This window comes from Miscanthus floridulus, chromosome 5 (assembly GCF_019320115.1).
Source record: "Miscanthus floridulus cultivar M001 chromosome 5, ASM1932011v1, whole genome shotgun sequence".
Classification (NCBI taxonomy): Eukaryota; Viridiplantae; Streptophyta; class Magnoliopsida; order Poales; family Poaceae; genus Miscanthus; species Miscanthus floridulus.
Window position 1 is genome coordinate 43455637 of NC_089584.1, and position 70632 is coordinate 43526268.

The 70632-nt window shown below is 47.2% G+C and overlaps 1 protein-coding gene and 1 pseudogene across 1 annotated transcript; one reads left to right on the plus strand and one right to left on the minus strand.

Moving 5' to 3' along the window:
- Positions 1 to 33553: 33553 nt before the first annotated feature.
- On the minus strand, positions 33554 to 40387 carry LOC136452077 (homeobox protein knotted-1-like 1; annotated as a pseudogene).
- A 5894-nt stretch (positions 40388 to 46281) lies between these two features.
- LOC136454570 (uncharacterized) lies at positions 46282 to 46584 on the plus strand. The gene has a single exon (XM_066454952.1). It carries the CDS (start codon positions 46282 to 46284, stop codon positions 46582 to 46584), a length of 303 nt encoding a protein of 100 aa, XP_066311049.1.
- The last annotated feature ends 24048 nt before the right edge of the window (positions 46585 to 70632 follow it).

Consider the following 70632-nt stretch of genomic DNA (forward strand, 5'->3'; position numbering starts at 1 on the left):
TGTAACATATCGGAGGCCATATTTCTATGCCAATGATGTCTAAATGGCTATTGGATGTATTAGGATGCAGCTCATATGTTTGCTTTCTATGTCTTCTCCTTGTTGACAACCAAGTTATAGTTATTCATTTGGTTCCAAACAAGCGGAAGTCATCAAAAGCAAATCAATGCTTTGTGTCCATCATTCATATGACTGAGGCCACTAATGTTTAAGCTGCACATGTTGCTACTGATGCTAATGATGATCACTACCACTTGTTCACTGACATTCTACTTGTGAAAACTAAGGCAGCTTGTTTGGGTTGTGCAGATTTGAGATGAGTCGTCCATGCTATGTTGTGTTCAATGGCCATGAGCTAGGAGTTTACTACAACTGGCCTGAATGCCAGGAACAAGTTCATAGGTTTCATGGTGCTTGTTATAAAATGTATGACTCCTATGAAGAAGGAATTGCTACCTTCAAGTCAAGAACCAACTCAAATCCACCCTTAGCTCATGATGATGACTTCTATCTTCAAAATCCAATAGCTACTCCACCCTCTTCTCCTTCAAAACTATTGTAATTGTAGCCCTCTTAATCTTTGTCTATCTCCTATGAAAGAAGCTCTGAGCTCATGTACTAATTGTAAGTGTGATGGTTAGACTTGATTTAGCTAGAATTATAATGGTTACAGCTCCATAAACTACTACTCTAGTTTGAGTTATATATCTATGTGGTGCTACTCTAAATTTAGATAAGGTCATAACATGAAAATTGTTAATGGTTGTTAAATTTGCACTTTGGTATTAGTTGTGGACTTCACTGATGGATCTTTGTCATATTATTTTCCTCTTCTAGACTTCCAAAATTGATAGGTCTAATGGTATTCACTACTCCATGCATCAAGCTCAGGGTCACTTGTGTGTATGTACTATTGCTGGTCCCAATGATTCCAAGCTTTCAATCTGGATCCTTGAAGATTATGGTACTAATAATTGGACATTAAAGCATACGATCAGCACGGGGATCCTGTTTGGAATGATTAATATTAGATTTGGTGGCGTGGATTGGGCTTCTGAGTACACAGTGATTACAGTTCACCCAGAATGGAATATGATTTTCTTTACTGGGGAGGATGGAATAGTCATCGCATATGACATGGACCGCATAAGAGTTCATGCCATCTCTGCCCGTGTCTTTCGGTATGGTAGACGTAGCATTAAAAAATAGTTCATCTGTAGACCATACTATCTTTCTTATGTTCTCTTATTCTTGGATTCATTAGCAGAGCAGTAAATAAAGCAGCATTTGATGTATCTCTCTGTCATGCATTTTAAAAGGACCAATGTTGTTTGTTTATCTATGGACATGTTAATTTCCTCAATGATGGATGTTGTCATTATTTTTGCTAAACTAGTGTGCTCTTTATTTTCTTTGCGAATTGAATTATTTGTTTGGTACTACAATGCACCCACCATATTGTACTATAGGCTACTAGTACTAAAAACTACACCTAAAATTGACTTAGTCTTGCTCGATGCCGCTGCCTCCATGATTGTAGTTCACCTAGAATAGAATTTGATTTTCTTTGTTGGGGGGAAAGAACCATCATCGCATATAACAAGGACAACAGAAAAGTTCATCTCATCCCTACCCTTGCCATTCGGTATGGTAGATGTAGCATCCTGCCAAAGGAGTTCATCAATAGACATCAATTCTCGCCTCACCTAGCAGTGTACCCAACGCGTCCATTCAAACAATGGTTGCTTCACTGAAGGATCATATGGTAATCCAATGGTGATAACCTGCTTCACCACCGAATCTAACTGTAGCGCACACGACCATCTTCGCGCTGGCAGTAAAAGTATTGTTACCTCTGCCAGTTTCTTGAGCGTTGGACATAGGATGAGCAGTCGGCGGTGACAACACCTTTACCGCCGGTTTGGAGGATGACATGGCAGTAGGGGTTGAGATTGTGTTCACCGTCGGATCATACGCTGAGCCAGTGGTGAAAGCGTTCATCACCATGGGTTATTCGGCCAGGAGGGCCCCATAGGTCATAAGCCGGCGGTGATATGTATCACCGCCGGTTATCTCAAAACCATTGGTGAAGGTCCTGGAGGTGAATTGACTTTCTGTAGTAGTGATTGCTATTTTCTTCTCTTTTTGTACCTTAGTTGGCGGTCGGATTTGATCGTTAAAGACCACCAACAAAAATCCAATCTAGTAAGGAAGTGATGAACGAGGTTTGTATCAAAAGAGAGTAACAATGGGTTTAAACTAGAAATTATGAACATTCTAATTAAGGTATCTATTCACCACTAGTCCACAATGGTCGTTTAGCCTGCTTACACACCATTTAAACTTTAAGTGCATCTAGCCTTTTAGTGGGTTTTGGTGAATTGAATGACAACGCAATTAAAGGTCTAGTAAGTTTACTAAGTGTTGAACTGGAAATTGAATTTATTGCATACACTTGTGAACTATGGAATAAGAAGTGTATAAAGGTTCAACAAGAAGTCAAACTTAATGATATTCCACATAATGTTCAAATAATCAAGACCAAAGTTGTGTATTGTTGTGTTGGAAGATTATGGAAACAATATAGTTCAAGAAAAGACAACAATGCAAATGGAGTTGATGAAATAGCTTCAATGTTGTGGGATATCATAGTATCATGAGAAAGCAAGAATATTTGGCAAATGGCAAAAGAGACATGAGTTGATGGTTTTGGATTGGTCTCAATAATGGCTTAGTTTTCACGAGCAAGAAGAGTTTGATAGTGAATTAGCTTTGATCAAGGTTCAAGAATGAATCAAGAATGCATAAGTGAGGAAATGACAAGCAAAGGTTAAATGACAAAGGACACAATTCATATTGGATATAAGTCGGTCTCTACATTGGTTTGCTTGTATGGATAAAGATTTGGAAAATCACTTTGCATTGATTTGATCAAGCTAGAAGTATGAAGATATATATTGAAAAGAGTATTAGGAATGTCAAGCCAAAATGAAGAGGACTTGAGGAACCATGAATTGGCTTGACCATATTAATGTTTATTCATATATGTCTCTATGTGAATCAAACTGAAGCTTGATTGATCTCAACATTCACATCTAGAAGATATTTAAGCAAGGATCACAATATTGAAGAAATGGTTTTTTAATAGATGCTTAGTATGATGTGACTTGAGTATGGCTTGATAAGGTGAAGATAGCAAGGAAAGGGCTTCGAGGGACTAAGCGGAGGTGAAGGGCAAGCGATGGCTTGAGGACCGAGGTACCATGGCTAAGGTGAAGAAGAGAGTACTTGCATTGAGTCGAGAAACTAATCAAGCCATGAGGAGTCATATTGTGTTGAGGATCAAATCATTAGTGAAAGTGACTTGAAGCCATTGAGGTGAACTCATATGTGTGGGAATGGTTCAAGTCACATGTTCAAGGTATGTTTGCTTGAAGAGATGAGACAAAGATGGTTCCAACCCCTTATGAAGTGATATTGATAAGAAATGACATATGAAGACATTGAAGACTCAAATGGTTGAAATAGTTATATTCTCTTTATCTTGAGTACCGGTATGTCGTACTATCAAGGAGATGCAATACGAATCATAGACAAGTCTCAAGTACTCAAACTAACCGAACCCAAGTGCTAACATAAGAGAAACACATTAGCACAATACTTGCACTTGTTGATCTTGGGGCTTGTTCTTGGTTGGGCTGGATAGCCCTCGAAATAAGCTTTCTGGAAAGTCCAAGATCACTGAAAATGGAGTTCAGAGTAAAAAGTTATAGCGTTTTCCGTAAGGTGACTTATGCTGTTTTCAGAGCTGCAAAAGTGGCGCAAATTTTCGCAGCAATGCCGCAGCGTGGCAGTGCCTCACGGAAGTGTCGCACCTGTACAGATTATAATGGCTAGTTTTTGAACAGCAACGGCTAGTTTTGTGATTGGGTCTCTAAATACCCATCACACATTCACACGCCTCTTGGTGAGGCTGCTGGTGCCCAGATCATTGTTAACACATTCCAAACCTTGTGAGAGCTCTTCCAACCCCTCTCTTTGTGAGAGTGAGGTGCTTAGTGAGTGATTAAGTGTTGGGGTGAGAGATTAAGCATTTGAGAGCGAGCCAAACCTTGAGCACTTGTTGGGCTTCGTCAATCATTTGTTGCGCATTTGTTACTCTTGGAGGTAAAGCTTCCTAGATAGCTAGGCGTCGCCCAACGAGCTCTCATGCTTGTGGTGAGCCACGAGAAAGTTTGTATTACCCGAAGATCTTAGTGGAAACCTCAAGTTCAACCTCAGTGTTGGACTTGAGAAGAGGATAGGGTTGGAAGAGACCCAAAGCCTCTTTGGCTTCCTCAACAACGTGGACATAGGCAAGTCTTGGTGGTGAGCTGAACCATGGGATAAATCTTGTGTCTTGTCTCTTATGTTTTAAATTGCATTATTTGTGTTCCACTCGATCTACTTGGTTGTACATGTTTGTGAGTGCATATACTTAGTGGACTTGTTACTGGACTTCTTCAAGCACATTGTAACACCTCTGGTGTTTAGCTTCCACATTTGCACTGCATTTCATGAACATGAGCATCATGCATCCCTTCGTGAACTTATAGCACATGAAACATAATTTCAAAATATTGCAACATGTTGTATATTTCATGTGTGTTGTTCTTTTATGAAATGTAAAGTGTGCAACACTTAAGTGCAACATGTGCCACTCACTTAGTGAAACAAGATTAGTTAATACTATGCAACAAGATCATGAAACATGTGAAACATGACTATGAAACATTTGCAACATTTCTTGTGTTTTTCATTGTTTCAATACATCTGATGCTTGATTCTTGTGTGACCAATGTGTGGTGTGGTTAATAATCATCCTAAGTAACTTAGTTACACCTAGAATGTCATTAGGAACAATGTTCATGTGGATCATTTTGCCTAATTAGGTTTCCAAGTCATGGTTTGACCAATTTGGATCCCTAGAGCTCCTGAGTTTGACTGTTTAAAAAGTGTAGCTTAGAGTCTATGCATGCTTGGGCAACTTAAACCAAAGTTGTAGCAAATTTAATAAGGAACAAACTATGTTTAGAAGCCAAGTCATGAAAATGTGCACAACATGCTCTAAAGGGTCCCACAAGTTAGTTTTGAGATCTATTTTGAAACTCTGAAAATTTTCTAAGTCACAAAGCAAGTTTCAGTTTCATGAGCTGATGTTTGGAGCACTGTATCTCCCTAACCAAGCCAAACTAGCTCGCGCTCCAATTAGCAAACATGTAGTACTCACGTAGGCCTCCAACTTTGTTAACTACAACTTACCCTAGATCGCCATGGATTGAGAGATCTATTGTCGACAAGTTTCGCTGTCAGTCGGCTCGTTGGATACTGAAACAAAAAATTCAGACGCTACAGTGCTCAAGCGATTCAGAACTCGGTGGCCGCGTGTACGCCGTGCGTCGATGGCCGACTGACCGCCCAGGCCACGCGCCGTGGCTGGCCTGAACCCGCTGCTGGTGTTCTCCACTTGAAGCCGCAGCGCACGCCGTGAGCCTTCCAGCGCCACCATTCCATTTCTTGCTTTCTTCTTTCTCCTTCGCAACAGAGCAGCGCAGCTTCGCCTTGCCGCTGAGCGGCTCCACCGTTGTCGTAGCCAGCGCAAGCTCGCACCTCTTCGCCCACTCGCCACCTCCATAGCTCCTCCACATTTCCACCGTCACATCGCGCCCAAGGTCACATGCTAGCCGCGTTCGGTAAGCTCCCACGCCGCGCACGGTCTCATCGGACTTCGCTACCGTGGCCCGTCACAGTGGCTGGCCCATCTCCGACCACCACGGGTCCCGTTAGGGGGTGATTTAGAGTCACATTGGGGTGGGGAAACCAGGTGTAGCCATGAATTGAGCTATCTCAGTCACCGTCGGTGGCTCACCGTTGGTCCGCACCACTGTGCCGCCATTGGCGCCGTCGTCGTCCTTAACACCAGCAATAGGCCGAGATAGGTAGCTCATTAGGCGTGTATCATCGGTAGGAGCACGCCGGTGCCATGGTTTCGTCGGAGTCCTCGCCGTCGGCGAGCAAGACCACCATCGCGCCATCAAACGCGCCTCCCCTGCTTTGCTGTCGCTGACCAGTGGGTCCGGCTGACGGCCGGGTCCCACACGTCAGTGACTGTGTAGTTCATAGGGCTAGTTCAAAAATGCAGTTTTGAATGCTGATTTGATATTTTTGTATCTCCTGTTATGTAGATCCAAATTGGATGGGTCCAATTTTGTTAGACTCAGAGTTAGGTCTAGTATTTAAGAAAAATATGTCTTGAACACTTTATGTAGAAATTTGGATGAATTAAATAGGAACTTGAAAAGTGTTTTTGAATGCATGCAAACTTGTTTAAATCATATCTTGAGTTTCCTTGATCCAAAAATTGTGAAATTTTGTGGGTAAGCTAGTCTTCCTTAGTATAAGCTCTGGTTAAAATTTGAGAGTCATTGCATGTGTAGTTTTGGAGTTATAGATTTTCCTTTTATCATTGGTAGATACTTGGGTGAATTTTAGTAAATTAATTATGAATCATATGGCCATGAAACTTGGTAGGTAGTATCTTGGTACCTTATAGATGCTAGAAAAAATATGAAATCTGTTGCTTGACACTTTTCACTAAGGTTTCCTAATTATGCCATTTTAAGCCATTCTGCCTTACCATTTTTGTGTAGGCTGTTGTGCTTACTAAAATGGTGTGAAATGTTTATGGTAGTCTACTTAGGGCATGTAGGGTTTACTGTAATTTTTGTAGATTTAATGGTGTAGCTTTCATATATGTTTACTATTTCCTCTATTTAATTAAATAAATTAAGAAAGGTATTAAAAGAAATGTTTTGGTGATGAACACCCTACTTTCTGGTGTTCTTGTGATATGTGTGATATATCAGTAAAGTTAGTTTTGTCCAATTAAGTGTTTATATCATAAGTTAATAATTAATTGTTTGCATTATGTCCTTCTGGACAGATCTGGGGACTTTGGAAAGTTCCCCATGATATTTTGGTTTTCTGTGAATGAGATGAATACAAGAGTTGTAGATAAATTAGGTAGCTAGCTCCTGTCAAAATTTGAGGGCATTTGGCCCAGTAGTTTAGAAACTACAGCTGTTTAAAGTTAGGTTGCAGTTTTTGCTTATTCTCTGCCTTGTGAGGATAGACCTCTGTTGATTGATGAGTTCGACCTGGTAAAGGTTTGAATCATGCTTTGAGGTCTGAAAATGTATTGTAGACAATTTTATAAGCTTTCCAGATTGTCTTATTGCATATCATTTGGATTTATAAATCTTCAGTTATGGCTAGTTTACTGCACCGCTACATAGTATTCATCTTGCTGAAATACAATTGCTTGAGTGTATGTGGTTGCAATGTTCTCGTTGATTGTTTAGGGGTTAGCCTAACTTGAGAATATGCTTAGGTGCAGGTGCTAGGTCATTAACGGAAGATGAGCAATTATACCTTAGGTTGTATAAACGTGGTAAGTGAAAGTGATTTGAATAGGGCTTAAGTTGGAATATGCAAACTACAGCGAACATGTGCATTCCCCGAGCATCCTCGACATTCGTACATGTGCATCCATGATATTTATCTTGCACATTCATGCAATAGGTGTGCCGGAGGGAGTGATGTTGCTGGAGTTCGAGGGAGCCAACCAGGAGGAGGAACCCGAGGTGCAGGAAGTCGACGAAGCAGTCGCCGTGGAGGAATTGCCCGAGTGCCCTGACCACCAGCCTTCCTCATTCCTGAAAGGCAAGCCCCGAAGCATATTAAGCCTCCCATGTCTTTACAAATACATTGAGTATCTTTTATTGTTGATGATGCATTAAGTATAGGAATTGGTTGGAACCAATTGCTGCATTATATATCCTTTCTTGTCCAGATATCGCACTGGAATCCTATTTAAGTTCAGGACGGGTTAAATGCTTAGCCATGCTTAGTGCGGTAGAAGTCAGGTGATTTCCTGTCACCTGCGAGCTTTAGGATGAGGTGGATCACGGTTGGCTATATTTGCTATCGTGGAAAAGAACCATGTGAATAATGAATTAAGACCGGGCGGGGTCTTGTGTAGGTTTGAACATAGTGACTCCGTCTGAGTCATTTAAGGACCGATACGCTGTACGTCCTCATGTCATGTTGAACGCAGCCTAACACTTAGCTGGCCGGATAAGTCATTCTGACCGTGAAGCCTAGTAGCTCGACTCAGGCCAGGGACACGAGCAGTGGCGACATTCTGGAGGTAGTAAGGATGTGTGGAGAGCCATTGGCATAAGTCCAAGGCGGGTTAGAGTCCCGAACAACCTTGGCAGAGTGGTTCTCTGAGAATGTCGATCTATTCGGACTCGCGACTCCTGAATCGTACCAAAGGTGACTTGTTGCAACCCTGATGGGGGAAGCAGGGTTTGTGTTTAGGAATACCCCTCCAGCTGGATAGGAATCGATTCGAACCGCCGTCTCTCCCGGATAGTGAGAACTTGACTGAGCAGCGGCAACGTAGATTCAATTAATTTAACGATATGATTAAATGGATGATGATAAGGTTGCCACAATGAATACCTGATATGGTTATTAATGTCTGCACCCTAATAAAATGATTGCTTAGTACAGGTGCTAATATAGATGACAGGTTAATGGCTAAAAAGTTACTGCTAGTTCAGGTTAAGAGTTGATCATTATTACTTATGCTTTTCTACAAAAAGAAAGTGTCAGCCAGCTCTACTACATTAAGCTATGCATAATCCTTGGTGTCATTTGTTTGATTTTCGACGGGTAAGTCTAGCTGAGTACATTCCCGTACTCAGGGTTTATTCCCTCTTATTGCAGATGACCTTCTATATCAGGGATTCTGCAAGTATTGTCTCCACCCGGCGGGTGATGAAGACTAGATCATGGGCATGATCTCTTTTCTCTTATCTGAATGCTTTTGCGGTCTGTGATCAGCAAACCAGTATGTGTATTTGAACTCGGTGTGTGAGTTAAACTATTTGCTTCCGCATGTTTACAAGACTTGTTTTGTAATAACAATGACTCTGTGATGATGTAACCTATTTGCGAACGTATGCGAAATGTTGTAACGTACGATATGTTATGTTGAATTACTATGATCTTGGTTGTATGCAAGTTGGTTTGAAATCCTTCGAGATTTCGGTTGACTACCGGGTTTATATGGGCTCAAGTTCGATAATTTGATCATTTCGGTGATTGTTTTTGTACTTGTGCTGTTATAAATTGGTCGGTTCCGTGACAGCTGGTATCAGAGCTAGATTCAACATTAAACATGTCTTACGGCTATTTAAAAACAAAAGCTTTTGTTGTTAAAATAGTTTTCAAAACTTATAGTTATAGATAAGTGTTCAAAAATCAAAAATTTTATGGTATACTGGTGATCACATCCCTTATAGCCCACTTAAGGACTTCTAGGTGGCTTATATATAATTACTAACTGGGGGAATTGATTGTTTCTATTTCGTCGTCCATGCGGCATGATATTGCATGGGTGCCATTCGTTGAATGGTAATGTATGGATCAATTGCCTCTATGCTAAGGTAAGTGTGAGTTGAGAGAGCATGACCGTCCAACCGTCGATCTAGGGGAGAGCTAGTTGTGGTTACTAGAGTATTTACATGTTGCATACATGTATATATGAAGGTACTTAATTGTGGGTACATTGTCGGGTAGTTTGGATACCGAAGTATATATATCGGGGGATGTATATATGGAGAGTATCTTAGTACTACTTGTGTAATTAGCATTATATCTTGTTGGGTTGGGCTGCAATGAAGTTTTTCTGCAGGTACGCTAACAACGCACCATGTAGATCGACTAGTTACCGCTAATTGAGAGAACGTATGTATGCCACCGTATAGTCCGCTAAAGCTTAAATTTTCTTAGGTTTGTGAGGACGTACGGAATGAGCATGCATCATATTCACTCATGACATTCATATTGCATTACTCCCTCCCTTATAATTGCTTATCCCAAGTTTAAAGCGCAATCTCTCAGCAAAAAGTTGAGGAGATTCGCGATATTGCAAATTATCGTCTACAACAGTGGGGTCAAACCTCACTATTGAGAGAGATGAGGTTGCACAAGAATTGGATCGTGTGACCCATCACTGAGATGCTTCTTTAGAGTTAGAAGAAGAGGAATACCAAGAAGAAGTCCAAGGTGTCTCCGATGTGGACAGTGATCACTTCAACGAGTAGTTCATTAGCAAGTCTCACTAGTTAAGCTTTTGCAGTCATACTTGTAATGTACTTTAATTCACTCCCTTCGGGATGCGTAATGTTATGGTGAAGTTTAAAACTTGTCATGTTGGAATGCACTGCATATGGCGCTAGTAATCTACTTGATGATGTGGTGATTGGAGAATGAATTATTGCCTCTGTTTATTGTATGAAGTTTTCATTCTCGTCAGTAAATACAGTTTGGCATGATTATATTGTTCCTCTCCAATGTGCTGACATCATCAATAATTACTGGTTGCACATTGTGCAGATGCCTCGTACTCGTTCCACCGGTGCGAGTGATGATGATGATCTTCCGCCACCACCACCCACACCAACGGAGCTAATAGCAATGCTTGTGGAAGGACAACGCACTATGGCCGAGGCCCTCCGTACGATTGCGAATCATGATGGTCGTGGTCCACGCCAAGGACCGGATCCAAATCAATACAGTGATTTCAAGGATTTCCTTGACATGAAACCCCCAATCTTCAAGGAGGCTGAGGAGCCTCTACAAGCTGATGAGTGGTTGAATACTCTTGAGCAGAAGTTCCGTCTGCTCCGCTTGACTGAGGTGCTAAAAACTGAGTACGCATCGCACTAACTTCATGGGCCTGCTGGCATCTGGTGGAGTCATCATCGGTCCACTATGCCTGCTAATGCCCAAATCACTTGGGATCAGTTCAAGACTGCTTTTAGGGGAAATTACATTCCTCCTGGTCTTATGGTGATCAAACATACAGAGTTCATGAAGCTGACTCAAGGAAACAAGAGCCTGAACGAATACCTGCAAGCTTTCAACAACCTTGCAAGGTATGCTATCGAGTTTGTGGACACAGATGCCAAGAAGATTGCAAGCTTCAAGCGAGGACTTAGCCCCAAACTGATGAAGACCATGGGAAATTGCAAGTGCGCTCATTTTAATGAGTTTGTGAGTGATGCTTTATCGCAAGAGAACAACAATGCTGTGTATGCTGCTTCAAAAAGTCATAAGAGGGCCTATGAGGCGGGCGCCTCACAATCTAAGGCTCCCGTCGCACAAAGGGCTCCATTCCATCCTCCAGTGTTAGCCGCCAAGTTTCGCCCACCACAGAAGAAGAATCCCGCCAAGACTGGGTTTCGCAAGGCATTTATAGTTGCTCTTCCCAAGGGCACTACCAGTCAGGGCAGTTCTTGGGCTCCACCAAGCAACATGCCATGCTAGAACTACAACAAGACAGGCCACTGGGCAAGGGAATGCCCTTACCCTAAGAAGAATAATTACTAGGGTGGCCGTCAGGGACAAGTGAACCACACTAATATTACTGAGATTCCTTCAGGAGAGGTAGTGACTGCCGGTAAGTTTCTGATTGACCAACACCCCGCAGTTGTACTATTTGATTTAGGTGCTTCGCATTCCTTCATTAGTCTAGCATTTGCATCCAAGTTTATGCAGAAAACATATACTGTTGAGGGTGAGGGTTATTGTATTAGGGCTGCCAGTGGTATTATCCCAACCAAGCTGGTAGTTGGGGATGTACAATTTGTGATAGAGGGGCGAAATTATTAGATTGATCTGGTAGTTTTACCGGGGCTAGGTATCGATGTGATATTGGGAATGAACTGGATGAGCCGTCATGGAGTGCTTATCGATACATTGACTAGAGTAGTTATGCTCAGAGATCCTGGTAATCAGGAGGGTTTTCTAGTACAGTTACCTAGGGACATCAATCTTTCTTGCACAACCAATGCGGTGCAAGCAAAGTCTCTGGTAGATATCCCCGTCGTGTGTGACTTTCCGAATATTTTTCCCAATGATTTGCCTAGATTGCCCCCGGATCGAGAAGTAGAATTCAAGATAGAGTTGCTTCCTGGTACAGCTCCCATTTCTAGAAGGCTCTATAGAATGCCTCCCAATGAACTAGCTAAACTTAAGACCCAGTTGAATGAACTGCTAAAGAAAGGCCTTATCCGCCCTAGTTCATCTCCATGGGGGTGCCCAGCTATATTTGTGAAGAAGAAGGATCAATCTCTACGCATGTGTGTAGATTATAGACCCTTGAATGCAGTTACAATCAAGAATAAGTACCCTCTACCACGCATAGATATCTTATTTGATCAGTTGTCTAAGGCAAAAGTCTTTTCCAAGATTGATTTGAGATCTGGGTATCATCAAATCAAAATTTGGCCTGAGGATGTCCCAAAAACCGCATTCTCTACAAGATATGGTCTATATGAGTACCTGGTTATGTCTTTTGGATTGACCAATGCCCCCACACATTTTATGTATCTGATGAATTCAGTGTTTATGCCAGAGTTGGACAAATTTATGGTGGTATTTATAGATGATATCCTGGTCTATTCTGAGAATAAAGAAGATCATGTTGAACAATTGCAGGTGGTTCTTACTAGATTGCGAGAACACTAGCTATATGCAAAGTTCAGCAAATGTGAATTTTGGCTTCGTAAGGTACCTTTTCTTGGACACGTGTTGTCTGATGGTGGAATTATGGTTGATCCCACCAAGGTGCAAGAAGTATTGAACTAGAAGGCTCCCATCTCGGTGCATGAGGTTCGGAGTTTTCTGGGGTTGGCTGGCTATTATCGTCGCTTCATCCCGGATTTCTCTAAAGTAGCCAAGCCTATGACTCGATTGCTACAAAAAGACATGAAGTTTGTCTAGACTCCTGAGTGTGATGCGGCTTTCCATACCCTGCGAACTCTTCTAACATCAGCTCCGGTTTTGGCACAACCAGATATCGAGAAACCTTTTGATGTGTTCTATGATGCATCAGGTATTGGGTTAGGAGGTGTTCTTATGCAAGAGGGTAGAGTCATCGCTTATACCTCTCGCCAACTTCGGAAGCATGAAGTGAATTATCCAACGCATGACTTGGAACTCGCTGCAGTTGTTCATGCCTTGAAGGCCTGGAGACATTATCTTCTTGGCAATGTGTGCAACATCTACACTGATCATAAAAGTCTCAAGTACATCTTCACTCAACCAGAGTTAAATATGCGTTAGAGAAGATGGCTCGAGTTGATCAAGGATTATAACCTTCAAGTGCACTATCACCCTGGCAAGGCAAACGTCATCGCGGATGCCATAAGCAGAAAGTCTCATTGCCACTCGTTGATTGAGAGTGATGTCCATTTGTCAAAGCTCCTTCATCCTACAGTCCTGCACAACATCACTGTCAGTTGTACTCTATAGAGTCGAATTATCGAGCTACAGAAGACAGATGCAGGTGTGTTTCACATCAAGCGCAAGATGAAAGAGCAAGAAACCAAACATTTTCGAGTAGATGAGGAAGGCGTGTTATGGTTCAAGGATAGGTTGGTAGTTCCGAAGGATAGAGAGCTTAGAAATCAAATCATATCCGAAGCTCATTCCTCTAAATTATCTATTCATCCTGGTAGTAGTAAAATGTATCATGATTTGAAGCCTCGATTTTGGTGGACCAAAATAAAGAAAGAGATAGCCGCTTATGTGGCTAGGTGTGACACTTGTTGTCGGGTCAAGGCGGTACACATGAAAGCTGGATTACTTCAGCCACTCTCTATTCCAGGTTGGAAATGGGAAGAGATAAGTATGGATTTTATAGTTGGACTCCCTACCACTCAGAGGAATTTTAACTCAATTTGGGTAATTGTGGACCGACTGACCAAGTCGGCACACTTCATTCCAGTCTGCATAGACTTTCGTCCAACCGACTATGCGGAGTTGTACTTCAACCAGATAGTCCGACTTCATGGGATCCCTCGTACTATTGTCTCAGATAGAGGACCACACTTCACTGCTCGCTTTTGGGAGCACTTACACAGATTATTAGGGACTAAGCTCGTAAGAAGTTCTGCCTATCATCCGCAAACCAATGGGCAAACTGAACGGGTGAATCAAATCTTAGAAGATATGTTGAGAGCTTGTGTCATCTCGGCTAAGGGCTCATGGGAAAAATGGTTACCCCTAGCTGAATTCTCGTACAATAATAGTTATCAAGAGAGCATAAAGATGGCACCGTTTGAAGCTTTGTATGGCCGAAAGTGTAGAACCCCGTTGAACTAGGTAGAAGCCAGTGAAAGGAGATATTATGGAATTGATTTCGTTCAAGAAGCTGAAGAACAAGTCCGTACTATCCAAACCCACATGGCCGTAGCTCAAGCTAGGCAGAAAAGTTATGCTGATCGACGTAGGAAACCTATTGAGTTTGAAGTTGGAGACTTCGTTTATCTGAAAGTCTCACCTATGAAGAGTGTCCAATGCTTTGGTGTGAAGCGAAAGCTTGCACCGAGATATGTTGGTCCGTTTGAAATCATTGGACAAAGTGGTAAAGTGGCGTACAAGATTCAATTACCTCCTGAGATGAGTGCTATCTTCAATGTCTTTCATGTATCCCAATTGAAGAAATGTCTTCGCGTCCCTGAAGAGAGAGTTCCATTGGGGGATATCGAGTTAAAATCGGATTTGACCTTTGAAGAAAAGCCGGTTCGAGTGATTGACACTCGTGAGCGAGTGACTCAGAGTCGGGTAGTCAAGTTCTATAAAGTCATGTGGAGCAATCAGGGTAGTGAACGCGATGCAACGTGGGAAAGGGAAGATTATTTGAGGGATGGTTATAAGGAATTCTATCAACAATGGTATGCTTTTCAAATCTCGGGACAAGATTTTTATAAGGGGGGAGGGCTGTAACACCTCTAGTGTTTAGCTTCCACATTTCCACTGCATTTCATGAACATGAGCATCATGCATCCCTTCGTGAACTTATAGCACATGAAACATAATTTCGAAACATTGCAACGTGTTGTATATTTCATGTGTGTTGTTCTTTTATGAAATGTAAAGTGTGCAACACTTAAGTGCATCATGTGCCACTCACTTAGTGAAACAAGATTAGTTAATACTATGCAACAAGATCATGAAACATGTGAAACATGACTATGAAACATTTGCAACATTTCTTGTGTTTTTCATTGTTTCAATACATCTGATGCTTGATTCTTGTGTGACCAATGTGTGGTGTGGTTAATAATCATCCTAAGTAACTTAGTTACACCTAGAATGTCATTAGGAACAATGTTCATGTGGATCATTTTGCCTAATTAGGTTTCCAAGTCATGGTTTGACCAATTTGGATCCCTAGAGCTCCTGAGTTTGACCGTTTAAAAAGTGTAGCTTAGAGTCTATGCATGCTTGGGCAACTTAAAGCAAAGTTGTAGCAAGTCATGAAAATATGCACAACATGCTCTAAAGGGTCCCACAAGTTAGTTTTGAGATCTATTTTGAAACTCTGAAAATTTTCTAAGTCACAAAGCAAGTTTCAGTTTCATGAGCTGATGTTTGGAGCACTGTATCTCCCTAACCAAGCCAAACTAGCTCGCGCTCCAATTAGCAAACTTGTAGTACTCACGTAGGCCTCCAACTTTGTTAACTACAACTTACCCTGGATCGCCATGTATTGAGAGATCTATTATCGATAAGTTTCGCTGTCAGTCGGCTCGTTGGATACTGAAACGAAAAATTCAGACGCTACAGTGCTCGGGCGATTCAGAACTCGGTGGCCGCGTGTACGCCGTGCGTCGACGGCCGACTGACCGCCCAGGCCACACGCCGTGGCTGGCCTGAACCCGCTGCTGGTGTTCTCCACTTGAAGCCGCAGCACACGCCGTGAGCCTTCCAGCGCCACCATTCCATTTCTTGCTTTCTTCTTTCTCCTTCGCAACAGAGCAGCGCAGCTTCGCCTTGCCGCTGAGCGGCTCCGCCGTCGTCGTAGCCAGCGCAAGCTCGCACCTCTTTGCCCACTCGCCACCTCCATAGCTCCTCCACATTTCCACCGTCACATCGTGCCCAAGGTCGCTTGCTAGCCGCGTTCGGTAAGCTCCCACGCCACGCACGGTCTCGTCGGACTTCGCTGCTGTGGCCCATCACAGTGGCTGGCCCATCTCTGACCACCATGGGTCCCGTTAGGGGGTGATTTAGAGTCACATTGGGTGGGGAAACCAGGTGTAGCCATGAATTGAGCTTTCTCAGTCGCCGTCAGTGGCTCACCATCGGTCCGCACCACCGTGCCGCCATTGGCGCCATCGTCGTCCTTAACACCGGCAATAGGCTGAGATAGGTAGCTCATTAGGTGTGTATCGTCGGTAGGAGCACGCCGGTGCCGTGGTTTCGCCGGAGTCCTCATCGTCGGTGAGCAAGACCACCATCGCGCCATCAAACGCGCCTCCCCTGCTTCGCTGTCGCTGACCAGTGGGTCCGGCTGACGGCCGGGTCCCACACGTCAGTGACTGTGTAGTTCATAGGGCTAGTTCAAAAATGCAGTTTTGAATGCTAATTTGATATTTTTGTATCTCCTGTTATGTAGATCCAAATTGGATGGTTCCAATTTTGTTAGACTCACAGTTAGGTCTAGTATTTAAGAAAAATATGTCTTCAACACTTTATGTAGAAATTTTGGATGAATTAAATAGGAACTTGAAAAGTGTTTTTGAATGCATGCAAACTTGTTTAAATCATATCTTGAGTTTCCTTGATCCAAAAATTGTGAAATTTTGTGGGTAAGCTAGTCTTCCTTAGTAGAAGCTCTGGTTAAAATTTGAGAGTCATTGCATGTGTAGTTTTTGAGTTATAGATTTTCCTTTTATCATTGGTAGATACTTGGGTGAATTTTAGTAAATTAATTATGAATCCTATGGCCATGAAACTTGGTAGGTAGTATCTTGGTACCTTATAGATGCTAGGAAAAATATGAAATCTGTTGCTTGACACTTTTCACTAAGGTTTCCTAATTATGCCATTTTAAGCCATTCTGCCTTACCATTTTTGTGTAGGCTGTTGTACTTACTAAAATGGTGTGAAATTTTTATGGTAGTCTACTTAGGGCATGTAGGGTTTACTGTAATTTTTGTAGATTTAATGGTGTAGCTTTCATATATGTTTACTATTTCCTCTATTTAATTAAATAAATTAAGAAAGGTATTAAAAGAAATGTTTTGGTGATGAACACCCTACTTTCTGGTGTTCTTGTGATATGTGTGATATATCAGTAAAGTTAGTTTTGTCCAATTAAGTGTTTATATCATAAGTTAATAATTAATTGTTTGCATTATGTCCTTCTGGACAGATCTGGGGACTTTGGAAAGTTCCCCATGATATTTTGGTTTTCTGTGAATGAGATGAATACAAGAGTTGTAGATAAATTAGGTAGCTAGCTCTTGTCAAAATTTGAGGGCATTTGGCCCAGTAGTTTAGAAACTACAGCTGTTTAAAGTTAGGTTGTAGTTTTTGCTTATTCTCTGCCTTGTGAGGATAGACCTCTGTTGATCGATGAGTTCGACCAGGTAAAGGTTTGAATCATGCTTTGAGGTCTGAAAATGTATTGTAGACAATTTTATAAGCTTTCCAGATTGTCTTGTTACATATCATTTGGATTTATAAATCTCCAGTTATGGCTAGTTTACTGCACCGCTACATAGTATTCATCTTGCTGAAATACAATTGCTTGAGTGTATGTGGTTGCAATGATCTCGTTGATTGTTTAGGGGTTAGCCTAACTTGAGAATATGCTTAGGTGCAGGTGCTAGGTCATTAACGGAAGATGAGCAATTATACCTTAGGTTGTATAAATGTGGTAAGTGAAAGTGATTTGAATAGGGCTTAAGTTGGAATATGCAAACTACAGCGAACATGTGTATTCCCCGAGCATCCTCGACATTCGTACATGTGCATCCATGATATTTATCTTGCGCATTCATGCAATAGGTGTGCCGGAGGGAGTGACGTTGCTGGAGTTCGAGGGAGCCAACCAGGAGGAGGAACCCAAGGTGCAGGAAGCCGACGAAGCAGTCGCCGCGGAGGAATTGCCCGAGTGCCCTGACCACCTGCCTTCCTCGTTCCTGAAAGGCAAGCCCCGGAGCATATTAAGCCTCCCATGTCTTTACAAATACATTGAGTATCTTTTATTATTGATGATGCATTAAGTATAGGAATTGGTTGGAACCAATTGCTGCATTATATATCCTTCCTTGTCCAGATATCGCACTGGAATCCTATTTAAGTTCAGGATGGGTTAAATGCTTAGCCATGCTTAGTGCGGTAGAAGTCAGGTGATTTCCTGTCACCTGCGAGCTTTAGGATGAGGTGGATCACGGTTGGCTATATTTGCTATCGTGGAAAAGAACCATGTGAATAATGAATTAAGACCGGGCGGGGTCTTGTGTAGGTTTGAACATAGTGACACCGTCTGAGTCGTTTAAGGACCGATACGCTGTATGTCCTCATGTCATGTTGAACGCAGCCTAACACTTAGCTGGCCGGATAAGTCGTTCCGACCGCGAAGCCTAGTAGCTCGACTCAGGCCGGGGACGCGAGCAGTGGCGACATTCTGGAGGTAGTAAGGATGTGCGGAGAGCCATTGGCATAAGTCCAAGGCGGGTTAGAGTCCCGAACAACCTTGGCAGAGTGGTTCTCTGAGAATGTCGATCTGTTCGGACTCACGACTCCTGAATCGTACCAAAGGTGACTTGTTGCGACCCTGACGAGGGAAGCAGGGTTTATGTTTAGGAATACCCCTCCAGCTAGATAGGAATCGATTCGAATCACCGTCTCTCCCGGATAGTGAGAACTTGACTGAGCAGCGGCAACATAGATTCAATTAATTTAACGATATGGTTAAATGGATGATGATAAGGTTGCCACAATGAATACCTGATATGGTTATTAATGTTTGCACCCTAATAAAATGATTGCTTAGTACAGGTGCTAATATAGATGACAGGTTAATGGCTAAAAAGTTACTGCTAGTCCAGGTTAAGAGTTGATCATTATTACTTATGCTTTTCTGCAAAAAGAAAGTGTCAGCCAGCTCCACTACATTAAGCTATGCATAATCCTTGGTGTCATTTGTTTGATTTTCGACGGGTAAGTCTAGCTGAGTACATTCCCGTACTCAAGGTTTATTCCCTCTTGTTGCAGATGACCTTCTATATCAGGGATTCTGTAAGTATTGTCTCCACCCAGCGAGTGATGAAGACTAGATCATGGGCATGATCTCTTTTCTCTTATCTGAATGCTTTTGCGGTCTGTGATCAGCAAACCAGTATGTGTATTTGAACTCGGTGTGTGAGTTAAACTATTTGCTTCCGCATATTTACAAGACTTGTTTTGTAATAACAATGACTCTGTGATGATGTAACCTATTTGCGAACGTATGTGAAATGTTGTAACGTACGATATGTTATGTTGAATTACTGTGATCTTGGTTGTATGCAAGTTGGTTTGAAATCCTTCGAGATTTCGGTTGACTACCGGGTTTATATGGGCTCAAGTTCGAGAATTTGATCGTTTCGGCGATTGTTTTTGTACTTGTGCTCTTATAAATTGGTCGGTTCCGTGACACACATCACCAAGTTTGGTTTGAGTTTGTTGAGCTGTCTGCAGGGGCGCGGCAATGCTGCATTTCAGTGAGGCAATGCTGCACTTAGAATTTAACTTCTGCTCGAGTTTGTTTTAAATAGGCCTATTCATCCCCCTCTAGGCGACATCAGGGTCATTTCATAAACGTTACACTGTAGTGCATTGTTTCCATTTTATTGGTCATTTACCCTGTTTAAATAACCGTTTTGCCCGTTTAAGTAGCCTTTTAGCCCGAATAATTGCTAAACGGCATGTGACCGGCTGTTTATGTTTAACGTCCAAGATAACACTAGGTAATCGTGTAGTCATCAGATTAAAAAATAAATTCAAAGACAACATTTTTAGAACTGATACATGGGAAAGAAAATTTGGATTCTTAGAATTATTAATTCATAGCTGATGGCGCAACCATATACAGAGTTAGTAATCAAATCAAGTAAAATTATCTTTTCATCTAATTGATCTAGTCAGGTAAGCACTTGATATTGTTTGGTTACATTCTCTAGTGACCCTCCTAATTAACCCCTTTTCTGTAAACTACTTAAACGAATAGAATGGCAGTGTATAATAATTTATACACCCAATTGCAGGCCACCTACTTCAGCTATTGGGTTAGAAATGTAATATAAGTACCTAACTAGACATGATTTAGTCATCTTCACCGAGTCTGCAAAATTTAGCATAAAACCAAGGAAAAAATTCTACTTGCTGTTTGCAGCATGACTACAAAGTCGTAAACAAATGGAACTAAACTTCTCCATCTTAAGGAAGACATCAATAATCCATGGATACCTTTGTTGAACTGGTTAGCTAGCTTGCAAGTCACAAATTATGCATTCAAATCTGAACTAGCGATCCTTGTTCTTTTTAAAGTAGTCCCTACTTTGTAGTAGCAGTACAAGGAGCAAAGCTGGAGCACTGAAGTCTAAAGAATTGGTAGTGGTGGAGTGAATCGAAATTGGAACAATCTATTGTTATTTGCAGCGTATGCCTCTGGTATCTAATTTGTAGAGTGGAAAACACAAGAATTTGGTGTCCGCCGCATGCCCTTGGCTGCGTGAGCACCGCGCAGGAGCAGATGCCCGCACCGGCACGACAACAATGCCTCATCTCCTCGGTTTGGCCGGGCACGCAGCCAGCAGAGGAGGAGATGCTGACACCGCCCACCTCCTTCGTTCCTCCACGTCGCCGCCGTCCACCTCCCGTCCATGAATTGTTGTGATGGCTAGGAGAGGTGGGCAACAGAATCAAGTACCTCACGTTGGGGTTCGAGGCCAAAGCAAGGAGCCGGCAATGGCATGGCCCCTTCTCGCTAGCGGGAGCACGAGAGGGCATGGTCATGGGAACTCATCGTAAGAAACATGAGCAAGGGAGATGGGGTGGTGTCTGTCTCCCTTCCCCAACGCCTCCCAGAGGACTTGAGATACATGAGATCAATGGAGGAGAGAGAGTGTGGATTGTGATGCAAAAGCTCAATAAGGTGAAAATAAATATGGGAAGCAAAAGAGTGAAAGACAATGCGAAGGCAAAGGTATATGCATAGATTTTGTCATTCATAGGCCTTGAGGTGATTAGAGAAGTCATAATAGCCGGATTGATAGGTTAGATAATTATGCTATTAAGAGGGGCAAATAAAGTTTGCATACTGTTATCTAGTGTCACTTGTGAGATCGATCTTTGCATTGTATAGAGATTCAAGTGGTATTTTGAAAATCACATGACCAACCTTTAAAAATCCTTAAAATGCTAATTAAGTGCTAGAGGGTGGGAAACCATTTGAAGTTATCATGTTTGAAAAACATGATGAGTGCACTGTTTGTGTTAGATATTATGGGCTTGGCCCATTTATTTAATATCTCTATTAAACTCTATGTTCCGTACATGTGCATTAATGGTTTTTATACCATATGGGAATTTAATCGAGAGGCGACTCTACTTAAATACTTGATCATTGACCGATCTATTTGAGAAGTAAAAGTGAATCACCTGGATGCCACACGCGCGCGCGCCGCCGCCGCCGCCGCCCGGCCCGAGCCCGTGCGCGTGGCAGGCGGCAGCGAGCGAGCGGACAGGCGGGCGAGGCCTTTATTTTTGTCACTCAGTTCCCTTTGATGGAATTGATTGGAGGAGTTTCTGTTAACTCCCATGACGAATTGATTGGTGGAGTTTCTGTTAACTCCCGTGACTTCTGGCTCTCCGTCTCCGTCTCTCCCGCCGCAGGGGGAGGTGTGACCCCTCGGTGCCGCCGGCTTCTCCTCTTCTGGCCTCCGCCTATAAGACAAATCCTCCCCTCTCGGTTAAGTTCTCTTGGCGAAGTACACCACTTTCCAGCAGCGCAAGTTTTTCCCGCTCCACCTCCGGCGAGCACCAGAGATGGAAGAGTAGGCCTCCGGAACGCGTCTCCGTCGTGGGCTTCACCTGCTCAGGTGAAGACGGGCGATTACATTTTTGGAGAGTGTCGGTGGTGGCACGACTACTCGCTGGTGAACCTGTAGCGGTGCGTCTTCATGGCGTCCTTTTCTGCACTGCATCGAGCGGGACGACTACAGCAACAAAGCACCACCATGGCCTTTCCTGGTGCGAGCGGCTCCGCCGCAGGGTATAATCTCCTTCACCCTCTTCTGAGTTTCATTATCAATATCATGATGTTCCTAGGCAATACTGCTTTCATATTCAGCATGCTCTGTTTGGTTGATTTGGATGATTATGCTAGTACTGTTTTTCTGGTTCCTTTTAATTTTGTGATCATCATGATCTTGATATTTGAGAACACATCTTTTATATTTATGATCATGTCTGTGATGCTTCAGCTGTGTAAAACAATGTTTCACATATGTTTCGGTTCTATAATTTGCCTTATCATCATGTTAACACTTGTCATGAATTGTTTCTGTCATTTTATTCATGATGTCACTCTTATTTTTATTGCGTCATTTTTATGGATTAAAATAAATATGAAAATGCCTTATTCTTCAACATTCCAAAAACGTAACTTCAGGCCATTTTCATCTGTTGGCTTTGCGGGCATGCTAAAGCCTACGACGTTTGAGGGCACTCACTACAAGAGGTGGCGTGAGAAAGCCCTTCTGTGGTTGTCGGCCATGCGCTGTGGTCATGTGCTCAATGAGCAGCCTGCTACTGTGAGATCCGATGAGGATGAGTAGGCTTGGGGACATGCTGAGACCATGTGCAAGGCTGTACTGTTGAGCATCATCAGTGACTCTCTAGTTGATGCCTACATACCACTCCCGACTGGCAGAGCTGTGTGGGAGGCTCTTGAGGCCCGGTACGGTCTTTCCAACGTCGGTTCTGAGTTGTACATCATGGAGCTGTTCCATGACTACAAGATGGTTGATAACCGTCCTGTAGTCGAATAGGCTCATGAGATACAGGGACTGGTGAAGGAATTGGAGCTGTACGGCTGTCCTCTCCCTGACAGGTTCGTGGCAGGGTGCATTATTGCTAAGCTGTCACCTTCCTGGACTGATTTTGCTACTACCTTGAAACACAAGAGGCAGCAGTTTAGCATTGCTAAACTTGTTGGCACTCTTGATGTTGATGAAAGGTCCTTGTTTGGTTTTGGTAATTGAGTGACAACCTAGGTGGACTAATTATGTTTATGTGAGATACACAGGTGATTAGTCCACAGGAACATGTGTGTGAGCAACATATGCCATGAAGGTGAAAATGGCTTGGAGATGTTGCAAAGCTCACACATGTGATGATGAAGGAGCGTAAATGCACATGAGACATGACATTGAGTCATGTGATCAAGGTGGAGAAGATCAAGACAAGACTTGGCTTGATGGACCGGTTGCAAGCGTGCAGGGCAAGTCAAAGGCTTTGGAGTGATGGACCGCGTGGCGGTGAAGCTTGAGCAAGAATTGGTGCCGATGGATGATGGCAACGGTGAAGAGCAAGTAAAGTCAAGATCGATGAACCAATATGATCATGTGATGATATGAAGTGGATCATATCATTGTTGATCGTGTTGGTGCATGTGTTGCATCGACATTGGAGGAGATGAAATGGAATGCGCAAGGCAAAGGTATAACCTAGGGCATTTCATTCCACCGGTCATAGGTGTGTAGAGAAGTTTATGACCGGGTTTAGGATAGATGGCCGTACTATCAAGAGGGGCAAACTTGTTTGCATATCGGTCATCTAGTGCCACTCGAGTGATCTAACTTTACATTGTCGCTAGGATCGAGTGGCGTGGCAAGTTGAGTGGCTAACATCCTTTGGGAAATGATTGTGAAAAGCTAACACACATACACATGGTGGTGTACACTTGGTGTTGTTGGAACATTTACAAAGGAGGTGGTGTTTGCAAGCTCGGCGGGATTCGGCGCTTTCGGAAAAATGGAATGCCTATTTTCTATTGCGCCAGATGCAAATTCTTGTGGTTAGCACACTTGAGCAAGGGTGAAGAGAATGGAGGAGATGCCAGCGTCGGTCAAGTGACCGAACGCTAGATCCAAAAGCACCGGACGCTGACTACCTGCGTCCGGTCGTGCTGACGTGGAGTGTAGCAGTAGCTGGAGAGTGACCGGACGCTGGTGCTGCATCCGATCGCGTTCGACCGGACGCGTCCGGTCATGCTCGGGAGCTTACTGGAAACGACCGGACGCTGAGGGTCCAGCGTCCGGTTAGTTGAAGCTGCTACATCCGGTCAAGTCAAGTGACCGTTGGAACTGGGACACGTGGCCGTCTGCGGGCGACCGGACGCTGAGGTCCAGCGTCCGGTCAACACGACCGGAGCGTCCGGTCAGCCCGACCGTTGCCCAGTGAAGGGGTAACGGCTAGTTTAGCCCTTGGGGCTATAAATAGAAGTGGCCTTCGGCCATGGCTGGTGTGGAGCACCTTGGGGGACTTTGTGTCCATGCTTGAGAGTGCTTAGGAGCCCTCCATCTCACACATACTTGATAGCGATCATCCGATTGTGTGAGTGAGCGATTCTAGTGCGATTGCATCGTGAGGTTGCATCAAGTGGCACTAGGTGATCGAGTTGCAAGCCGGTGGTGCTTATTACTCTTGGAGGTTGCCACCTCCTAGACGGCTTGGTGGTGGTCTCCGTCGAAGCACGCAAGAAGCTTGTGTGGCGCTCCGGAGAAGTGCTTGTGAGGGGCATTGTGCTCGCCCCATGGGAGCCGTGAAGAGCAACTCTAGTAAAGCGTGTCATTGAGCTACCCTCACTCAAGGGGTAGGTTCTTGCGGCGCCCGACGTGCGGGCTTAGCGGATGATGCTAATTAGCCGCCGAACCACCAAGTGAGCGGTCGACACAACGGGGACTAGCGTGTTGGCAAACACGTGAACCTCGGGAGAAAAATCATCGTGTCAACCTTGTTCTTCCCATTGGTTTGCATCCCCATTACACAAGCTTGCAATTACTTTTATACATATTAAGCTTGTGTAGTTGCTCTTGTAATTAGATAGCTTGTGTAGCTTGCTAATTACCTTCTTGCTTGTGTAGCATAGAAGTAGCTCCCTTGCGTGGCTAATTTGGTTTTAGTAACCTTGTTAGTCACATTGCTTAGTTTGTGTAGCTAAGTATTTGCGCTCTCTAATTAGGCATTGGTTGCCTTGTTATTGAGCATTGCTAGTGAGCTTAGTTAGCTTTGTGCTCTTGCTTACTAGCATGTGTAGGAGCTCCCTTGTTGCTTAAAGTACTAGTGGCATAGGTTTGTGTAACCTTGCTCCTAGAATTGTTTAGGAGAGCTCTAACTAGCCTGGCACCTTTGTTGCATAATTGTTATCTTTGCAAGGTGCTAGTGAACATATATAGTGGGGTATAGTCTTGGCTAGACCGATAGTTTTAATTCTGTATTTGTATCGGTTAGCCGACGAGATTAAGTTTTAGAAAAGACTATTCACCCCCCCCCCCCCTCTAGTCGCCATCTCGACCCTTTAGTTGAGGACAAGGCAAGAGCAAAGGATGTCAAGGGAAAGAGCAAGGGCGGGAATGGTGAGGCGACTACTAGTGCACATGTGGTGCAAAAGTTTCGTCCTAAGCCACAAAAGAAGAAGCCCCAGCAGGAGCTTAAGCAGAAACCCACTACCTCCTTCAAGAAAGGTAATAATAAGAAGATGGGATTAGACAAGGCAAAGATGAACTGCTTCACTTGTGGAAACACTGGGCACTTCTCTAGAGAGTGTCCTGAGGCTAAGTGGAAGCCCCCACCAAAGGCGAAGACAGTCAACACCATTGAGACTGATGCAGACGCTTCTAGGTATGGTAATTTATCTGCATTTACAGTTTGTTCCTCACCTGATTGGTGGGTTGATACAGGTGCAAATATACATGTGTGTGCTGATAAGTCCTTGTTTTCTTTTTACCAGGTCAGGAGGAGTTGAGCCTTGCTGATGGGGAATGGCGCGCGTGCTGGTGTTCATGGTGTTGGTACGGTGGATCTGAAGCTTACTTCGGGGAAGACCGTGCAACTCAAGAACGTGCATCATGTCCCCTCAATAAGGAAAAATCTTATTAGTGGCTCTCTGCTATGTCGAGACGGTTTTAAACTTGTGTTTGAGTCGAATAAATGTGTTATGTCAAAGTATGGAACCTTTGTTGGAAAAGGCTATGAGAGCGGAGGCTTGTTCCGCTTGTCGTTGGTTGATACTTTACCTCTTGCAGTGAATAATGTCGTTAATAACGTTAATGTTGAGATGAATGTTTGGCATTCTCGATTATGTCAAGTTAATTTTGGTTGCATGTCCCGCTTAGCTGGTTTGAATTTAATTCCTAAATTTGACGTTGCCAAAAGTTCCAAATGCCATACATGCGTTGAGGCAAAACAACCTCGCAAGCCTCACAAGGCAGTTGCGGCAAGAGAGTTGGCACCACTTGAACTCATCCATTCTGATATTTGTGAAATGAACGGAATTTTGACAAAAGGTGGTAAGAGATACTTCATAACATTCATAGATGATTGCACTCGATATTGCTATGTGTACCTAATTAAAACAAAAGATGAGGCATTACATTATTTTAAAACCTTTAAAGCTGAGGTTGAGAATTAACTTGAAAAGAAAATCAAACGGTTGCGGTCCGATCGTGGGGGAGAATATTTCTCTAATGAATTTTTTGAGTTTTGCGCGGTGCATGGTATAATCCATGAGAGGACACCACCATACTCACCACAATCCAATGGGATTGCTGAGAGAAAGAACCGCACTCTAACTGACTTGGTGAATGCCATGTTGGAGATAGCTGGTTTATCTAAGGAATGGTGGGGTGAGGCAATTTTAACTGCGAATCATGTCCTAAATAGAGTGCCCACAAAGAACAAAGAAATCACTCCATTTGAGGAATGGGAGAAAAAAAAGGTTAAATATTTCTTATCTTCGCGTTTGGGGTTGTTTGGCCAAAGTGAACGTGCCAATAAACAAAAAACGAAAGCTTGGACCAAAAACTATAGATTGTGTTTTCCTCGGCTATGCCATTCATAGTGTGGGCTATCGGTTTTTAATAATAAATTCTAGTGCTCCTGATATGGCTGTTGGAATGGTCATGGAGTCTAGAGATGCCACGTTCTTTGAGAATGAATTTCCAATGAAAATAGGTGCACCTAGCGTGTCTAGTCATGATTCTGTTCCTGAATTTCATGAATCAAATATACACGCTGATGATAACACCCATGAGCTTGAGCAAAATCCTGAGGAGGATGATAATACTGTCACTCGAAGGAGTAAGAGGCAAAGAGTTGCAAAATCCTTTGGAGAAGACTTTATTATATATCTCGTGGATGACACTCCCACAACCGTTTCTAAGGCATACTCTTCTCCTGATTCTGACATGTGGAAGGAGGCAGTGCAAAGTGAGATGGACTCCATTATGTCCAATGGGACGTGGGAAGTGGTTGACCGTCCATTTGGTTGCAAACCTATGGGCTGCAAATGGGTGTTTAAAAAGAAGCTGAGGCCTGATGGTACAATTGAGAAGTACAAAGCTAGGCTTGTTGCTAAGGGTTATACACAAAAGGAAGGTGAAGATTACTTTGATACTTACTCACCTGTTGCTCGACTGATGACCATTCGTGTGTTGCTATCCCTGGCTGCCTCACATGATCTTTTCATTCATCAGATGGATGTTAAGACAGCCTTCCTAAATGGAGAGCTTGAGGAAGAGATCTACATGGATTAGCCTGATGGGTTTATTGCAAATGGTCAGGAGGGTAAAGTTTGTAAGTTATTGAAGTCCCTATACGGCCTAAAGCAAGCCCCCAAGCAGTGGCATGAGAAGTTTGATAAAACTTTAACATCAGCCGGCTTTGTTGTGAATGAAGCTGATAAATATGTATATTATCGGTTTGGTGGTGGTGATGGTGTGATACTATGCCTATATGTGGATGATATATTAATATTTGGCAACAATCTAAATGTGATCAAAGAAGTAAAAGATTTTTTTATCGAGTAACTTTGAGATGAAAGACTTGGGTGAGGCTGATGTTATTCTCAACATTAAGCTTTCAAGGGAGGAAGGAAATGGTGGGGTAACTCTTATGTAGTCTCACTATGTGGAAAAGGTCTTGAACTGATTTGGGTATAGTGAGTGTACGCCTGCTCCTACTCCATATGATCCAAGCGTTCATTTGAGGAAGAATCACAGAATTGCAAGAGACCAATTGAGATATTCACAGATAATTGGTTCTCTCATGTACCTAGCTAGCGCAACCAGGCCTGATATCTCGTTCGCTGTAAGCAAACTGAGCCGGTTTGTGTCAAATCCGGGAGATACTCACTGGAATGCTCTTGAGAGAGTGTTGCGCTATTTAAAAGGGACAATGAGTTACGGCATTCACTTTTCCAGGTATCCGAGGGTACTAGAGGGTTATTGTGATGCTAATTGGATTTCTGATGCGGATTAGCTGTATGCCACGAGTGGATACGTGTTCCTACTTGGAGGTGGTGCTATTTCTTGGAAGTCTTGCAAGCAGACTATCTTAATGAAGTCTACAATGGAAGCAGAACTGACCGCATTGGATACCGCTAGTGCTGAGGCAGAGTGGCTCCGTGATCTCCTAATGGATTTGCCGATTGTTGAGAAACCAATCCCGGCAATTTCCATGAACTGTGATAATCAAACTGTGATCACTAAGGTAAATAGTTCTAAGGATAATATGAAGTCCACAAAGCATGTGAAGAGACGTTTGAAGACTGTCAGAAAACTGAGAAACTCTAGAGTAATTGCATTGGACTATGTCCATACATCAAATAATCTGGCAGATCAATTCACTAAGGGTCTGTCATGCAATGTGATAGAAGGTGCGTCGAGGGAACTGGGTTTGAGACCCACATAGAGCCATCAACAGTGGTAACCTGTCCTATGTGATCGGAGATCCCGTGAATTAGGATGACGAAACAAGCTGTTGATTGACTGAGGGAGAGACCCCTTAGATTATAGCTCAGTTCGTTGGAGATGCACCGTCTCTCCAATACTGTTAAGCAGGATGATTAAGTTCTTAATGTGATCCGAGCGGCTTGGTATAGCGGGGATGTTGTCCTACAGAACATCCTATAAGGAACACACCTATATGAGCTCGATTGCTAGTCACAATCTATGAGATGTGGGTAATCTCTAGATGCTCATGAAAAGGCCTCGAAGTGTGACTTATATGCTTCAAAACAGAGGGAAGGCACTTGGCAGCCTAGTATCAGTCAAGAGGTTATGTGAAACTCATCTCGCACAAAACTGTCAATTCAAGGTTCTGTCCATTGTTCAGTTGTGGATGAGTGTAGCTAGCTTTCTAGATGGATGTTCAACTTAACAGTCTCCATCGAAACACTGGTATACAAAAGGAATGTGGTTCTGAGAACTCCAAACTGCGTACCCTAGAGTTTGGTGGGGATTGTTAGATATTATGGGCTTGGCCCATTTATTTAATATCTCTATTAAACTCTATGGTCCGTACATGTGCATTAATGGTTTTTATACCATATGGGAATTTAATCGAGAGGCGACTCTACTTAAATACTTGATCATTGACCGATCTATTTGAGAAGTAAAAGTGAATCACCTGGATGCCACACGCGCGCGCGCCGCCGCCGCCGCCCGGCCCGGCCCGAGCGCGTGCGCGTGCGCGTGGCGAGGCAGGCAGGCAGGCAGGCGGCGGCGGCGGCGGCGACGAGCGGACGGGCGGGCGAGGCCTTTATTTTTGTCACTCAGTTCCCTTTGATGGAATTGATTGGAGGATTTTCTGTTAACTCCTGTGACGAATTGATTGGTGGAGTTTCTGTTAACTCCCGTGACTTCTGGCTCTCCGTCTCCGTCTCTCCCGCCGCAGGGGGAGGTGTGACCCCTCGGTGCCGCCGGCTTCTCCTCTTCTGGCCTCCGCCTATAAGACAAATCCTTCCCTCTCGGTTAAGTTCTCTTGGCGAAGTACACCACTTTCCAGCAGCGCAAGTTTTTCCCGCTCCACCTCCGGCGAGCACCAGAGATGGAAGAGTAGGCCTCCGGAACACGTCTCCGTCGTGGGCTTCACCTGCTCGGGTGAAGACGGGCGATTACGTTTTTGGGGAGTGTCGGTGATGGCACGACTACTCGCTGGTGAACCTGTAGCGGTGCGTCTTCACGGCGTCCTTTTCTGCACTGCATCGAGCGGGACGACTACAGCAACAAAGCACCACCATGGCCTTTCCTGGTGTGAGCGGCTCCGCCGCAGGGTATAATCTCCTTCACCCTCTTCTGAGTTTCATTATCAATATCATGATGTTAGGCAATACTGCTTTCATATTCAGCATACTCTGTTTGGTTGATTTGGATGATTATGCTAGTACTGTTTTTCTGGTTCCTTTTAATTTTGTGATCATCATGATCTTGATATTTGAGAACACATCTTTTATATTTATGATCATGTCTATGATGCTTCAGTTGTGTAAAACAATGTTTCACATATGTTTCAGTTCTATAATTTGCCTTATCATCATGTTAACACTTGTCATGAATTGTTTCTGTCATTTTATTCATGACGTCACTCTTATTTTTATTGCGTCATTTTTATGGATTAAAATAAATATGAAAATGCCTTATTCTTCAACAGTTTGTAGGGTCATGGAGCTCTCCGATGTTGCACCGGAGGGTTGTAATAGTGGCCCACTTAGCTTATTTTTGAACGTCCAAACCTAACCTTCTGGTGTGCAGCAGAGCTTTGGAACAGTGCAAGAGGAAGCAACGCTAAATTCAAATCTGCTCACTGGAGCTCTTCGGTGTGACATCGAGAGGTGCGTTGAAGAGTAATCCCCATAGGGTGTTTTTCAAGCACTCTGAAGCGTTACATTAACTGGAAGCCTCCGTTGTCACATCGAAGATCTCACCGGAGTTTAATGGCTAGTTTTAGCGCAATTGAGAACACAGGCATGTTACCGAATCCTCTGGTGTAGCACTCCGATGCTCTCATTTTCAGCCTAGTGAGAGTGTAACGACTAGTTGAGTGTGTGGGGCTTTATATACATGCCTTGCCTGGGCATGTAACCTCTTTGGACTTTTGGACACTCACATACACATTTTAGAGCACTCCTCAAGCTTCTCCACTCATACATTTGTTTTGCTTTTGAGTGAAAGATCAAGATGCTAGTGCATTGCTTTGAGAGATTAGCATTGAGTGGCACTAGAGATCATGTTTGTTGCGTGATTTGCTTGATAATATTGGTGGCTGCCGCCACCTAGACGGCTTGGAGCAGCGAGACTCCGTTAAACTCAATTGAAGATTACGAGGTGCTATGGAATTGGATTTGTGAGGGGCTATTGGATCCCACCCCACTAGAGAGGCAAAGAATCACTCTAGTGAAAAAGAGGAGTTGACAGTGCCTTGTGATCGAGTCAGCTTAGAGACCACGCCTTCAAGTGGAGGAGGCAACCTTGCGGTGTTGAATCTTGGTAGAGAAGCGTTGATCCTAGAACTCACCTCAACGTTGATGTAGGTGACTAGTAAGTCAGCGAACCATGGGATAAACTAGTTGCGTCATCCCTTGTGTGGTATTGCTTTCTAGCTCTTTCCTTACTTGCATTTCATTTCTAGTGACATAGCTTAATTGACCTTTTTGACATTAAAATTGTGTAGGTTGTAACCTCACCTAGGTTGCAAAACACTAGCTAGTGGTAGAATTATCCTTTGGTACAAATCTTGTTATCTAGTGTCTTTGTTTGTTTTTACAAACTGTAATTGGCTATTCACCCCCTCTAGCTATCACGTAGGTACTTGAATATGGGAAAAATACCAATTTTGATCACATTTCACTCTAACACACATAGATTGAGGTAGATATGATTGTAGTTAAACAAGTCCTAATGTGGCACTGTCAGGTTAGAGAGGCGGTACTACCTAATGGCTAATGTGGATCCCCGGGTCACAAATAGCACCAACGGTCGCAGGGAAGAGAAGGGAGAAGAAGAAGAAACATGCACGGCCGTTGGATTCGAAATACGTATAGAGGGTCTCGAAAGCGTCTCGAAGCTCGACGTCTTATCATACCTTTGAAAGGTGTAGCTCATCAATTGCTTGTTTACCTTGCGCACATGTTTTCTATGATAAACGTTTATTTATGTTTGACTGTGCAACATGTATTATTAATTGATTATTTGATGCTTTAAAATATCGTGTTACACAAGAATTTGATACTATTTCTGTTATAAATTTAAGCTATTTTTGGCTTTGAAAAAAGAAGTTTCATCATAAATTGAATATTCATAAGATATGGCCCATCTAGCCCAGGAGCTTTGATTAGCCAACCGGCCTGGTATCTATAATGGGGCAAATGAACCCTTTTGTCCAAGTAAGGAATAACTAAACCTATATATATATCTTATAATCCCAAACCCCACTAGAATATTATCTTGACATGGAAGATGTCCACCTCAGCAGTCCACTATCATTTGCAATTAAAGTTCACTAGCACAAATAATTATAATATCCATGTCAGCGAGACACATCATCAACTAACATATATTTAGTTGTCCATGTCAACGTGCCAGACTATCCACTGACATTAGTTTATGATAGTTAATCCATTCCTAAGAATTGTATCAATAGTTTAATTTATTCCAAATCAGTAGTTCCCGTAGCAACGAGCGGGGTATGCTTATAGTATTCTATAAAATAAAATCCTACAGGAAAATAGATCCAGCACAGTACTTCCCGGCCCTTTTTCTCTTTCCTTTTTCTTTTCTCTTAATATCTTTTTCTTTTCACATTATGCTGCAACTTAGATTGGATCACAGAGAATACAACAACAGGATCTCACTCCCTCCGGAAGGTATTCAAGGTAGCCTTTGGGTGGTTTTTCGTTCGAAATTAACCATGCAGTCATGCACATTATCCTAGAACCATTTTGTTGTCAAAATCAAAAAAGAAACCATGCAGGGTGCACCAGTGCAAGAGTGTCAGCTAGATATCTTCGTGTTCTACAACATGGTGTTTGGTTTGATGGATTAACCTATCCCCAATGATGAGTTCATGCTACAAAATTGATGGGACGGTTCATGGTTCTATTGTTTATGTTTATACGAATCATTTGTAATCTTATTCATTCGAAGAGTAAGGCAGTCATGGATCAATTGGTTCTAATTTTTCTAGCCAAATGTAATAGTGATGACTGAGAACGTGATATATACCTCGATCGTCTGTCCAAGCCATAAATTGATGTCTTTATAGTAGTAAAACTTAGCGTCAGGTTATCATACCCTGTTATGCGTTTTCCCCTACTCCACAACTGGATACAACGATTGTTTTAACTGCCGGTTCAGTTCTGCCTGCCTGAAATTTGCAACTAAAAAGTCAATCCAATATGTACAACAGCACATGATTCTGAAACAACGAACGTTGTTTTTAATGAACCACTCTGATTGATAATCGCTAAACATCGGAAGGCCATAATAACGGGAAAAAAAAAGTTATGGAATGTAGACAGAAACAGTACGATGAAAAAGCAGAAGTAAATTTACCTTTATAAGCCCTTCAGCCTATCTAACAATTAAATTGGGTAGCGAGTATTACAAATCCATGAGCCAATACGTGAAACTACTAATTAAATGCTTTTGCAGGTCTCCTCAATTCGCCCATACATACAGTTTGTTTTGATACGATGGCACCATATACACATGATCTTGTAAAATAATGGGGCAACTGACTAATCTGATCAACCTGAGCCCAACAGATTTATTGTCAGTTTTGACCGGGCAGATCGTCACTTCACATGCCAGGTCTTACTACTGATTGAGTTGGCCAATTGTCATCCCAAGTGGTGTGTGATTCAGGGTCCAATTGTGCCTGTATCGAAGTAGAGTGTCGTCCCAGAAGATCCACCAGCAACACCCTCCATGAGCGCGAACCGCATGTCCTCCGATGGCTTCCAATGCCTCTTCCTCTGGTTAATGAACCAATTGTTGATCTGCTTTGGGTCGAGACCAGTCATCGCTGCAAGCCTCACCTTATCTTCCTCCTGTCAGAAGCACAACATCAGATTATATATCAGACAATGGTTACAGCGCACCAGGTTCAGGTTGTTTGGTGAAAATGTTCGGCGCCTACTGTAGGATAAGGCCAGCGGTAGTGCGTGTTCCACCACTCTAGTAATACTGTCCGTGCATCCTTCGGTAGCTTCCCTTTCTTCCGCTTCTTCAGGAACTCCGAACGAAGACGGCTGAGGCATCCACTGTACTTCTTAAGAAGCATTTCCTTGAGTTCGAGGTCAGCTAAGCGAGAGCTATGTTCTTGCCCTATGTCTGCCACGTCAGTGTCCCCTGAGCATTGCTCAGTCCTCAGACGACCCCATCATGTCATCTGGGAAGCAAGGATCAAGTCAGCAATAAACCACTTACAAGTAGTCTAGGCATCCACATATCACCTGAAACTGAAAGTATGTTTTGCAAACAAGCTGAGTATAAGGAACTGAAACAAACACATGTTAATGATGTTCCCATGTAATAACGCCTAGTAACATTTCCCAACATAGGAATCCTTTGCCTATACAGTCTATAATTTTGGGAGTCACACACTAGGGAACTACTGGTACTTGTTCATGCAGTTGTTGCATAAAAATATGGACGTGCATCATATCCATCAGTTCTAGTAAATCCACGACAATTGGCATGTGTCAACATAGTTTCCTCATCTCTGAAACATGATTGGAGGCCAAAAAGAAAGAAAGAAAAATAGAATAAACATGTCCTTTGATGACATGTAGATTAGCAAATAAACAATGAATACCTTCAGAAATGATTTTCTTTATAAACCAATGTCCCTCTAAAGTCATCTTTGACATTTCAGTAATACATGTGTCATATTCTTCATCGCATAGAAACAGACACAAATTATTAGCTTTTGGGCCTTCGGCTGGTAGCAATATAAGGTCAGACAGAACAAAGGCCTTGTTAAGCATTAAGCTTCCAGATGATTTTGGGATGGCACATAAGTCCATTCTATAGAAGCTGTCACGTGATCCTGTACAAAAACCTTCCATGTAGAATAAACATGTTTCCATCAAAATAACTGCTAAACTGGATAGCAAAACTGTTTTTCAACGAGTATCTAGCTTTAACAAGATCTGATCTAAATAGTCCGTAACATAATTTGTCAACCTAAACTCAAACTGTCACATACTAATACCAGCTTTGGACCACCAATGGTCCACCTTGAAGTTCTCAACATCCCAAAACTGAATCTTGCTTCTAACAGACAAATATGAGAAGACCTATTTCCATATCAAACACTTTTTCATTGGGAGAATTATGCAAAATCTTGCAGATCTGATTGTGCAACTACCAGATCTTTTTCGAGTACTTCATTACATGATCATCCACCGTAGCACAAAAACTACAAATAAAATTTTTCCTGTCCCACCAAAAAAGCGCATTTTGAATTATTCATTGTTTATTTTTCCTTGCATCCCACTCAACTAGAATCCATAAACTACTACTTTAGAAATCCAGTATTGAGTTTTTTTTTCAAAAAAGAAGAATAGGTCCTATGGTCCTACGTTTTGTCACTACCAGAAAAGTTGTTATTATTATATGGCATGACCAATAATGCATAGGATGGTAGCATTTCCAGATCTTATTTTCCAGAAGCGCATATCAAGATTCATAATTTTAAAATGGACAGAACTGGTAAAAGTTAAACAGGCTTATTTGACTCAAATCACTCAAGTGAGAGAAAGATAAAAGATTTACTACCCAAGCACCCAGAAGTCACCATCTCTGGCAGCCACCATCTGAGTTCATATGGCACAAACTCCAACCATATTTCATAAGTTCCTACGAGCCAAGAGCCCAAGATAATCTTCCAGTCATAACACGTCTGCCTACACTGTTTCAGTGTATTTTTTTTAGATGATGGAAGAGTATTCCAGGAAACACACACGACACACTAGGAAGTTTGATTAAAAACCAAATCCGAAACATATGATCTTTTTTGCAAACCATTCTTCCCTCAATGAAATTGTGTTGTAAACTTGCCACAGCAGTACATCATCTATCACCTCCTGTGGGCCTAGATTGATTGAAATATGTTATCTATAGACATATGGTGGTTGTTGGTTTTGGCTCTGTAGAGCTATTAACTTATTAGTAATTTATTCTTGGGATCTACAAGCCAATAGCTGACTTTCTTACACAAAGATTCATAACAGGATTGACCCCCATAAGAAAAATCCCTATATGGCCCTTTGGAACAAAGGATTGCAACTTGGAACCCTATGAAACTGCATACAAATTCTGGAGGAAATCTAACATCAGGATGGACCTCATTGAAATTTTATTCCCCCTCCTCTCTATTTGAATTCCTGTATTGCATCAAAATATTTGTTGGAAACTTTCCCAGAGAGAGAGAGAGAGAGAAGAAGGTTTACATGTTATATTTCTTCCGAAGTTCCTCCGGATTGAGACAGCCTGCATGAATATTGTAGGATTCTAATATGTTCAATAATTTGTTCCTATGGGCCACATAGGTAAAAATACTAGGATCCAAATCCTACAACATTCCTCCACAAGTCTTATGTTCTAAATGAGTTCGGCTTATTTTTCAAGAACTTTATATTGTATTCATCTACTATATATATCAAAATATGCTACAAGCTCATACAATTTTTATATGATGTATAAGCTTTTTTTTACCAAGATCAAATTTCTCAACATGTTGTAACGAAGGAAGGATGCACCTATCAACATGATCTAGCCATAAAACCGACATCATCTAGCCGCAAACACACATGAGTATGTTGCGCTCAAGTGGGAGAAGTAGAAGATAACTGCAAAATTCACCAAGGCCATGAGTTTTCCCCAAGAGATAGGACTTAAACCTTCATCTATTTTCATTTCCTTCTCATTGGACAAATCACTGGTCCTTGATGAACTACTCATACAACTCAGACACAAACTCTCATGCATGCACATGCATCTGAAACTAGTACTTTCTAAACAAGATTAATTCCATTAGATAGATATTGTTGGAGGTTTTATGAGAAATTCATGTAGTGAGCATTATGACATATAAATATAACAATTGCAGATGGATCATAGAACAATGATATAGCATTTGTGAGGGGGAATACGGTCAAAGTTCGAAGGGTAAAGTCAAAGTTTCCAATTATTTTTACAAGGATCAAGTACATGCAAGCAACATCTTTTTTTATTTCGTATAAACGAAGTTCAGTACCTGTCACAAATGTACAAGATAGGATGGGAAGTAGGTTTACAATGCATAAGTTTGTATCTTTATAGATACACTGAAAGGACATTTTCTAACCTTTTTTAAAAATAGAAACACACGTACTGTGACCACAAACTTAATTATAGCTATGGAAAACAAAACTCTTGTTATTTGCACCTATTTGATGGATAACCTTTGTGCATTAATCAGTGTGATCGTCTAAGATTAGTCGACACAACTGCGCTTTACGCAGATCGGGTCTGCCACTGCAAATACCTGAATACATGATTTGGTTAGTTTTTTTCAGACCATATGGTGGTACAATTTCATCATTTGTAAGATTTTTTTTTTGGGGGGGGGGCGGGGGCAGGAAAGAGTACACAATTTTTCACTCTTTCACAGAGGACGAAAATTTCAAAAACCTCAAGCATGTCAACAAGTTGTGGATCAGCCCTAGCCACCCCATATTCGTTTTCTAAGGGCCGTCAGGCACATGCATGCACAAAATATTGAGTTATCTTGGATGATTGCCGTGTATGTCTGTTGTTGACCATAGGCTCAAGATGCAGGGTATACATCCCCCATTACCGAAAAAGAAAATCAATATGCATCAGATAAATGGGTACCACAAGGTCTTGTCAAGTCAAAGCATAGCATTGCCTGTTATTATAAAATAGTGCTACCAAGAACCCGAACCAACCAATCGAGTGACATGCACACAATACATTATCTTTATTTATTATACTGCCTGTAAGCTGTAGCTCTTCTGACGTTCTGAGCAAGGATTTGACATGACATTATTAAAGCGTCTTTATTAGTCCAATATACACATGTTTCACTTTTGCCTCGAGAGAATGGGACCTGTTCGCTTATGCTAATTGTGACGAGGGTTCCTCTGCTAAAAAGTAGTACGTACTGCAGAAGTGGGCGAATTTCACTTTAGAAACCAGCAACTTGATTTTCTTTATAATAGTATAATTTTTTTATTGTGTGCACCTTCGTACAATCTTTCCCCTTGTTGGCATTGCACTAATAATAACACTGACAGATAATACGGCTCTTAGGTTTATCATTAAAAATGTATTCCATACATCATCACGAAACACGTCTGTTTAAAGGCTCTATCTGTGTTTTGGACTCCAAATAATCCGTTTATGGTTTTCTATATGAAGAATAATAACTTCCCACCGTACCTATGTACAGATTAGAGATCGATACATCCACCAAAGTACAAACATCTAAATAGATGGACAGTAGGATTCAAGTCCAGGTGGATGGAGTCATGCACCCAAGACTCCACCACACTAATGATCCGTTTATATTAAGGTAGAAAAACTCTTGTTGTACTAGTAGGAGAGAGAACTGATCTTGCCTACCTCCATAAAATAGTGAATGAATCTATATAAAACTGTTGGGTATTATCTTAGTCATAAAATGATTAACACTAATATCCTAACACTTCCCATAGTGCAATTGTATGGGGAAAACCTAAATGCCTGCATTTTTTCCCCTTCTCCGGGGCAGAAGTCTTTAAAGAAAATGAAGAGGGGAAATGCTGCCACGGTAATAAGATAAGCTAAAACCCAGCACCACTAGAAATTTACCAGCTACCGTGACGATATGATACGTCTTGTCAAAGTACAACAAGCGAATCCGGAAGAGATCTCCGCTCGAGTAGCTCACAAGATATTTCTCAACGCAGTTCACTGCACTAGTCCTCTGGTAGAAATAACGCAAGCAGCAGGGCAGACCAAGGGGCAGACCAGGATTCTGCCATCGGCCGGGAAGGCCATGGCCAACCAATCCAAGAAAGGTCACTCCCCACCACAGCATTCTCAAGTTCCATCACACGGCCTAGGCTATAGCTACTAAAGCCTATATGAGAGAGAGAGAGAGAAGGGGGCAGGAAGAAAGAGGAGGAAGGCTACAACCTTGGACAAAACCCTACACAAGCAAGCACTCTCCCAATGCTTTTTACTCAGCCTAGCACTGACACGCCTGTACCCCATTTGCATGGACACGATTTGACCCTTCAGTAAGCAAGAACACACGCACACGCATGCACATGAAAACTTTCAGAGGCTTGCGTCTTTTGATACACATACACACACGGCAACAAAAATGCACGCTGACGCACAAAACCAGCGTGCAACGCGACGTATAGCCACCGGAATATTTGCGTTTATTCGCCATAGAAAACTTGTGCCGGTCGGGACATGTAGAGATGCGTGCGTGGGGTTGATTTCCTCACCGGAGTGCGTGGCGGTCGCCGCCGGCGAGCTGCCGGCGCTGCAGAGGTTGCTGAGCTGCGCCTGGATGCTGCTCAGGAACGACGCGGCCTCGTCGAACGGCCGCGACAGCTCCTCCTTGTAGCGCACCAGCACCCGGCAGTAAGAGTCCTGGAATCACAAGCACGCCAGAGAGCGCGTGCACATGTAATAACAGACGATTAGGAACAAGTAAATCCGCTGCAATTATATATGTTCTCGTCTAATTACCCACTTATTGATCTATTTATATAGATAACATAGATATATTATACACGACGCTGGCCCAAGAGCAGACCATGAACTCGTCGAGCTCGGGATCGACGCCGATCTTCCCGGCGCCGGCACCGGAGCGCCTCTCCCGGCTGACCTCCTCCAGCAGCGACGCCACCTGCGGAGGCGCTCCCACCTTGAAAACAAAAAACCGTGCCATGGATCATCAATTATATTCTTGGCATGCACAGCACGTCTAGCCCGCAATCAAGAAGATCCCTGCACGTAGACGTCGCACGCACCTTGCGGCACTCGATGTAGGCGGAGAGGAGGGAGGGGTAGCGAGGGTGGCTAGCGATCTGCGCCTTCATGAGCTCCGTCAGATCCGACGGCGAGGGGCCGCCGACGCCGGCGACGGACGCCTCGCTCGCCGCGCCGCCGACCCGCGAGATCCCCGGGTGGATGCTGTACAGATCCTCCATGGAGCCGAGCGGCTGCTACTACCTGTACATCACAACTATGCACGGCGGCTACTGCTGTGTGCGCACTAGTGGTATTCTAGTACGCCACTGTAGCGAGTGAATGATCCTCGTGTGGCGCTGGGCTTCCAAGAAAGTGAGGGGGGCAAGAAGCCAGAGACTTACGGGGAATTTAGCAGCTGCTTGCACTGCAGACGGAGAAGCTGCAGGTGCTGCTGCAGCAGCAGGAAAAGCTTGTGATGCGGGCAGGCGGATAGATGGAGCCACCGAGCCAGGAGCCCCCAGTAAAAGAGAGAGAGAGGACGTCAGGAGGGTGGAGGTGGAGTATTCTATGTGGAAAAGGAGAAGGCTGGGAGGGGTGAGTGAGGACGTCAGGTACTTCAGTATTTGACTGTTCTTCTCTTGGATACAGATTGGGAAGGTTGTTATAGTCTTATTGATTTGTTAATTCGCATGGTTGGACCCCTGTGTGTTCCGGGATTTGGAAGGATGCCCTCTAGAAGGATGGAGCTGATCCTCTCTCAAAATGAATTTAGTTCTCCTCCCAAGGGTATGTTATCTCCCCGAACAGACAATTCTTTTGCAACTTATTATCATTATTATTAGTTTTAGTCATAATTTTATATTAGAATAAAGAAAACATGTTGTATCCCATATTAGATGGATAGCTTATTTTTGGAAGAATAATTGAGGCAGGAGCCCACCGTAACAAACCCCCCCCCCCCTCCCCCAAGAATTATTACGCATAGCGCCAAGGATAAGCAGATAAAGCGAAGGTGAAATTGTCATTAGTTCGACTTTTTTATAATTACCAGCAAACATGATTGTACATTGCAACGGGACTATTATTTATTATGCTACCGACAGTATAAGTGTGGCTACATGACAAAGTGGCGCAAGGGCACAATGGCTACGGCGAGGCGGCTTGAACCGGCGGCACGGCGGTCACGGTAGCATGTGCATGCGGTGTCACTAGCCACGACCAAGTAGTCGACCATCATGTGGACTTGGTCAGCAACGCGAGGCGATATGATGGGGTGGCACAACGCCCCATGCAAGCGCGGCTTTAGTGGTGGCTGATCGGTACGACTCTTGCGGCGATGTGGACATGGCCTGACAGACGCAGTTGAACGAGCGGGCAACCTTGACAGTGCCCTTAGCGATCGAGAAGAGTGATGCGCATGAAGAAGACCTCATTGTGCTATCGATGCGTGCGACGATACGATGGTTGGTGGAAGGCAAGAAGTAGCTGTGGGAGGTATGACTCCGGATACCCACGGTAGACTACATGGGCTGCGCCCTCAGGGGTGGCCCAGCCTACAAGACGAAGCCTTGCGGAGCACGGCGCTGCTCGACGTGCCCCACAAGACACCAGAAAAGATATCCTGAAGATACTACGAGATCTGTAAGGATACGTCTGATCCCATGATTCCCTATAATCTGTTATAACCTTCCGACGTGCTCGGCGGCGGGCTGGCGCGGGCGGACGCGGGCGCGGCAACCAGGCGGCCTTGCTGCGCTGCTCGGGCAACGGCGGCTGCTCGGCTACTGGCGGACGCAGGCCGCGGCGGGGGTTTTATTCGGCTCTGTCACGCCACGGATCAGGGTGCGGCAGTGCCGCGCTAAGATCGGTGGCGCGGCAGGCCCTGCCCCATCAGCGGTCAGCGATTTCGATCGCCGCCACGTCAGCCCTCTGCCACGCCACCATACATGGCACGGCACAGGCATTTGGCCGCACCAGGGCAATAGGCACGGTCAAAAGTGTTAGTTTAAAAAAAACCGACCGTATTAGATTTAAAATTAGTTTCTGTCGGGTACCTTAGAACGGGGTACCCCAAGCAAACATCAAATGGGTCGCTAAAGTCCCATCTAAAAATAAAGCTAGAAGGTAAGCCGTGGGTCCTCCTCCTCCTCGCCTCGAAGCCTCAAGCAGGAGGTCTCGGCATCCTGACATAAACTCCGCCTCGCGCGAGGCTCCCCAGGGAAGGCCTCGGCAGGGAGCGTCGTCTCCGCCTCGCCCGAGGCTCTCCACGGAAGGCCTCGGCAGGGGGTGCATTCTTCGTATCGTGCGAGGCGTCTCGCGCGAGGCCTCGGTAAGGAGCCCGATCTCCGTCTCGCGTGAGGCCTCATTCTCCGTATCGCTCGAGGCCGGGTCGTCCGCGGCCCATCACTCCCCGCCTCGATCGACCCTCTAGACAACACGTCATGTCTCATTAATGCTTCAACCACTCCCACAATCTCAGCCGGACGACGGCTCAACGCCACAGAATGGCCGACGCGACCCGAGGTCACATCAGCGCCATACCGGCCGGGACAAGGCACGGCGGGGATTACCGGCCACTGTGTCCTAACACTGTGTCCACGATCGGCGCCATACCGGCTAGGACAGGGTACGGCGGGGATTACCGGCCACTGTGTCCTAACGCTGTGCCCACGATCAACCGCCCGCTCAAGGCCTCGGCACTGTACACCAAGGTCTCGGTGATCTTGGGGTTCGCACCTGCCGAGACCCCTCCACCGCGGTGCAGCCTCGGCACCGACCAAGCCTCGGCCTCGTGCACGGTCCGTCCACAGTGGCTTGCACGTTCACCACCGCGCCCACTCCGAGGCAGTCCCGGGGTTCCCACGACGCACACAATCTGATGGGACGACCATGTCGCTCCAGTGCTCCAAGGACGGACCACTCCGACGACCATGCCGCTCCAGTGCTCCAAGGATGGACCACTTCCACGACCACGCTGCCACAGGAACAGACTACAGGGCCTGGACATGCCGCTTCTGTTCACACGACACCATATAGTTAGCTCATGTACCGTCCTTGTCCAACCTTCAGGCTATAAAAGGAGAGGACTTGGGCCATTTAGAGCAAGAGGAGAACACCTAGTAACACACACACACGCGCACATCCCTGCCACCTGAGAGCAACGCCTCAAGCGGCCCGCACGACACCCTGCCGAGACCTAGGACTAGCTCTCTCTCTCCCTTAGCTTGTAACCCCCTACTACGAGCACTTCAGTGCAAAGAATACAAGATCGACCTCTCAGACTGGATGTAGGGCCTCGATTGCCTGAACCAGTATAAACCTTGTGTCTCTTTGCATCACCATCCGGAATCGGGAGCACGCAGAACAAATTCACTGGTTGGTTGAGGACCCCCCGGTCTAAAACACCGACAGTTGGCACGCCAGGTAGGGGCCTCTGCGTGTCAGTTTTGTCATCCTAGTAGGTTCCGGATGGCAGACCCCGTACGACCATTGCGTCTCGGCACCATGGTTTGGTTCGAGAGCCTTGAGTTCATGTGTCTAGGGCATGAGTACGACATGGTACTCCTCACTCCTCGAGCCCCACCGTCCGACGATGAAGTCACACCCTGGCAGCCCAGGCGCAGGCGGCGCCCGGGCGGCCGCTCTCGCCGCGCTCGTCAAGCACGACACGAACAAGGCCACCCCGACGCTACGCGAATCCGGGGTGGCATGCCACCCCCTGCCGATATCCTACGACCAGCTGTTGGCATAGGGTCCCTGGCTGGGGACCTGTCTAGCCTGAGCTTGGACAAAGGGAAGTCGCCTATGACACGCGGCGATGCCCAGTCGTCAAGCTCCGCTCCACCACTCCTTGAAGAACCGACCCCGGCGGGGCAGAATCTGACAACGGCACCATCCCCATACCCCTTTGGGTTGAGAAATGCCGCCACCTCTTACGCCTACGCTTACACTACCGCTCATGAGCATCCCTCGGAACGCCGCTAGCGCTTTGCTCTTGACCTAAGCATCCACGCCGACTCCTTGGATGAGAACGAGGCATGGCCCGGAGTGGATTTCTCTGGACTCAACGACCCTGGGGCTTTGCGCCAGTTCTTGGCCGCAAGCGACTACTGCTTCGGCTACTTCGATTCCGACAACAAAGGCACCTACGACCCCACTCGTGAGTGTTTTCACGTCGGGCTCGGGATGCCGATGGTGGGCGAAGAGGACGAGGGGGCAGGTAGCCGTTCCCCGCTTCACCCAGGCGCGGGCGCCGTCACACCTCCATGCGTCGTCCTGTCGGCCGCACAAAATGAGAACATCGCTCCGTGAGCTTCAGGCCAAAGTCGAATAAGACCAACTCCTTCTGCAGCAGCTTCGAGACTCTCTTGAACAGGAACAGCGAGGTCACGACGAAGGCGGGGGAGCCCGACGGAGGGCCTGCGATGTGCATCACCGCATCCATGACGACGAAGGGAGTGAGCAACCCCCAGTCTTCAATTGCGCTAGCTAGAACGTCGTGGCTACAGTAATGCTGGTCCACGCAATGCCCGGGCCTTCTACCACGGAGGGGCGGTGGGTCCACGGCGAGCTCCGGGATCTCCTAGAGATCGCCGCGGTTTAGCAGGCTGAGAGTTCTGCCTCCCGATGACACGGGGGCGCCTCGAACCTGCCCACGGCACCACCTCGGCAGGACAGGGAAGCCCCAGCTCGTCCTGAGCCCGACCGAGCACCGATAGCCCACAGGGCCCCCGTGCTTCTGGACCGCCTTGGCAATCGACGTGAGGTATAGGGAGACCACGAGGTGGTCAGCAGGTGACGACACCGCGACAACAAGGGGCCCGCTCGGGGCTACCACCCACACCGAGGCGGTCGCTACGATAGCGGGGAGGACCACAGTCCTTCCCCTAAACCGCTAGGCCCTCGGGTCTTCAGCAGGGCCATCCACGCTGCTCTTTTCCCCGCCCGGTTTCGGCAACCAGCTAATCTCACGAAGTACAGCGGCGAGACCAACCCTGAACTCTGGCTTGCTGATTACCGCCTGGCCTACTAGCTAGGTGGCGCGGACAATGACCTGCTCATCATCCGCAACCTCCCTTTGCTCTTGTCAGACTCAGCGCGAGCCTGGCTCGAGCACCTTCCTCCCTCGCAAATCCACGACTGGCGCAACTTGGTTAGAGTCTTCGTTGGGAACTTCCAGGGCACATACGTGCGCCCTAGGAACTCCTAGGATCTTAAGAGCTGTCGCTAGAAGCCGGACGAGTCTCTCCGAGACTTCATCCAGCGCTTCTCCAAACAGTGCACCGAGTTGCCCAGTGTCGATGACTCAGAGATCGTCCAGGCTTTCCTCTTCGGCACCACTTGTCGGGACTTGGTTCGAGAGTTAGGTCGGAACGTGCCGTGCTCTGCTGCCATGCTCCTCGACATCACCACTAGCTTCGCCTTGGGTGAAGAGGCTGTTGGAGCCATCTTCCCTGACACCAGGGGTAAGCAGAGGGACGAGGCCCCTGAGGCCTCAGCCTCCCACCTCCCTAAGAGAAAGAAAAAGGGGTGCCTGAGGAAGCAGGAGGCCCTGGAGGCTGATTTGGTCGTGGCTGCAGAATGCAAGAACCCCCGAGGCTTCAAAGGCCCTAGGCCCTTCGACGACATGCTCAAGAAGCCCTGCCCTTACCACTAGGGTCCGGTCAAGCACGCTCTTGAGGATTGCACCATGCTGCGGCGTTACTATGTGAGGCTCGGGCTCCCCGACGACGATGCCAAGCAGAAGGGCATCGGCGACCGGGACGAGGACAAGGACAACGGGTTCCCCAAGGTATGAAACGCCTTCATGATCTTCGGTGGGCCCTCAGCATGCCTTATGGCGTGGCAGCGCAAGAGGGAGCGCCGAGAAGTCTTCTTGGTCAAGGTGGCCACCCCCCAGTACCTTGACTGGTCTCAAGAGGCGATCACCTTCGATCGAGATGACCACCCTGACCATGTTCCGAATCCCGAGTAGTACCCACTGGTTGTCGACCCGATCATCGGCAACACCCGACTCTCCAAGGTGTTGATGGACGGAGGCAGCAGCCTCAACATCCTCTACGCCAACACCCTAGAGCTCTTGGAGATCGACCGGTCAAGGCTCCGAGGTGACATCGCACCCTTCCATGGCATCGTGCCAGGGAAGCACACGCGACCCCTCGGGCGCATCAACCTTCCTGTCTGCTTTGGCACCCCCTCCAACTACCGCAAGGAAGTCCTCACCTTCGAGGTAGTCAGGTTCGAGGGAGCCTACCACGCCATTCTAGGGCAGCCGTGCTACGCCAAGTTCATGGCAGTGCCCAACTATACCTACCTTAAGCTCAAGATGCCAGGCCCTAGCGGCATCATCACGATTGAATCCATGTATGAACATGCATATGACTACGACGTTGAATGCATCAAGTACGTTGAGGCCCTTGCGGAGGCCGAGACCCTCATCGCCCACCTCGACCAACTCAGTGGCAAGGTGCCTGACTCCAAGCATCGCGCGGGGGCGTTCGAGCTCGTGGAAACCATCAAACTCATCCCGGTCGACCCCGCCTGCCCTGATGACCGAGCGCTAAGGATCAGTGCCACCCTCGACATCAAATAGGAAGCCATGCTCATCGACTTTCTCCGTGCGAACGCTGACATATTCGCGTGGAGTCCCTCGGACATGCCGGGCATACCAAGGGAGGTCACCGAGCACGCCCTAGACATCCGGGCTAGGTCTAGACCCGAGAGGCAACGCCTACGCCGCTTCGACGAGGAAAAACATAGAGCCATCGGTGAGGAGATACAGAAACTCTTGGCGGTCGGGTTCATCAAGGAAGTGTCCCACCCAGAGTGGTTGGCTAACCCCATGTTAGTCAAGAAGAAAAATAGGAAATGGAGGATGTGTGTAGACTACACCGGTTTGAACAAAGCCTATCCAAAGGTCCCCTTCCCATTACCTCGAATCGATCAAATTGTTGATTCCACTGCAGGGTGCGAGACCCTATCTTTCCTTGATGCGTACTCTGGTTACCATCAAATCAAGATGAAAGAGTCCGACCAGCTCGCGACTTCTTTCATCACACTATTCGGCATGTACTGCTATGTGACGATGCCCTTCGTCCTTAGAAACGCAGGTGCCACGTACCAGCGATGCATGACCTAGGTCTTTGGCGACAACATTGGGCAGACCGTCGAGGCCTACGTAGACGACATCATGGTCAAAACTAGAAAGGCTAAGGATCTCGTTGATGACTTTAGGATAACCTTCAAATGCCTTAGAGAGAAAGGCATCAAGCTCAATCCCGAGAAGTGTGTGTTCGGGGTCCCTCGAGGCATGCTCTTGGGATTCATAGTCTCGGAACGTGGCATTGAAGCCAACCCAGAGAAGGTCTCGGCCACAACCGGCATGGGATCAATCAGGGACCTCAAGGGAGTACAAAGGATCATGGGATGCCTTGTGGCCCTGAGCCGCTTCATCTCGCGCCTCGGCGAAAAAGGTTTGCCTCTATACCGACTCTTGAGAAAATCCGAGCGTTTTTCTTGGACTCCCGAGGCCGAAGAAGCCCTCAACAGACTCAAAGCACTGCTCATGAATCCTCCCGTCCTGACACCCCCGGCCATGGACGAGACCCTCTTACTCTACGTCGCCGCAATGACCCAAGTGGTTAGCGCTGCCATAGTGGTAGAGAGGTAGGAAGAGGGGCATACTCTGCCCACCCAATGACCTATTTATTTCATCAGCGAGGTGCTCTCCGAGACCAAAGCATGCTACCCCCCACATCCAGAAGCCAGTCTATGCCGTGGTCCTAGCCCAGCGCAAACTACGTCACTACTTCGAGTCGCACCCAGTGACTGTGGTATCATCTTTCCCCCTGGGCGAAATAGTTCATAACCGGGAGGCCTCGGGTAGGATAGCCAAATGGGCTATCGAGCTTATGGGGGAAACCTTGACCTTTGCGCCTCGAAAAGCGATCAAGTCTCAGATCTTGGCTGATTTCGTGGCTGAATGGACAGATACCCAACTGCCACCCACTCAAATTCAGACGGAGTGCTGGACCCTGTACTTCGACGAATCCCTGATGAAGACCGGGGCAGGCGTGGGTCTACTCTTTATTTCGCCCCTCAGAGTACACATGCGCTACATGGTGCGGCTCCACTTCGCCGCCTCCAACAACATGGCCGAATACGAGGCCCTCATCAATGACTTACAAGTCGCCATCGAACTTGGGGCGTGGCGCCTCGATGTTCGAGGTGACTCACGGCTCGTCATAGATCAAGTGATGAAGGAGTCAAACTGCCTCGACCCCAAAATGGAGGCTTACTGCAAGTTGGTACGACACCTAGAAGACAAGTTCGACGGTCTCGAGCTAAATCACGTTGTGCGGAAGTACAACGAGGCCGCCGACGAGCTGGTAAAGATGGCCTCGGCATGTGCCCCGGTCCCCCCGAACGTCTTCGCCAGAGACCTCCACAAACCTTCCATTGGATACACCTCGGCAACAGAGGAGGGCCCACCTGTGGAACCTACGGTGAAGCTCGATGCCCCCTCTGCTGCCGAGACCCCCTCGACCAAGCCCGAGGTCATGGAAGTCAATGCCGAGACTCCGTAGACTGATCAGGACACGGATTGGCGAGTCCTGTTCCTCGATTGGCTTGATTGGGGGGAGCTTTCTGACGATAGAACCAAAGCGCGACGGCTTGCGCGGCGAGCCAAGACCTACGCCCTCTACAACGGCGAATTGTACAGGCGAAGTCCCTCAGGTGTCCTCCAACGGTGTATCAGTTCTGAAGCGGGCCAAGCCCTGCTTTGGGACTTACATGCAGGCGCCTGCGGGCACCATGCGGCGCCTTGGACGCTCGTAGGGAACGCTTTCCGCCAAGGGTTCTACTGGCCGACGGTAGTCACCGACGCTACCAAGCTGGTACGCTCCTACGAAGGATGCCAGTACTATGCCCGGCAAACACATCTCCTAGCCCTGGCCCTACAAACCATCCCTATCTCGTGGCCATTCGCCGTGTGGGGGCTCGACATGGTCGGGCCTCTGCAAAAGGCCCCCGGGGGCTTCACCCATCTATTGGTATCAATCGACAAGTTCTCCAAATGGATTGAGGCTCGTCCAATCAATCGAATCAAATCCGAGCAGGCGGTGCTGTTCTTCACTGACATCATCCACAGGTTTGGGGTCCCCAAGACCATCATCACCAACAACGGGACGCAGTTCACCGGCAAAAGGTTCCTGACATTTTGCGACGACCACCACATCTGTGTGGCCTGGTCGGCCGTAGGACACCCAAGGACCAACGGCCAAGTAGAGCGTGCCAACGGCATGATCCTACAAGGCCTCAAGCCAAGGATTCACAACCGGTTGAAAAAGTTTGGCAAGAAATGGCTTGCTGAGCTCCCGTCGGTCATCTAGAGCCTGAGGAACGCTCCGAGCTAAGCCACGGGATTCACGCCTTTCTTCCTAGTCTATGGGGCCGAGGCCGTCCTCCCCACCGACTTGGAATATGGTTCCCTGAGGCTGCAAGCCTATAACGAACAAAGTAACCGCACCACCCGAGAGGATGCCCTTGATCAACTGGAGGAAGCCTGAGACGTCACGCTACTACACTCGGCCAAATACCAGCAGAGCCTGCGGCGCTATCAGGCCCGACGCGTCCGAGGCCGAGACTTGAAGGTAGGCGACCTGGTGTTGAGGCTAGCACAGAGCAACAAGGGTCACAACAAGCTGACCCCGCCATGGGAAGGACCGTACATCATTACCCAAGTGCTGAAGCCTAGGACCTACAAACTGGCCAACGAGAAGGGCGAAGTCTTCACCAACGCTTGGAACATAGAACAGCTACGTCGCTTTTATCCCTAAATTTCCAAGCATTGTATATATCGTTTCTCGAAATATAATTAAAAAGCATTCTTTAGTTGGTCTAACTTTTCGAGAAACCCCCCGAGCCCATCGTAGGCCTCGGCAATACAGTAACACGGCAAGGGAAACTCGGTTCTGCCTCGGTAGAACCAAGCCTCCCTCGGGGGCTATATAGGGGACCCCCCCTAGGCGTCCCCTAGGTCCCATGCACCATTCTTCAGTTGTTTTTCGCAAAAATTCCTACGCCAAGTCCCTAGCAGGCTCTGACAAATTAGTTGTAAAAACCCCTCGGACCAAGGTCTATTTCCTAAGCAAGAGGCCGGTAGAGTCGCGAGACGACCTACGCCTTCGGGCTACGGCACTCCCTCACTACCTCTCGCTCAAGGGACGGCTTAGGCCCCAAGAGGGTGTTTTGCAAACGAAATCCGATCAGGAGCGACAGAGGGCAGAGGCTCGGAAACATAAGAAAAACAACTAAGAAACACAAGTACTTCAAAAGTAAAGGCCTCGACGGCCACAAGCGTTACGATACAAAAAATAACCCCTATTCTATTTTTACATAGCCCCCGGGGCCCAGATCAAGGCTCAAGGCCTTCAGCACCGGCAGATGGTAGGGGAGGAACCACCTCCTCCTCGAAGAGCGTCGCCAGCGCCGTGCCATGGCCTTCCGCCACCTCCATTAGCTTCGCGACCACCGCGTCGGCCTCCTCGTCATTATCAGGCAGAACATAGCCATCACTGATGGCCAGGAGGTCGACGCCAAGGTAGTGAGAGGAGATGACGGCCAGCGCCCGCTTAACACCCATGTGCAGTGCCCCTCGGAGCCGCTTGCGCATCTGGCTGCTCAGCGCAATCAAGCGGCTCCCAAGGGAGCTGCCTGACTGAACCCCCTCGACCTCCAAGGCCTCGCAGGTGGAAAGGGCAGCATGCTTCAGTGCCTCGTGCTCCCCAATCTCGGTCTCGAGCACCGTCTGCACCGCGCTGGAAGCCTCGGCGGCCCGAATGATCTTCGCCTCTGACTCTGCACCGTGGAAAATGGAATGAGGTCGAGCGAGACAAAGGACAACCTAAGTTAGGGACGGAAGCCCACGGAACTCACCCTTGGCCTTCTGCTCCCAGCGATGGGTCTTGGCTTGACAGGCCTTGGCCTTCTCCTTCAACTGCTGGGCCTCAAATCTAGAGGCCTCGGCCACCCTGGAAGCTTCACTTCCCAGCTCTGCGTCATACAAGGAAGTCAGGGAGCAAACATAAGGAAAAGGAAACAAAATAAGGGGACTGGAACTCACCCTCAACCGTCCCCTTCAAAACCATAGCCTTGATTTGTGAGGCCTCAACTGCAGCAAGGGCCTCGTTCAGAGCGCCTTTTGTCAGCCGGTGCGCACTCTCCTCTGCCCCCAGCTGCCCGGCGAGGGCCTTGCTCGAGGCCGTCGCTTCTTCGACCCAAGACCTGAAGGCATCCCGATCACTGACCGCGCGGGTAAGCTCCTCCTCTAGCTCCTTGACCCGCGCCGCCAAAGGGGCGAGCTGCGTCTGGGCCATGGCCACCTCGACCTTCATGTCGGCACAACGAAGGTGGAGGTCCTCCACCTCCACGCTTCGCGCCGACAGAAGCTCGTTAGCGTCAGCAAGAAGGCCCTTCTACCGCTGAAGCTGGTCCTAGACGCCCCTCTCCCGCCGGAGAAAGACTGACTTCCCAAGCGACTGGGTCTCGAGCTCCTGGGGAAGCAGAACGAGGGTCATGGGTCGCAACAAAACCAGGAAAGGAAATGTCGCGCGAGAAAGGAAAACACAAACCTGGGCGACTCCGGGCAGTTCATCGGCCACCACGGACAGCACCATCCGTAGCGACCGCTCCGCCAGCTAGCGGTACTGCTTGAAAGTGTTCTAGCGCCCGCCCTCAGCCGTGTCCTCAAGGGTGAACAGAGGCTCCCCCTCAGGGTCCCGGGCGCTCTCTCGCAACAACAGCGGGCCCTGAACCAAGGGCACCACCGAGGCCTCCACCGCCTGCATCTCCGCCTCCTGCACAGATGGCCTCACCGCCATCACGATGGCCTTGGCGACCTCGGGGGCTCCGGCCTCTGCAATTACGGCCTCGGCGGTCTCGGGGGCTCTGGCCTCCGCCATCGTGGCCTTGGCAGACGTAGAGACACCGACCACGGCCACCACGGTCTCGGCGGTCGTGGGCGCCGTAGCCTCCGTCGCCTCAGCCTCGGAGACCCCGGGAGCCTCGGCAACAAAGGGCACGTCGGCCCTATCCGACTCGTGAGCCTCGCCCCCATGAGGCGAAAGCGCTCCCTCCCTCGTCTGTGTAGGGTCCACCTCGGCAGCCCCTCCTTAGGCGGCCGGCCCCTTCGGGTCGACCCTCGCCGACGCCGTGCCGCGTTGGATAGCGGCTTGTGCCTCTGCCACCCAGTGGGCGGAGGAGCCAGGGCTCACCTTAAGCGCCTTAAGGGGCGCCAAGGGGAGGTCGTCCGCAGGCCGCTTCCGACTAAGGAAAATTAACCTACAGGGTCAGCGCAAAACCAAAAAAACGACTGGAAGGCACCATGACCCTGCCAAGAATACACTTGCCTTGAACGGGGCGGCCCCTGCTTCGCCACGGCAAACCTCATCCACAGCGGTGGAGGCGGCGGTAGAGGCGTCGCCTTCGTATCCATCGACGCCGGTCGGTCTTCAGCGGACCCCGGCGCCCCTTCGGTCCTCTATAGGGGCGGTGGCGTTGCCTCCACCACCACCTGCTCCACCACGGTCACCGAGCCTACCGGGCTGACGGCGCGTTTGCCTAACGCCCGCGCCTCGGGCGTGTCAGCCTCGGCCCCGGAGCGGGCAACCACCGGCCCCGGGTCCGCTTCTCCTCCCCTTCCTGGGGGTGTTGGGCTGCTTGCCAACACCCCAGGCGCCACCTCCACGACGTCAGGAAGGTGGTCCAGGGGACCTCGCCCTCCCTCGCCCTTGTCGTTCCCACCCGAGGCCTCCGTCGACAACGACATCGACGGGGATTCCTCTAGCGGGAGACCGTCCTTCCGTTGTTGACGGCGGCGCTTATCCAGCTCCTCGCGCGTGAGGATGTGCTTCGTGTGCTTCGCCGCCTTGGTGTCCTTTCGCCTCTTCTACGCATCGGCGTGAGCACCCGCCGCCCCGCGTCCTTGGGAACGGGCGGTGGAGAGAAGCGCATGTCCCTCATCCCCTGAAGGAATGACAAACGCGCATGAGGGAACAAGGGGTAAGGGGAGACTGAGGAGATTCAGAGGCTACAGCGGCACACGACTTACCAGCAAAAGGAACCCCCGCGACGGCCGCATCGCGATAGGGGTCAAGTTGCTGCCCCTCAGCTTCGCCTCTACCGTCTCCCCCACCTGACGAAGAATTTCCTCGTCGGAAAGGGTGGAGGAGGACATCCGGGTGCCCTCAATGGGCTCACCCGACTTCATCTCGAACAGCCGCCGCCACTGAGCCATCAGCGGCAGCAACCTTCGGCGCTGGAAGGCGGCCACGACCACAGCCACGGTGAGGCCATGGCCCCATAGCCTCGCCAGCTGTAACACCTCGGGTGTTAGCCTTGCATAACATGAGCATGAGCATCAAGCATTCATAAATCATCATTTACAATTAAAACATTTGATCGAAACATATGAAACATTGCTTGTTATCTCGTGTTTCTTAGAACATATGCATATGATCATGTACAAATGAATGCAAGTGGGTAGTGCTAGTCACTAAAACACCTTAGCTACACTTAGGTTAACAAAAGGAACCTTGTTCATGAAGGCCACATTTCATGATCAAGCACTTAAGTGATATTTCATGTGTTGACCTGAATAGCTATATGAGTGACTACTACATGAAATGCTTAAATGACCTTGCAAATGGTTTTAACATGCTTAGGATATCATTAGGAACAACTTTGGTATTTAGTGCTAGGGCTAGTTTGGTCATTTAGCCATGGTTTGAATGTGTATCATGATTTCAAAGTGACATGTTTGACTAAAGTTGAACTAGGTGTTAGGGACCTTGCATGGAGGAGCTCACTAAAGCAAAGTTGTAGTGTTTGACATAAGGAACAACTTTTATTTTTGGGTCATGGACTGATTTAGCTTCTAACATGCTTGAATGGGTCCCACAAAAACCAGCAAAACCCAGTTTTCAACACTTAACGATTTTATTTTTCTAAGTCAGGAACCCTGACAGCCTGACGAGCCGACTTTGATCATGATTTTACTCGGTTTACAATAAGAATTGGAACACGATCATTGAACAACAATTGTAACTGGTACTTAGGTCTACAAATTCGGTTTAGTAACCTAGCGCTAATTCGTCACGGATTGAAAGTTAAGTCATCTCGAAATCTCGTCGTCAAGCTATTCCGATCGTGTCTGACGAACTGAATCGCCCAGCTCGATGGCCGACCGGCTTCAGACATCGCGCGCCGCGTGGAGTCCGCGACGGCCGCACGTCACCGGCGCCTCGCCGCGTGTGGCTCGGCCAGGCCAGAGCATGGCTTTAGCACCCCCGCACTCGCCCGCTCCCTCCCGTGCTCCCCATTTCATTTTTCCTCGGCCTTCCTCCTCGTCGCAGCGCCAGCAGCAGCCGCCGAGCGCCCGCAGCTCCGCCGTCGCCATAGCCACGCGCAACCCACGCCTAGCCACTCCAACACCACCACCATAGCTCCTCCGTCCCCTCAGCGACCCACTGCTTCTTCCCGTGACCACTGACAGCGCTTGGTAAGCCATCGCCGTGCGTTTAAGCTCGCCGGAGTTCCGCCGTGAGCTCTGTCTCCGTGGCCACATCACCACCGTCCTCGGTGATGCTCCGCCGTAGCTCGGTGATGCTCAGCGCAGCATCCGTTCGAGCCACCATAGCCCACACCGGCGTTTCACCGTCGACCCGCACCTCCACCCCGCCATGGCCGCCGCCGTAGCCACTAGCTCCGACGAGAAGGCCACCCACGTAGCTCAATCGATGCGCGAAGTCGAGTAGATCACCGTGTGATGATGTCACCGCCGGCGAGTTCGCCGTCGGCGAGCTCTGGCCGCGCCCGCAGCGTACAGCGCCGCCACTCTGCTTCGGTGTCGATGACATGTGGGGTCCCCTGACCAGCGGGTCCCACCTGTCAGCGACAGCAGTAGTGAAGGCTAACTCATTTTGAATCCAGTTTTTGATTTGTTTTGTGAAATTTGTATCTTCAGTTTGGTAGCTCCAAAAATTGTGAAATAAATATGATTGTGTTGCTTAGGAAGTGTAGTATTTAGTAAAAATATGTTCTTGGCTTCAACAGTAGAAATTTCTGGAGATTTAAATAAGGATTTGAAATGTGCTTTTGAATGCATTCAAAATTGTTTATTTTATATCTAGAGTTCCTGTGCTCCAAAAATTATGAAATTTTTGTGGTGGGCTATTCTTGTCATACATGAGCTTGGGTAAAAATTTGAGGACCAGTGCATGTGTAGATCTATAGTTATAGATTTTTCTTTTATAAATAGTTAATCCTTGCATGAATTTTTATAAATTAATTATGAGTCCAAAATACATGAAATTTGTTGGAAGTGATACTAGTACCATATGGATGTTAGGAAAAATAAGAAATCTGTTGCTTGACACTTTTCAATAGGATTTTCCATTTATGCTATTTCAAGCCCTGCTTCCTTATCATTTTTGTATAGAATGTTCTACTTAGTAAAATGACATGAAATTTTTATAGTAGTCCTTTGATAGCATCAGTAAGACTCTGTAAATTTTTGAGAATTTATTAAGCACATTTGATATATATTTATTATTTAACCTAGATATCTAAATAAAATAATAAAGGTAATTTAATAAATAGTTTGGGCTTCACCATTATATCATCTTAACTGTAATTGGTATGCTTACACTGTTGGTAGGTTCTAGTTTGTCAAATTTGGAACGATTACATAAAGTAGAAGCATTCTTACTTTATATTGCATGTTAAATCATTTCCGGACTGATTCTAGAATATGATGAGTTGCATGTTGAAACTGATGTAGACTGTAAAAATGGTTAATAACAAAGTTGTAGAGAATTTGATAAGCTTTCCAGAAAGTCCAGGATCACTGTTTTTGAATTTGTAGAACTCCAGTTATGAGTTAAACAAGTAGCTGCTGGTTGTGGTGTAGTCGATGCATTGAAGAAATAGTTAAGTAGTAATCGAGAAGAGATATGCACCTACTCAAACAACACGATGCACTTGTTAACATTATGCATTCATAATACTCATACCATACTCATGCATCTAGGATCGGAGGAAGAGATCACGTTGCTGGAATTCGAAGAAGCAGAGGAAGGAAACCCGCAGGAGAATCCGCAAGCCCCCGCTCCCGAAGGCGTGGAGCAGAACCCTGAAGAGCTTCCGGAGTGCCCTGACCACCGCCCTACTTCCTTTCTGCGAGGCAAGCCCCGGAGCATTATAAGTCTCCCAGTAATTTACAAATGTTTACTTACGTATTTATGATTGATGCATTAGGTATAAGAGTTGAATGAAACCACTTGATGCATGTACATTCCTTGTCCAGATATTAACCCTTTAACCGGTATAGGTCTAGGATCGAATATATGCTTAGCCATGCTTAGACCGGTAGAAGTCGGGTGATGTCCTATCACCTGCGAGAGATCGGTGGATACCGGAGCACGGTTGGCTATATCTGCTATCGTGGAATAGAACCATGTGGTAAAAATAAACCGGACGGGAAGTCGATAGAGAAGCAACAAGACATGGTGGTCTTGGGTGTGGATTTATCCCCGTCTGTGTCGATTAAGGACCATACCGTTGTTGGCGCTTCTGACAAGATTGAACGCATGCCTCTCACTTAGCTGGCCGGATAACTCGTTCCGACTGCGAAGCCGAGTAATTCAACTTAGGCCGGGAACCGTTCTGTTGTGCGCTCCTTCCGGGGAACGATCAGACTGAGCCCAAGGGCAGGCTTGGCCTGAGCATCCTGGCATCTGGTGTTCCAGATTGTACGGCGCGGTATGGACCCGCGAAATGTGTACCTGAGTTGTACCAAAGGTGACCTAAGACTATCATGGCTGATAGATCTGGGTTTGTGTTAGGAATAAATTCCCAGCTGGTTGAAATCGATTCGAATCGCCGTCTCTCCCGGATAGTGAGAAACTTGGCTAGTCCCAACATCGTAGCAACTATATTATGAAACATGATGGTTCAAATGAATATGGAATTACAATATCTGCTATGGTTACTATTGTATGATTCTAAATAATATATCACATGTTTGGCACAGGATAGTTGCTAATCTAGAAATGGATAGTATAATCAACTTGATAAAAGAATCACAATTGTACAAAGGTTAATCGCCTTTTTCGCAAAATGTTGTCAAGTTACGTCCACTTATACAGCCTTGCATAATCCTTGGAGTCATTTTATTTCTGGTTCATGATGGGTAAGTCTAGCTGAGTACATTCTCGTACTCAGGGTTTATTTTCCCATTGTTGCAGATGGCACTGTGTATCATGGTTATTGCAAGAGTTGCTTCTATCCCGCTGTGGATGAGGAGTAAGCCTTGGGCAGGCTTCTTTAGTAATTCCTATCTTTGCTTTTGTGGACCGTGATCTGGCTTGGCACTGTATCAAACTATGTTGGAAACTTTATCTTCGAACTTATTTGCTTCCGCTTTGTTTACCAAACTCAGTTTGTAATAACTTTTATTCGTACTCTGATGATGAAAAGTATCTACGAACCGTATGTAATATGTGGCATGTATGTTGAATCCTGTACTGTCTTGGTTGTTGTAAATTGTTTATCGAGACCCGTCGTGGTACTCGACGGACTACCGGGTTTATATGAGTTCAAGTATGACAGTGCGACCGCTTGCGGATTGCCATTATACTTGTATTCTTATAAATTGGTCGGTTCTGCGACACCAGCCCCTCCAGGAGCGGCTCTAGCTTGGGCTGGTCGACCTTCGGGACACCCCACTTCCATTTCTCCAGGCAACTCCCCACAATCCGCCCGATATAGGGGGGAAGCCCTCCATCATCGTTGCAGAGGTAAAACCAACTCGTGTACCACCGGCGGTTGGAGGACGCGAGTTGGGCCGGGATGTAGAGGTGCAGGCGGTCCTGATGCACTTAGAGAGTGCAGTCTCCGGCCCGCGCCGCCTTCCTCTTACCCGACGTGCCCGTCGGCTTGGTAGTATGCCCCGCCCGGAACAGATGGAGCCACAACTCCCAATGGGGAGCGATCCCTAAATACCCCTCGCAGACGGCAACAAAGATAGCCGCCTGAGCGATGGAGTTGGGATTAAAATTGTGGAGCTCCATGCCATAGTAGTGCGGGAGCGCTCGCATGAACCGGTCCGCCAGGACGCCGAGGCCACGCTCGTGGAAGGAGACGAAGCTCACGACGTAGCCATCACGAGGCCTCGGCTCCAGCTCGCTATACGAAGCAACCCACTCTAGCCTAGCAGGGTCTGTCACCGGGTGGAGGAGTCCACCGTCGACAAGCGATTGGAGCATCTCCTCGGTGACATCCGATGGATCCCAGGGGTCCGCCTCGACAACAACGATGTCACCGGCCATGGGTACGATGGAGGAATTGAGGGCGACGTTGAGTTTTTTCTCTCCCTCCCACGCTCTCACCTTTTTCTCACTGTCTCCCTAGGCTCATTCTTCTCTCCTCTTCTTCCCGGCACCCGCTGCGCTAGTGACGGCATGACAAAGATGGTGCTAATGCAGGCAAGGTAAGACGAGGAGGGGCGAGACTCCTCGAGTATTTATGCAGGGAGGAGGCGAAACGAACGGGCAACAAAATTGGGGAGGTTTTCCCTGTCCGGCGTAGTTAACCACGAGCCGATTTCATCGGCCCACGCGCCCACGTCTCCCACATTAAATGTGAGGACGGTTATGTCCCATCCACCACGTCACGCTCGGCCACTACGACAGCAGGCATCATTTTGACTCCCCATGAAACCGCCTCAAAAGGCGCGCCGCCCATGCCGAGCCAATAGGGAAGATATTCCATGCGGCCTATTCCTTATGTATGAAGGAACTGGGCTCTGAACCTATTACGATCCAGGGGTTCGAAGGCTGAGCCCCAAAGGGTTTCGACAGCCACCCCAGGATAATAGAGTCAGGGACAACCGCGGGCGAGCCCATACGGGGCTGAGGCCTAAGCAAGCGAAATGCTTAGGACGCCCAAAGTTGTGTCTGAGACCGGAGGAAAGTCTCTGAATGGGATCCCACTGTAGGGAGGCACCGAGCCACTAAGGCCCAGCGAATGGCCTCGGCACCCACTAGAGACATCCTCTAGTACTCTTGGAGTGTGTCTCTAGACCGCTAGCCGTCCCCTAGCGAATGGGGTACGGGCCTCTACTCGGACTACCCGATAACAGCTCACCGGAAGTGCCACCGCTCGTGCCCATCGAGGGTAGCGAGGCACATTCCACCCCTCCTTCCGAGCAAAAAGGAAGCGTGAGGGTCATACAAAAAGATAGGGGAGTTCCTGATAGCCCTCTCACCCTATGTAGAGGCTAGGGGGCTCTTCCTGCAAATACGCTAAGACCCCACAACTTGGGCTCGCGCCCAAAAGGGGCCTCGACAAACAAACCCTTAGGCGCGAGGGGCGTATAAAAAGTCAGGGGAACTCTCGATGGCCCTCTCGCTCTGCGTAGAGGCTAGGGGCTCTTCCTGCAACCTTGCCGAGACCAGAATGGGCTCGGCAAACAAACCCTCTGTCCGAACGAAAAGGATATGTGAGGGGCGGACGAAAAAGTCAGGGGACCCCCGACCGCCCTCTTGCTCCAGGCGGAGGCTCGGGGGCTCCTCTTGCACCCGAAGACCAAGACAAACGGTCCAAGCCCACGCTAGAGGTTTTATTACAAAACACGATAAAGGGCACCGAGCCCGTTACGGTCCAGGGGTTCGAAGGCTGGGCCTTCGAGAGGTTTTGATAGCCGCCCTAGGGCAACAGAGTTAGGGACGACTTCGGGGCGAGCCTACGAATGGCCTAGGCCCGAGCGAATAGTTGCTCAGGGCGTCCTAAGTCGTGTCCGAGACCGGCAGGGAAGTATCCAAATGGGATCCCACCATAGGGAGGCACCGAGCCACCGAGGCCCAGCGAACGGCCTCGGCACCCACTAGAGAAACCCTCTGGTACTATTGGAGTGCGTCTCTAGACCGCTAGCCGTCCCCTAGTGAACGGGGCTCAGGCCTCCACTCGGACTACCCGATAACAGCTCACCGAAAGTGTCCACGCTCGCGCCCATCGAGGGTAGCTTGGCACATTCCACCCCTCCTTCCGAGCGAAAGGAAGCGTGAGGGTCATACCCAAAGTTAGGGGGGCCCCTGGCGAACCTCTCGCTCCGTGCAGAGACTAGAAGGCTTTTTTCTGCAGCCTCGCCGAGACCCCTGCAACCCGAACTTGCGCTTATGGGCTCGGCAAATGCAATAAGAACTACTCGCTCAAACGCAAAAATGGAGAAAGCCCCTAAAGGAGTAACTTCACTCCTCTAGGGGCTCGGGGGCTACACCCGGCGGGTGCGCTCGCACGCACCCACCGGAACCTCAAAAAACAAACCCCAATTCCTACGGAGCAGGTATAAACCCAGCCGCGACAAACCCTCAGGGAGAGTGCACGCACTCCCCCCGAGGCTCGGGGGCTACTGTCGGGTACCTTAGAATGGGGTACCCCAAGCAAACATCAAATGGGTCGCTAAAGTCCCATCTAAAAAATAAAGCTAGAAGGTAAGCCGTGGGTCCTCCTCCTCCTCGCCTCGAAGCCTCGAGCAGGAGGTCTCGGCATCCTGACATAAACTCCGCCTCGTGCGAGGCTCCCCAGGGAAGGCCTCGGCAGGGAGCGCCGTCTCCGCCTCGCCCAAGGCTCTCCACGGAAGGCCTTGGCAGGGGGTGCATTCTCCGTATCGTGCGAGGCGTCTCGCGCGAGGCCTCGGCAAGGAGCCCGATCTCCATCTCGCGCGAGGCCTCATTGTCCGTATCGCGCGAGGCCGGGTCGTCCACGGCCCATCACTCCCCACCTCGACCAACCCTCCAGACAACGCGTCATGTCTCATTAATGCTTCAACCACTCCCGCAATCTCAGCCGGACGACGGCTCAACACCATAGAATGGCTGACGCGACCCGAGGTCGCATTAGCGCCATACCGGCTGGGACAGGGCATGGCGGGGATTACCGGCCACTGTGTCCTAACACTGTGTCCACGATCGGTGCCATACCGGCTGGGACAGGGTACGGCGGGGATTACCGGCCACTGTGTCCTAACGCTGTGCCCACGATCAACCGCCCGCTCAAGGCCTCGGCACTGTACACCAAGGTCTTGGCGATCTTGGGATTCGCACCTGCCGAGACCCCTCCACCGCGGTGCAGCCTCGGCACCGACCAAGCCTCGGCCTCGCGCACGGTCCGTCCACAGTGGCTTGCACGTTCACCACCGCGCCCACTCCGAGGCAGTCCTGGGGTTCCCACGACGCACAGAATCTGATGGGACGACCACGCCGCTCCAGTGCTCCAAGGATGGACCACTCTGATGACCACGCCGCTCTAGTGCTCCAAGGACGGACCACTCCCACGACCACGCCGCCATAGGAACAGACTACAAGACCCGAACATGCCGCCTCTGTTCACACGACACCGTATAGTTAGCTCATGTACCGTCCTTGTCCTCCCTTCAGGCTATAAAAGGAGAGGACTTGGGCCATTTAGAGCAGGAGGAGAACACCTGGTAACACACACACACGCACATCCCTGCCACCTGAGAGCAACTCCTCAAGCGGCCCGCACGATACCCTGCCGAGACCTGGGACCAGCTCCCTCTCTCCCTTAGCTTGTAACCCCCTACTACGAGCACTTCGGTGCAAGGAATACAAGATCGACCTCTCAGACTGGACGTAGGGCCTCGATTGCCTGAACCAGTATAAACCTTGTGTCTCTTTGCATCACCATCTGGAATTAGAAGCACGCAGAACAAATTCGCTGGTTGGTTGAGGACCCCCGGTCCGAAACACCGACAGTTTTCCAAAAAGTGTTAAAATTAAAAAAAAATTGTCTACACAGAGGTCGGGTGTTTAGGGGACATGTCTCACTCGGGTGTCATGTCACCTTAAAACACTTGAATCCCAACAACAAAGTAATCGGGTGACACATCCTAGCTAAACACTCGATTCCTGTAGCCGCCGGATCCAAATCTAAGATGCAAATAAAATATATCCAATAAATATAAAATTAAATAATAAAATAACAAAAAAATCACAAATAATTACTATGGAATGCAAATCGGTAGAAATTCAAAGAAAAAACAGATAAAACATACGGACAACAAATAAAAAGGCAGATGTAACGTGCCCTGCTAAATGAATAAATTTGCATGCTTGGGTTCAGAGTGGATAGCGTGTGGTCCAGCTTAGTTTTCAAGGAAATCTGCATGCATGAGGCATGGAGCACGAGGTGAGCGGCCTTGTAGCATGCACATGTAGCAGCGACAGCATGCACACCTACTGTCATCACAGATGCATGCACTTACGCCAAGCGAGACACGCATGCTGACCACGCGACCAGCCGACCACCCTGGTCCCACAGATGCTTGCTGCACTTCGCCATCACTTGGGGCGCGGGCGCGGGGCGTACAGGGCGCCAAGCTCAATGCCAGCGTTTACGGCGCTGAGCTGCCTGCCATCTCGGCGCCAGGGACGCTAGCGTCGAGACGTGTTAGCTCGGTGTTAGCATCGATGACGCCGAGCTAAAGGTCTATTTTCTAAATTCTTTCCGTCAGGGGTCTATTTATGATAAACTTTCAAAAAAAGGCTAAAAAATAAAAAATTCGACGCATGTGGCATGAGCAGCTGGGTGGGCAGTCGGCGCGCCCTGCAGCTGTTCACCATTTCCGGCCGGTTGACGCGCACGGCGTGCCTGCCCAGTTATCTCCAGCCGGCTAACGCAGAACAGTTTCGACTCTGTTTTTTTTCGAAGAAGCGGTTTTTTCTGAAGGAGTCGAAGGACTTTTGTAGAATGTTCGGCAAAACATCTTCTCCTATTTCTCTAGAATTGATAAAAGATGTTGAATGCCTACAGTGCGCCCTGTCTGTTTAACCTTATTATTTGTCTTTGGTAATTTGAGTTTAATCTTAGCATACTATCACTAAAGAATATTATTATATTTGTTTAATTGATGAGGAGGAAAACAATATTAGGACTACTTTGCTGCCTTATCCGCTCGTTCGTCCACAGGTCTCTATATCCTTGTTCGTTTCTCTTATAATCCGTACTTTTCAGCTTGTTTTTTAGTCGGAATAGTATTTTTCTCTCACAATAAATCAGTCGAAACAGTGTTTCGGCTTGTTTTTTCAGCAAAACGAAAGGGGCCATCCCTCTTCCTTTGCTTCCAATACGAGTATACGACGAGTGGCCAAGTGGTAGAGGCGAAGAGGCGTGCGAGCGGAGTGGAAGCCTCGCCCTGGCGACTCCTCGCAACCGCGCCCCGATAGCCTTGCCTCCTCGTGCGGCCACTCAGCCCGTGGCCCAGCGACCTCACGTGTCCGCTCCTAGCCAGGCCCACGCCTCGGTAGACCCCTTCCCGGTGCCCCCATGGCTCGGTGGACTCGGCAGTGCCTTTGTCATGGCCGCTCCTAGGTGGGCCCACGCCTCGGTAGTCCCCTTCCCGGCGCCACCATGGATCGGCTGACTCGGCAGCGTCTCCGTCCGCCCAACGTTCTCCAGACTGCGGCGCCTCCATCATCTAAAACGTGAGGAATATGTGAGCAAAAGGCTTCTACTTGGTGCGCCAACCGTCAAAAGTATTAGCTCTGGCAATATGGATCAGCATACTACACACAGGGAATCGGATGGGCAGCACACGATGATACGAGGTTTATACTGATTTAGGTACGTGGTACCCTACGTCTAGTTTGAGGTGGATCTCTTATCTCGTATGCTCAAGTTGCACTACAAGAAATATGAGGATCTATGACAATTTTTTTGTGACGATTAGTCAATTCATCAATAAGTCATTCTGTTTTATGACGACTTTAAGGAGGAGAATGACTTTTTGACGAAAATAATGTGGTCGTCATTAAGACACAATAGAAATCGTCATAACCTAGAGAGGTAGTTTGTTTATGATGATCTATGTTCCGTCATAACATGCTACCTTGCGGTCGTCATAAATTATTGACAATATTAGTTTGTTATAACTTTTTATTTACATATAATAAATGAGATATTTGGTCCCATTATCAGTTGTATTTTAATGGGCTCTATATGTAATGCTATTTTTGAAAAATAAAACACAAAAAAATCTTCTTCGTCTCACGTCGTATGATATGAAAAAGGTATACTACATTTCCTAACGTATAGGTAAAAGATTCAGAAAATAAAAAAATTAAGACAATGACAAGATTTGTACCAGAGATCCTATTATAGACAACCATGAGTCTTAACCACTAGGACATCAACATGTGATTGCTAACATTTGCAAGTTACTGGATATATAGATGCATTCTCGGCCATGTGAGGGTAGCACAGGCCAACCAGACGGGCTCGCGTCCACGCGGTGGCAGCCCAGGCCTGCAACGGAGCGCTCCACGCGGTCCGCACGGCGTGGGCACTGGGCAGCCCAGCTGGCCTCGGCACTCTTAGGCCTGGTTTAGTTGGTGAAATGGTACCGTAGCATTTTCGTTGTTATTTGACAATTAGTGGTTAATTATAGTCTAATTAGGCTTAAAAGATTCTAATTAGGCTTAAAAGATTCGTCTCGTGAATTTCGTCTAAACTGTGTAATTAGTTTTATTTTTTATTTATATTTAATGCTTCATACATACGTCCAAAAATTCGATGTAACCAAGAATCTTAAAAAATTTTGCAAAATGAGAGGAACTAAACACTACCTTATTCCCAAAATGCAAAACAAAACGCAGCAACAGAGATTCAAACTGGACCTCTCACACATGGGTCCGCAGCCTTAGCCACTAGACTAGAGAAGTGTTCACGTCTTTGCTAGTGTTTTGATTTATTTATCTCTGATTCAATATTAATGAAGAATAAATATCCCGTTCTTCCATGGGGAGTCCGTGAGCCTTCGCATATGCGCCGGCGGCTGCTCCCAATTGAACGCCGCCCGGCCGCCCGACGAATGCTCCCGTCACCCCTCAGCTCCACCTCCGCGCCTTTGTGCTCCTTCTCCGTGGCGAGCTCCTTCTCCACATCTTCTCTGTGCTTCTGATTGGAAACCGGGCGAAGCGGCACTCCGGCAGATCCATCCGCGGCCGTCTGCCCCGACCCTGCTTGGCAGCTGGGCAGTGGGTGCTGCCAGGTGCGCGGCCACCAGCCAGTGCCCACTGCCCGAGCGTCTACACTGCTGCTCAGGTCCCAGCGCCCTTGCAGCCCCGCCCTGCTGCACACAGCTCACAGGAGTCTTCACGGTGAGTATCGATTTCTGATTTTGATTTTATCGTATGCAATCAATAAGAATAGTATTAATATTCATTCAAGATAATAATCATGTCAGCTTGTCAATAAATTCAGCATACCATGTGCTAAGAAAATTTACCATGTGCTCAATCAGAATAATATTTATATTCACACATGATTTTAGAGCTGCAGCTTGTTAATGTATATATACTTCAAGCTTAGTTTCTAAGTTATTTAAATGTTCTGCAGATGGACAGAAGTTGGATCAATAGTAGGCTATTTGGCAAGCCACATCTGGATGGGGGCAGTGAGTTTATGAAGCTTGTTTCAGAAAACTTTGGTGCGGATGAACAGATACTCTGTCCATGCCGTAGGTGTTTGAATCGGATTTCTGGACATAGAGGACAGGTGGAGGATCACTTATATATTTATGGAATGGCTAGCACGTACACTAGGTGGATCTATCATGGAGAACCAATGGAGGACACAATGATTGAAAATACTGGCCATCAGGATGAACAGATTGATTTCACCGTGGATGTTAATTTGAATGAGGTTGAAGAAGCCGACCCTGACGATAGAATTCCTGATATTAATGACACAAGATTTATCTCTTTAGTTCGGTTACTTGTCGACAACCTACCTCCTAACTAGCCAATCTAGCTACGACATGTGGGACCGACCTAAAATAGACCCCCCAAATCCATCCTTGAAGAGGATGACATGTGGGACCGACCTGTCATCCTCTTCCCTATCTCATGGCCCATGGACGAACTCGGCCATCCTATCGGTCGTATCGTGCAGGGAAGAGGAGCCGCCGGGAGCGTTGGGCACCGCTGCCGTGCCAGGCAAGGGAGCCGCCAGGAGGCACAGCCGTCGGCGTCGGGTAGGCCACGCCGGGGAGGGGAGTCATGCCAGGGAGGGAAGGCCGCACTGGGAAGCTCCGAGGAAGGGCCGCCGCCACGGAGGGGAGTGACGCCGGGGAGGGGAGGTCGCGTCGGGGAAGCTTTGGGGAAGGGCCACCATTGGGTCGAGGGCGGCACCGCGCAAGGAAACCACGGTCGAGGCCGCTTGAGTCGAGCGTGGGGAGGAAAAAGTGCGATCCAGATTTTGCATGGTGGAGGAGGGGCCAACAGGAATAGAGGGTGAAAGGGAAAAAGTAGGGGGTCTACGTAGAGGGTGTATTAGGGGGTCTGCTAGAGTAGGTTTTTTGATCCCCACTACCCAAATCCAGAGTAGGGGTGAAGTAGGGGGCATTGTTGTGGCAGAACCGTCCGAAATAATGCACTTACGAAGGCGCTTGTCTTCCACCAGACACTAAGCACCCCGAAAGCAAGCTACATCGGCGGGTTCCGTCGAACACACCCTAAGGAAGAGCCCGAATAATCCACATTTTTCCGTAGAATCCAATAATGAGAACGAGTTTACATAACTTAGTCCAATTCATGCATCCAGAGTTCTCAGAAATATTATTATAGTACCAAATTCAGAGTGTGGAAATTTAACAGCGGAATAAAAAGAAACATCTATCGATAATATACAAGGATCCGTCTGTGCCCACCAGAAGAATCCTTCACACAACGTCTACTCCTCAAGCAGTACCTGCAACAGGGGTAAATAAACCCTGAGTACACAATGTACTCACAAGACTTATCCGACTAGTGGGAATAATTTTCCTACTCCAAGGAATATGATAAGCTTTATGGTTTGCTGGGTTCCCTTTTTGCGGAAAGCAATACTAATAGTGAATCCTTATTTATGTTATTATTAGTAGTCATGATTAATTCATTATCTAGCCATTCTATGTAAGCATCTGTTCTACTTTCAAGCAAGAGTTGAGCAAACAGTTCTATTTCACCACCTTTCATCTTTCAGTTCTTACTACGGTGCTAGACTATCAACAAGCCATACCGGAACGCTGGCGATTCGTGAATCAATGTGCCCAGCTGGGTATCCTAAAACACACGCCCCGCTTATACCCCAGGCACAAGCAGGATCAACCCATCACTTTCCTGTCATGGGGTCTAGGTCCCCATCCAAACTTGGACTCTAAGCCCCCGCTCTTAAGTCCCGAACTAAGTGTGGTGCTTAGACCTCCACCATCTCCGCCTCTAATTAGTCGGTCCGAAAAGAGCCCGAACCCATGACAAGAGAGCAACAAGTCTTTCCTGTGCCCATACCCAAGTATGTGCTCAGAATAATAAGTCTGTGACTTGCCTAGAACCCAATGCAACGGCCGGTCCTTAACCGACACAGACAGGGAAAAAGTGTAACCAAGCTATGGTATGTTGGCCGCAGGACACAACCTCTTACACCCACCAATAACTAAACCATATCCCTGCCCGGTCTCTATTTTTCTTTCCACCATTTTATCATGAGTGATAACAATCACCTATTGTAAGTAACGGCAGGTTACTCATGCTACCGAAATCCAGAGCATAGCAGCTACTCGACCTATACTAGTAGGACTCGTAGGTAATTATATTTAAGCATGTAGTTTCCATAAAATGACTGTAACATAAATGCACATCATATATATATATATATATATATATATATATATATATATATATATATATATATATATATATATATATATATATTCAGTGATCATTCAAAAATAGGGGTTATACACCGGGGCTTGCCTTGGGATGGCGGGGTGTCAACAAAGTCAGCAACTTATGGCTCCGGGGCTCCCTCCTGTACAAGAATCACCTCCTCATACTCCTCAATGATCTCCTCGTACTCTTGTTCGTCCGCAGGCTCAAACTCTACCAACTCGTTATCTACATGCATGAAATGATGATGCAACACTTAGTAATATGGCAACAGCAACCCTTAAAATAAAATACAGCTATCAAGCTACTAAGCTAGCTCTACCGACTAAGATACTAAGTTACCTATTGTTACCACTAACAGGTATAAAATATTGCATGCATTATCTTAGCAACTAAAGGCATTCCTATTCTTAATATCGATTTACTCTATATATGATAAAACAAGGGGTACTAGCTACTATATTTATCAACCTATTCTAGGGCTACAAAAATTACAGTGATCACATAATAATTTAATGGACCTACAGTAAAAATTTCACGCTAAATCTATCTCTAATTTGCCACAAAAAATCCTACAAATATTAAGCTAAATAATACTAAGCTTTCCTAAATAAATTAATGAATCTATCACTATCACAGATAACTATAAACTAACTACACCAACAGATAGATAACAATTTTGTGAACCTAACAAATTTTGTTTCACTCTTTTTGGACACCTACAAAATTTACTATAATTTTACAAAGATCAGCTCAAAACTAAATTGAATAAACATTTACTAATTCCGTAGAAAAACGGAATCCATCCACGTGGCCCATCGCTGCTTGGCCCACACCCGCGCCATGCACGCATGCACGTGACCCACCGGCGGGCCCACACGGGTACGCGGCCCATCCGCACGGGAACAGCCCACGACGTGGAGCCCCGCGCGCGCTGGCCTTTTTGCGAAAATGCCCTCAATCTAACTGATATTTCCTAGACTTCAATGCGCCCTATTCCTACAGTCTAGACTTAAGCGATTTAGCCCTCAGAACAAACCAACTTTACCATGGCCAAGTCCTCGGGCCACCGCGCAGACACCGGCGCGGCGATGATGGCACTGAGCGGTCACGCCAGCCAACCATGACCCGCTTCGATCAAACTAGCGAGCCGAACAGCACCAATGACCCTAGAGCATACCCTAGCCGAAGCTACAGGGGCGACGGAGCTCGAGGCAATGGTAGCCACGACGCGCGGCCACGCGCGACGGTGACACGACTGTGCCGACCATCCTAAGCCACCACAGTGAGAGATAGCTAACCCTAAAGCGCCAATAGCGTAACCTTGTTGCTACTGTGGGGGCGATTTGGCCGGGGATTTCTCGAACCGAGCTGGCCACGTGCAACGGTGAGATGCGGCGGCGCACCTCGGTGACACCATCGAGTCAGCGACCATGGCAGGCCGAAAGCGACTAGGCTGAGGTGCACGGGGGGTGGAGGGGATCAAGGCGAAGACACAATGCTAAGGAATTGGATGGAGGTGGATGGTGCGAGGCTAATTGAGGTGAACGTCGCCATTCGACCTTAAGATGGCTGATGGGGAAGAAGACTCCACATTGGAGCTCTACGGCACATGGCTATAGCAGTGGCGATCATGGCACGTAGCTAGGTTCCCACTCAACCATCTGGCACACTCAATTGCTTAGATTAGACCAGACACTGTGAGCTGGCTCAGGTGCGGCTCGGTGACGCCTACGCGACGCCATTAAAGGTATATGTGAATGGGGAGCATAGCGTGGCGCTTGCCACTCAATAGAAGAGGACAAAGGCACACATAGGAGGCTGCATGTGCGCGTACGGGGACAACACGGCTCGCGTGGCCGCAGCGCCTTAATTGGCAAACCAACGGCGACATGGTCTTATGCTGGTGCAGCAGGCGCGCGCAGCAGCGGCAGTGGCGACGCGACGCAAACAGCGCGGGTGCACGAGATGTGACGATGCGACGTAGAGGAAACATGCGTATGCTATGGCATGATGGTGATGCGTGAGGTAGTATGGTGATGGGACAGCGGCAGTTCATGGCTCATCGGTGACAACGCTAGGCGGCGTCCATGCGGCAACAGACTGGCCAGAGCGACTAGCCCATGACGGCAACGGCAAGGACACTACGGGGCAGAGTGGCTAGGCCAGTGTGGTGGCACGCGTGCGGGCGTGCGTGCGTTGGGTGGCCGACACAGCAACACCGAGTGCCGAGGCATGGTGACCGCGTCCATGCGAGGAACTCGGCCCAAAACATGCCATGCACGCTTTTTAAAGCGTCCTAAAAACCCAATTCGATGCTTCAATTGCTAAACCACCTATTCTATACTCGAGAGGGCATGTTAGGCTATCAAAACCAGCCATGAAACCATACCACTAATTCATCTAATTCTCCTACAAAAATTGCCAAACTTGGTCTCGTCAAACCCCTTTCGAACTTACGAAATCGACTGTCTTGATCAGGTTCACGTCAAATTCGATTTCCAAGCTATTAAGTATGCTAGCTAGTGAATTCCTTTCTCGACCATAGGTATTTCATCATTATCTACAAGACTTGTACGACAAACTTTATTAAAGTTCCATATACACGTTCTATAGTGTTTTCGCTTAAAAAATTGATTTAAAACCCTAGGTGATATAACTTGACTATGAAATATAACTTTCGTTTTGCGTTTCCGATGATCGTTTTAAGTTATAGAAATTGATCTACCCATTATATTACATGCATTAACACATAACCATGATGCTCATGACATGCTTTAACAAAAGATTTATAGTGTAACACCGAGGGTGTTACAAATCTATCCCCTAAAACAAAATCTTGTCTCGAGATTTCA

Excerpts from the sequence above, each read along its gene's own strand:
- LOC136454570 (XM_066454952.1), top strand. The coding sequence starts at position 46,282 with ATGGCAGTGCCCAACTATACCTACCTTAAGCTCAAGATGCCAGGCCCT.